Source organism: Chelonoidis abingdonii, chromosome 3 (assembly GCF_003597395.2).
Source record: "Chelonoidis abingdonii isolate Lonesome George chromosome 3, CheloAbing_2.0, whole genome shotgun sequence".
Taxonomy (NCBI): Eukaryota; Metazoa; Chordata; order Testudines; family Testudinidae; genus Chelonoidis; species Chelonoidis abingdonii.
Window position 1 is genome coordinate 138,643,827 of NC_133771.1, and position 72,089 is coordinate 138,715,915.

General features: G+C 41.4%; 1 protein-coding gene across 1 annotated transcript; it reads left to right on the forward strand.

Annotated features, from left to right (window-relative positions):
- Positions 1–5,404: 5,404 nt before the first annotated feature.
- KCNK1 (potassium two pore domain channel subfamily K member 1) lies at positions 5,405–54,476 on the forward strand. The gene is made up of 3 exons (XM_032784047.2): positions 5,405–6,170; positions 46,870–47,265; positions 52,628–54,476. The coding sequence occupies exons 1-3, from the start codon at positions 5,816–5,818 to the stop codon at positions 52,885–52,887; spliced, it is 1,011 nt and encodes a 336-aa protein (XP_032639938.1). The 5' UTR covers positions 5,405–5,815; the 3' UTR covers positions 52,888–54,476.
- The last annotated feature ends 17,613 nt before the right edge of the window (positions 54,477–72,089 follow it).

Genomic DNA, 72,089 nt, shown 5'->3' on the forward strand with positions numbered 1-72,089 from the left:
ATTGTGTTCCACTGGAACGATGGTATGATCAACCTTAACAGTGAGAGGTGTCTGCATGAGAGATGCTGGGATGAAGTGAGTGTTTTCTGATCAGCTGGCCAGAATAATTAGACCTACCACAAATCTCATCACCTTCAGCTTGAAAGGCAGCGAGGCTGAGCCCAAGCCCACAACAGCTTTTGTTGAGAGGAAAGCCACTGCGATGGCTGAATAAACAGATTGCCAGATCACCATCTAAAGAGTCCTCTCATTCAGCCAGAGAGACTGAAGAGTATTGAATTTGTAAGCTCTCTATCCCCTCTTTCACCACTCCACTTGATGTGTGGGAGGAAGAAGATGAGAATCTAGAGTGGTTAAACAGGAGTCAACTATTGGATCTGGAGTAGGTGGACGATACCTGCTTTGTTTCCCACTGGTTCTTCCAGGGCCACCCCAATGTAGTAAAGGTAGGGACATTGCCAGAGTATAGGCTTTTGTATTTAAAAAGAAAGAAAGGGGAAGGAGGGGAGAGATTTTACTAGTATCCATAAAAACAACAAGGAGTCCATTAGTCTTTAAGGTGCCACCATACTCCTCGTTGTTTTTGTGGATATGGACTAACACAGCTACCCCTCTGATACTAGTATCCAGTATTAACTGAAATATTTTCATGACTTTAAATATGCAATTTAATGTAAACCTTCCTCTAAACATTTAGTTAAAACCCAGAAATAGGGTGCTAATTCATGAAACAGAAAGTGAAGCTAAGCATGCCAGATCATTCATTTCCCTAAATAGGAGGCAAAAAATAAGATAATAGTATTAAGTGGCAAAACAATCCGACTTTTACTATAACCTGCACACCCGTTAATGCAACTACTATGCATCCTATGTTTCCAAACTCCAGGGATAGTCCTGATCCTAAAACAGCATAACTGACTATTGCATCACTACATTTCTAATCAAATGTTTTGTACCAAAGAAAACTTCTTATTTTTTTTTAATTCTCCACCAAGAACTAGTGCATTCACTACTGCATGCATTCAAAAGTCAAGAACTGTGAAAGTTAAGCTTGCATGTACAACCTTAACTTTGCCTGTTTGTGCATATTGTGAGGGGGTCTACAAGCTGTAAAATCTCTGGTGTAGTGGCTCTAAACTGGGGACGGGTGGTTTATTCACATCCCTGAGTGACATAACCTATGTAGGTATAACTACACTACCACTTAAGTGGCTTTCATAGTTAGGTGCAGTTTAAAGGATGGTGCAGACAGAGCCTTGTTCATTACTGGAGACCTTACTATAAAGCTAATGATGTGCCATAATATGAACTATTAATAAGCTAGGAAGAGTTACACTCAGCATGACCAAACTCATATTTGGATAATACTATAGGCTAAACCTTATTACAAAAGGAAATTACCTTTCCGATTGGATACAGACTGACTACACTGTGAAAAGTGCATATCCATCACTAATATAATCAGGATATTGAGATAATAGGTCACATAAGTCTTCATTGCAAATTTAAGGAATATTGCCTTTACAAAGAATGTGGCATGACTAACAGTCTAGAAAAAGTTTGTGTCTGGCCATTCATATGAAAAATAAGCATTCTAAATGATACCATTCCATTACCTCACCCTTTCTCTAAATATAACCCATAACCGGCAGCACTCTTTTCTGCCTCAAATTGGTAGTTTTAGCTTTTGTGGACAATTCTGCACCATTACTGACAGAAAAGGATTATCTGAAGAAGCTACTCTATCTCCATTATTCATTGATCCCTCTAGATTAATGGGACCAGGCAGGATATTGAAAATGTTATGGACAAATTCTGCTGTCCCTTTCATCTTCCATAGCAATAGCTTTTCTGTCAAAAATTGGTCAGACACATTCAGGTTTTTAAAATGTATCAATCTCCTACTACTATGTCTCTTTCCTACTATACCTGAGGTTGGGAAGGAGTCCTCCCTTGAAAAATTATTTTATTGGATAAAATCAGATGGTGAATTTTCACTTTAAAAGATGTATATTTGATAATCCAATTTAGGCAGGACTCCTTTTAGTTCAAGTAGAACAGCAAAACATGGCTACTAATTTTCTGCTTCTCAACTTACCTCTTTCTTGTTGGTGCATCACAAAGCTGTAGGGGTAGGATTCTTACAAATCCATGCCATCTGCTCACAAGAGCAGAGCAGGCAAGCGGAGTGATATACATATCTACAAGCACAAATAAATCCAGTGCTCTCAAGTAATTCCTGTAGTACATGACCCACTAAGAAGCAGAGATTCTAGGTATGTTTTAGCCCTCATTTAGGAGCTCTAACGGATACCGTAGGATGTGGAAGGAAATTGTTTGTCTTTTTTTTTTTTTTTTTTTTTAATTAATAAAATGTGTTCATAGGACCAACTAACCTTGTGAGTATCATTATAAGTGAACTCAAAGAGGGCCTACATTTCTGGCTGATACTGTACTAATACTTTATGATTCAACCATTTAAGGTTTTGATTTCCTACATTTAATGCATCTATGATTTTCCCTAAAGCCAAATTTGAAGGAAGGTCATGAAGGATGCGGCAGTTCATTATTGCAATTCAATCTTCTCATTGTAACTTGAAGCTAATTTTGTTTATTTCAGGTTCTCCAAAAGTAATGACTATCTGGCTCCCATTCTGCTGTGATACCCTAGTGTGCACTGTGCTGTGATGTCATACTGTGGCTATCACAGAGCAGAATGAAGATTGCTCACATGATGTGGGTTCAGGCAGGGGACTTTATTTGCTATGTTGCACAGAGTTCAAAAGTTTTTCAATATTATTACTTACTCCTAATAGAAGGTGAGTATTTAAAGGGATATTTTCTTCTGGAATCATCCTCATTAAATAAGGGGCCAGATTTGTAAAGGTATTTTCAACCTTTGAATTTGTAAAGGTATTTTCATCTTGGTGCCTAACACCCATTGAAGGCAATAGCATTAAGTGCCTTAGTGCTTTTGAAAATCTCACTGGGTGCTTACATACCTTTTTAAAAAAATCTGGCCTGAGAGCCTTAAATTCTTTGACTACACTGGAAGAGGATAATCTAGAAGACGATGCCCCATTCTTTCTGGACTACACGCTGGAGAAGCCTCTCGACTAGCGACAAGAAAAAGCTGCCACTGCTGCTCAGTTGTAATGCTAGAGAAGATCAGTGACTCCTTGTCACGTTTGGCATTCAGACCAGGCATAAAGATCACAGAAATGTGGCTGCCAGTTTACTTTTGTGGGGGAAATCAGGAGGACCTCCAGTTTTGTCCTCTACCACTTTCATTGGTAGGAAAATTGGAAGATGTGGAATTGGAAGAACGTGTGATCTTCCCCTACAGAACAGTGAGCTTGCAGACAAATTTATTCATGCCTCAGCACTGGGCTCAGCGCCATGGGGAGCATTGGCATCTGTCCCAAGACCTCTTTACCCTATAATATTGGCAGCATCCTTTCCAGCACAAGGGAAATTAGGGACTTAGCCAGCGGCAGGGTCAGATGATGATGTGATTTAATGAGGTAACTTTGATAGGATTAGGAGGAAAAATTTCCTGGATACAGGCAGTCCCATAACAACCTATTGCAGGGTTTTTTGCACCATCCTCTAAAGCACCTACTAATAGTTGCTTTGAGTGACAAGATAGTAGATTAGATTCACTGATCTGATCCACTTGGCCAATTCCTATGTAACACTGATCTTGACTAGCAAAGTGAGATGGGCATAGAGTCAGATCTTACTCTAAGATTAAACTTGTTATATAGCTGAATGCAAAAATATGATACTATAACGATATGTCTGAGAATTTAAACCCAGACAAGTCAGTATCACAATATCCTCCTCTCTGCTCCCTGATGCATATACATTGCTATGGAATCTTTCATTAAATGATCAGTACAGATTCTGAGACAAATGTATAACTTGGGGGCTTTGAATTAAGACACTATTTTACAGAGTATTGGCCAAAATTCAAAATGCCAGGAAGTCTGGTCTGAGAGCAAGAGTTTGAATGCTTAAGTGAAAAGGTCCAGCTCGGTTGTACTCTGTGACTGATCCCCATGTCCCATATTTCTGATGATCTTTGGAGAAAAGGTCACAGAGTTAAGAGCTGTGAAGTTTTGGGGCAGCAAAGAGGCTCCAGTCTCTCTCAAGGCAGGCATGGGGGTATATGAGAATAACTGATTCACAGAAATGGAGAGCTGAGGAAGTAGCTGAGAGTCCAGTGGGATCCTACTGAAGGTTTGTGTAGATACGTTTTTTCACAGCAGTTTCCTATTGCCTCTTATAAGAGATGCATTCTTAACTAAACAGTTTCTAACTTTGAAAGGACATTTGTTTTGGGAGTTAGGAAAAGGTGGAGGTTGATTGTTATATTTAAATTAACTGGTTTGTCCACCCCTATTGGTAAGGAGAAGAGTATCTATTTGATGCTGTTATATTTTGGGAAACAATGTACTGTATCTCGGTCAGACTGAATGCAATGGATGAAAGCCCAGTGTCTAATAAATACTGCTTTCATTTAAATGGTGTTTTTAATTACATAGGAATCTGGAATTTGGGGGAATTAATGATTAAGCTGTTGGAGGAAATGAGCCCAGGTGTGTTCCTGTTCTGCGTCATTACTCAGGGAGGTTTTACGACCGCTCTCTGTAGTTAATGACTTTTAAATACACACACTCTTAGATGGAAGCCAGAAATGTTTGCTCCAAATGCTCCCTTCAACAGTTTTGCATTGCACTCTTTCAGACAACATTTATTATTAATCATCATTACTGATTGCTGTAGCACTGCTCATTATGTATCAATGTTACAACTAATGAATATATTTAAAGACAATTTAGTGTTGCTGAAAGATACTAGATTGACTGACTGGGTTGGGATTGACTCCGCTGTGTAACGGACCTGCTGCCAAGTGATTTCTGGGAATACATAATACATTTCTAGGAATGCTGCTTCTTTAGAACTCCAGCGTTACCTGCATCTCACCCCAATTTCATGTTTGCTTACTTTGATGTTATACGTTATATACCTCGGGAATTCAGCATCTTGGCAGTGGCAGACCTGGCCCTTTCATCATGGGCTGTGTGCACACAGATACCCCAACCCCCCAGCTCTTGGCTGGCTGTTTCCGGAACCGGCGTGGGAGGCCTCCCTTTCTCGGTTCGCGTTGGGCTAGCAGAGGAAGCGAAGTATTTCAGATCATACACGTGTTCTGTTCGCACGACACACCCCCCCTTCCCCGTTTTCCATCTGTCCCTGCTATCAGTTCCGTGTGGGGCAGGGTTTAGCCACAGAGCCTTGGCAGGCTGTTCCTTATCTAGAGCCAAACCCAAGATAGCAGGCGGGGGGCCAGGCAGGGAATGCGGGGCGCGGGAGGACGGTCGCAGGCCTGGCGCTGTGCGTGCGAGCAAGCTCGCCCGGGACTAAAGCGCCTCCACCGCAAGCAGGGCTGCTGCTGCTCCAGTGCCGGTTACCTGAGCCGGCAACCACGTGAGTGCCACATCAGCGGCGCTTTTCAGACTGAAAGTCACAGAAAGGAAACGGGCACCGGAGAAGCAGCTGGGGGCGGCCGGCGCGTGGCTTTGGGAGGGCGGCCAAGGACTGGGGCGGGCCGCTGGCAAGTCTATTTCCCAGGGTGTTTATTAACCCTCCCCACCGGAGCGAGCCTGGTCCCCCCCGCTGCCCTGGAGGCTGCTGCGGAGGAAGCCCGGCAGCCCGGCCCAAAGGCGCCGGTTCAGCGAGGCGGCTCCCTCCCTGCCGCGCGTTTCCAGCTCTGTCTGCGGCGGCGGGAGCTGCAGGGCGGCGGCGGAAGATGCTGCAGTCCCTGGCCGGCTGCTCCTGCGTGCGGCTGGTGGAGAAGCACCGCTCCGCCTGGTGCTTCGCCTTCCTGGTACTGGGCTACCTGCTCTACCTGGTCTTCGGCGCCGTGGTCTTCTCCTCAGTGGAGCTGCCCTACGAGGACCTGCTGCGCCAGGAGCTGCGCAAGCTGAAGCGGCGCTTCCTGGAGGAGCACGAGTGCCTGTCGGAACAGCAGCTAGAGCAGTTCCTGCGGCGGGTGCTGGAGGCCAGCAACTACGGCGTGTCCGTGCTGGGCAACGCCTCGGGCAACTGGAACTGGGACTTCACCTCCGCGCTCTTCTTCGCCAGCACCGTGCTCTCCACCACGGGTAAGGGGCCGCGCCCGCCGCCTCCTCTCCCCTCTACAGCCAGGGCCTGTCCTGCCCCCAGGGCTTCTCCATCCCCCTCTGCAATATGGGCTGCGCTGACTTCAGCCCCCACCCCCTCTCTGTGCACTGAGGGACTGGCCCATCCCCCTGCACTCAAGGACTGCTCCATCTCTCCCCACTCCTTAATCTCCACCTGTAACTGGGGCTTCCTTCTCTAGCCCCTTCCTGCAGCCACAGACTCCTTTCCCTCCTCCAGGAGCCCGTATCTCCAGACCCAGTATCCCTGCACTAGAACCTCTTCATTCCCATCCTATCTGTCCCCAAGGCCCTCTCCATCTTCCTGTCCTCCTTTGCACTCAGGACCTCTCCACCCTTGTGGAAGGTGCACAGAATCCCAGGGAGAAGAACCCCCATGCCCCCTTTCTTTCCTTCCTTCTCTTGGGAGCTAAGGGCAAGAGAACCAAGGAAACGCCTTTACATCCCGAGGTCCGGTCTCCTCATCAAGAAAACTTAAGTAGCAGCCAAGCAGATACAATTTGCTTTGATGATTTTTTTAGTGTTACATAATCCAGAAGAGTTTTATTCAAACTGCTGCTTTTTGTCAAGGGTGTCCCTGCATTGCAAAAAGTGTTACTGGGTTTATTTGTGGGGAGGAGAATAATTGGCAACATTTACTAAAGTAGCTGTTTATACCTCTTTGCATTCTTGAATTTTCCACAAATCTTTATATCTGACATTAGTAGTTGGGGGCGGGGGGGTGGGAGAGGGGGAGAGTGTCACAACTCCTTTAGGGGTTCTCAAATCAGTGGTGGGGATTGCAGCCATCCTGGCCTTTTCTACAGTGCTCAGTGGGGAGGTTAGATGGATGGGGATGGGGATATGGAAAAGATAATGCTTCTCTATCTTACATAAATCAAGATATCCAAATCCTCCATTTGTGAGGGCGTAATACCATTGGCCATCATTCTGTTCCCAGTTACACAAATATAAAATCATAGTCTCTCCACTGGTGTATGATTGTGGTAATTGGAAGAAAACTGAAAACTTCAGGGGCCTGATTTCACCATATTGTTGTACTGGTGTAACTCCATTGAAATCAAGGAGCTTATGCTGGTATAATAGAGTAATGCAGTGGTGAATCAGGACCCAGGTTCTGTCAACCTGATCTCTCCTTGTATATAAAGTCATCCAGTGAGGCCAAGTGGGTATTTGTTTCTTTGCACAGTGGAAAAAACAATTGCTCATCCTGTGTAGCTGGAAAAAGAGCACACCCATAACTAATTCAGCATATGCTTTCACTTTGGGTACTCTTGATATTCATATTTAGCAAGTGCCTGCCAACACTGTGGTGTCTACTTATTTGTTTGAACTATGCCATGGTAGCTGCCCCAAGATGTTTACTATGTAGTTAAGTTTTGAACCATCTGCCTACTTGTGGGCTAATAGCTCAAACACACTAACATTTTTTTTTCTTAAAGAGATACCATCAGCTTAAAACTCATGGCCCAAGGTTCTGAGATGTCTGGTGCTTGGTGGAGGAAATTGAATGTGGCTTTACTCACCTTCACAGCCCCTGGAATTTGAGACTGGCCATGGGTCTTTTCCACAAATCTTTAATTTATGCCCACCTGCCCCTGGCTCCAAGAGTCTATTCTGGCAGATGGGGTCAGTCAGAGTGAAGAGGTGCCCTGGAAATGTCCCCTGTGTGAGGATACTACAGGGGGCCTCTACAGGGGGATACTACAGCTGCTGTGTGACTCTACCACCACCCACAGAATCCCCCTATTTAAAAGGAATTGAAGGTGCATCTACAGAGGGATAAAATACAGCCATGGCTGACCTGGGTCAGCTGACAGACTTGGGCTCATGGGGTCCCAGAACTCCCCAAGCCCAAGTATCTACATAGCAGTTTTTAGCCCCACAGTCTGAATCCCATGAGCCTGAGTCAGCTGACCCATGCTTGCTGCAGGTTTTTTATCCCTGTGTAGACAGACCCTTGTGACTGAGAGAACTTGTGCTGCCAACACAAATTTCTTTACCCATGTTACTGTAACACTTCCCATTCTTAAAAGTGAAACATCTTTAAAAATCCAACTTGTCACTATGGGCCTGATTTTTAAAGGTATTTAGGCCCCTAAAAGTGCATATGAGTGCCTACAGCCCTGACTCCTATTGAAATTGAAGGGAGTTAGACACCTAGGTGCTTTTGAAAATCCAAATAGGTGCCTAGCCACATCTTTAGGCATCTAAACCTTTTAAAATCTGGCTCAGTGCCCTTACTTCATTTTTTTTTTTTTTGCATTTCTTTCCATTTGAAAAATGAAAACCAATGAAGTAATTTTCATTTTTATTTATGTAGTCACTTTCAATTTAAAATTCCTAGTGTATTATGTTGACTCTACAACACTACAAGAGAACGTGTATTTGCTTAAAAACAGCTACTTTCATTAGGATTTTTAAAAAGTTGTGGAAATAGTTTTTAGTTTTAGGTCTTATAAAATCTTGCTTTTACAAAATTTAAATTTTGCATCTAATTTAAGTTGATGGTGTCCCTTTAAGGGACAGTATAGGTATATGTGCCAGGAATGTTAGACTGTGATGATTTGAATGGTTGAGGTTTTAAGTGATCATTGAAACAAATAAGTGTCCTCTTTCATAACTGTGAGATGCTTTTGGAAACGCCCTTAAAATTGAATACTTTTCCATTAACTGAAGATTTGGAATGATAATTTCAGTGATTTAACACACTGAATCTCTAGTCTTTCAGTAATTGTAAATTTGTCACATACACTGAAGAGTTAAACTCAAGTACTTAACTGTGTGAACTTTACGCTGTAACACTACAATGCAATATCTTCATTCCTAATCAGCGAAACTGTGTGTTCTTATCTATTGGAGAATATTAAAAAGTTATGTTAAGTATTTAAGAGCTATTTTTAATCTTCAAATTTATATTTTGTTATACAGTATTCAGATACATTATGGAAAATATTATACATTTTGATATCATTTGATACTTTTTTTTTCTAGTGCATAATCTCTTTATAAAATAAAATTGTTAATCCAAAAAACCAAAATATGGTTCTTAATATTTTTGGTAAGTTTTACATTAGGGATGAGGAACTGTAGTGGCGCTGAACTTTTTCTCAGATAAACAAAGCAGTGGGATTTAGTTTTGACTCAGCAGTATCATTTACAGTTCATTATCCTCCCCTCCCCACTGCACATCTGCATAAGGTCTCAAGTGTTTAGCTGATTAGATTACAGAGGCCCTCAAAGGTGAATACTTGAACATACATCCAGTCATCACATATGCTGTTAAACTTTTTGAAAAACCCCTTTTTAATGACCTTTCAAAACTTAGTTAACTGCAGTCTAATGGCATGTAGGTCCAAAACATAAGCAGGAGCAATATTTTCTCTGTCCGTTTGGAATTAAAATGAATCCATCACTGTAAGAAGGGGAGAGAATTGTACTTCTTTCAATGGGCTGAATCCAATCCACAGGGCTTTAGATGAGATCTTGAAGTGAGGAAAATAAAAACATTGTTCCATTTATGTTTTGTTTTTTTTTTTAAATTGTTTTATTGTTTTAGTTTTCAGTATATGTACAGGGCTTAGCACAAAGAGGCCTCATTTTTCGTAGGTCTGTAGGCACTACCATAACAAACGTTAATAATAATGTATGTGTGCAGTAGTTCACAAGTTGATGTGTTCTGTTTCTTTGAGAATAGTAGGCCTGGTAATTCTGTGAGTGTTCAAGAGATTAGGGGCTGGACTCTACAGGAAACTCTCTGAGGACTCGGGTTGGTGTGTGCCTGTTGGTACCTGTACAGAGAGGGTGAGGCCTGGATGGTAATGCTTGTGCTGCCAGAGGCTGATTATTTCAGGGAGCTGATCCACACAGGCACAGACTAGACTTCCTTAGGCTATGGGACGATAGTGGTGAGGTATCTCGCAACCCTGGGTACCACTGGGAAGCATCACAGTTGTCTCTTTCACTATGTATTAAGAAACAGAACTGTTTACAACATTCAGAAGTTAAAAATTGTTGTACATCTAACCTGTCTTTCTCCTCTTCTCCCAAACAATAAGGGCAAGTGCAGGAAAAAGAAGAAAGATTTATACGAACTGAAGAGAAAGACCAACCAGTGAATAGCCCTGTGTTGTGAAGAGGATGGTTTTGTATTTATAGAGCACTGAAATGCTTTCTGTGAGCAGAATGGATTGGATGATCATCACTTAAGTAGATGGGATACCCATTTCTTGGGCTCAAAGCTGACAGGGCTTGTTACATAGCTTTAAACTAAGGGTATGGCTACGCTTGGAATTGAAAAGCGCTGCCGCAGCAGTGCTGCGAAGTGTGAGTGTGGTCGGAGCGGCAGCGCTGGGAGAGCTCTCCCAGCGCTGCACGTAAACCACATCCTCTACGGGTGTAGCGTGCAGCGCTGGGAGCTGCGCTCCCAGTGCTGCCGCTGTGATTACACTGAGGCTTTACAGCACTGTATCTTGCAGCGCTCAGGGGGGTGTTTTTTCACACCCCTGAGCGCGAAAGTTGCAGCGCTGTAAAGTGTGAGTTTAGCCATACCCGAAGTAGAAAAAGTGTAGCGGGGAACGATTTGAATTTAACCAAAAAAAAAAAAAATCTGGTACGTCCTTTCACTTGAACAATGTGGAGATGAAGATGACCTGAAGAAGAAAATAAAAAGGCAACTAAAAAAAAATTGTTAAAAATAGTGTGCCTATACATAAATGCAGTATGTGGAACAGGCAAAGTCAGATAAAATATTATTTGAAAACAATTCAGATTGGCCGGATAGGTGCATTATCACAGGATTAAAAACTCAGGTGCACAAGGGGCAATCACTAATGGGAAAGAAATTAGTTGAGTGCTTCTGGGACTGGCTTTATGTTCTTTTTTTAGTAACTTTATTCTTTCATGTAAAATTTCAGCAGATACACAGAATCAAATATGAACAGAGTACATGCAAAAGGGACTCCCTCGCTAGATACCTACAACATAAACCATTTAAAAATAGTACATGAATATATTTTAAATGTATTTTAAAAAATATTGATTGGAAACCCTTAAGAACTATGAACTACTTAAGAGCCCGGCTTGCTGCCTGGCAGGGTCCTAGCTGTCATAAGTGGGCCTTTTGATGGCAATAGCTCTGCTTCCAGTGCTGTGCTAGAGGTGGTTGTTTGTAGGATCAGGCTCATAACATGTAAGTCAAAATTTAATTGTAAACATGTGCTTACTTGAATTAAAAAATAATAATTCTTGTCCTGGATGTTGGTCACTGTCCTGGTAATGCATGTTGCCTGTCAGTGTGCAGTTCTGTGCCATCCCTTTGTATGTTAGAAATGGGAAAGTCTGTGAGTGGAAACAGAATGAAAAAGGAAGGTGGTGGAAGAGTTTGAAGAAGAGGATAGTTCCCTGTGTTTATGAAACCTGAACTGATAGGCGTAAGGGAGTATACAAGTTGACTTATCACTGATCCAACAGGTTGAGACCCTACTTTGTGATGTGTTCCAGCATGGGACATACCTGATGTGAGAATATCTGACAGTATTTCCTGGGAATGGGAGAAGAAGTCTAGGCTGGCTGACTATTTTGCATTATGAACATGGACACAGGTTTAATTTTCCACTCGGTCAATTGGGATGAGGGGTACCTTGGTTCTTTCCAGCATCTCAGTGTAATGGAGCTGTGAGAATAGACTTTTTACAAAGTAGGATAATATGGGGTTGTTTTCATTCAGAAAAACAAAGTGGAGGATTGCAGAAGGGTGAAGTGGAACTTCAGTGTGTTTTGTAATGCAGGTTCACATACTTCTCTTAGGGTGGAGAGGAGATTTCCTCTGGTCTAGCCAGATCTCCAATGTGATAATGAGGAGAGTGAGTTGCTAGACCTCCATATAGGCGCTGACTTCTGCTCGCACTGGTGGGTGCTTGACCCCCTCTGCCCCTGGCCCCACCGTGACTCCCACCCCTGCCATACCCCCATTCCAACCCCTTCTCCAAAGTCCCTGCCCCTATTATGACTCCCCACATCCCCGTCACCACCTCTTCCCATGAGCATGCCATGTTCCCGCTCCTCCCACCTCCCTCTTGGAGCTTGCTATATCGCCAAACAAGTGTTGGGAGGTAGGTGGAGGAGTGGGGACGTGGAGCGCTCATGGGAGGAAGCAGAGGAGAAGTGGGGCGGGAGCGGGGAGGGGAGCTTGGCTGCCAGTGGGTGCAGAGCACCCACTAATTTTTCCCCATGAGTTCTCCAGCCCTGGAGCAGCCACGGAGTCGGCACTTATGCACCTCCAGCATGTCTCTGAACCTGGAAGCGTTGATGTTTGCAACATGTTGAAAATGTACCAGAATGTCTTCCAGAATTTATCTTGCATTAGCTGTATTTTGGGTGATTGAGTAGGTATTTTATATTGTGCAATATTTTAGAGGTATGAAGCATAGAAACCAGCAATGTGCCAAGTTAAAATTTCTGTTTGGTCTTGAATAAGCATGAGTATAGGATACCAGCAGCTAGATGCTGACAGTGGTCAGACCTCTATAAATTACTTGATTATTGGGTAAGGCATCAAGCAGAGGTGCATTTCAATATGGTGAGTTTTTTGTATTAAGGTAAAACAAATGCTTTGGATATGGTAGGCAAGTGATATAATCGGTCCTTGGTTACAGCTGATATAGTTCAAATATCATTTGACTCTCAAAAACCATTCTTCATTAGGTCTAGTTTTAATTAATATACTTATTAATGATTTGGAAGTGAAGTTAAACAGTGCATTTAATTGCAGAAAATCTCAAATTGGGAGTGTTGATAGCACCAGTGAAGCCTAAAGGGTAACACAAAGTGTCAAGGAAAGATTAGCAATAAAAAGGTTAAATCACTCTTTACCATGGTAATATCCATGGAGGTGGGGGTGGGGGGCAGGTGACGGAGAAAGCAAACTCCCTGCAGTTCTGCTCATGGAGTTTCCTGCATGTCATTCCATCAGGGTGCCATCTATCAAGGTCACCTGTCTGTGCTGCTGAGAGGGAGACCCCAAAAACCTGTGCATCCTTCCAGTATCCATGCAGATCCCAGGAAGGCAGTATGAGGCCAAGGCCTTCTGTCTCTGCAGCACCTCTAGCTGATTGCCAGAGCCATGTGCTCCTACAGAGCTGAGCTAAGAGGATTGCAGTTGTCCATAGGGAATCATCTTTTAAAAGGGGAAGATTCCATCAAGGATCATCCCTGCCGGGTAGCATCCCTCACTACCCCTGGCACTCTCACTGTTCCTTGGGGTCCAGTTCTCCAGCAATGAGATATCAGCAGGTAAGACCACCAAGCCAATTTGGTAGATAGTAGTAATATTTCATGAAGTATACTGTTTCTGCTGTCAGATTTGCCATTGTATAATGCCTGCAACTCTGATAAGAAATCAGATAGACTTTCTTCACCTTTGTGTTTGAGCATTTCAAAGCTTATTTTGTCTTTGCCTGGTGCGAGCTTTTGCCCCTTATCACTTTTTGGAGTTTCTTCATCCTGAGGTTTTCATTTAAAATAAGATCCATACCATCCGCCCACCTCTTCGTCATCTGATAGTTATCATTAAGAAATGTTCTTTTCCTTTCCCTAATTTCTATCCGGTGAGCCTCCTTGTTGCTCACTTTTTGAAACATGACAGCCAGAATTTCCACTTTTTATTTGTTGGAGCTTATTACTGCATGGCCTTCACCTTCAGAGCTTGGTATTGTGTTGCTCTTACTCTTTATTCCAGTCATTTCCCAAAGTTGCTTGTATATCTTTATTTACTTTCCAGCAGTATTGCATCCAGCTTTTTTTCTTTGCCATTTTTATAGCCCTTGTGCAACTGCTTTACTTTTTTTAAATATGTCAGTGAGTCCTAGCAATTTGTGTAGTTTTTTCATTCTTATATGCCTTGTTCCTTTCCTTAATGACTTTGTCACATTCTGTGTTTCACCACGATATACTTTTTACTATCTTTAATTAGGGTAGGTATCTTAGGAATAGCTAGGCTGGCTGTCTTTATAATTCCCTTTGTAATATTACTACAGAATTCCTAATCCTCTTCTCACCCACATATTCCTCACTCTTGTGTCCTAAAGAGTTTCCAATTTGCCTTTTTTAAAGGTTCCAAATGCGGATTTTATTCTTGTCTTCAGTATGTCCTTTTCCTTGATATGTAATTAATGCTGGGAAGTGGTCACTACCCATTCCCTCCTCTCTGTAAATTTCCCAACTGCATTTGCTTGCTATGTTACTAGAAGCTATTCCCAAGTCTAGGCAAGCGAGGCATCTGTCCTCTTCACAGAAACTGGTAGGTGCCTTATTTAATATTACTAAATTATTATTGTCACAAAATTCCTATAGACATTTTCCATTTGTATCATTTGTCCTACATTCCCACAAACTATTGTGACAGTTCAGATCACTCACATATTGAATGGGCATATGACATCTGCATTAATTCTTTCAGTTCTATAGCTTCTAGTTTTCTGCACAGGTTAGAAACATATCATCTGAGAATTGTTTTGTATCAGTATCTCAATAACATTAGACTCAATATTTAGCTTTTTAACCTCTACTTCCAGATTGTTTAGATGCTCCTTAATGAAGGTGCACATAGCTCTCCCATTTCCTATTTCTCTGTCATATTTATATATGCTATATCCTGCAATTTTTATACTCTAGTTTTTCTATTAGCCAAATCTCTTGCATATATATTATGTCAAGCTTTGTTTTCATGTCAATAATATGTTTCTTTAATACCTATATACTATAAGACTATGTGTATTCCAGCTATTAGTCACTCCCATTCTCTTGCCCTTCAGTATTTCTTTCACTTAGGAAAATATGAAGTCATTCCACTGATAGGGTGCTAGCTGGTAGGTATTTTTCAGCAGCTTTAACTGTAATTCTCATTTTCACTGTTTACTCCTCAGACAGGAATTCACAATTTGCATTTATGATTGAAGTCAATGAATCTCTTATTTTTCTATAAGTAGCACATCATCTGCTTCTACCCCAGTGTCACTCTTTACTTCCTTCCCAGTGTTTTGTTGCTTGCTAATCCCTGTCCCGATGCTGGGTTTTCTTTTTTCCTCCTCCTCCTCTTATTTCCCCCCCCTTCTTTCTTTCTTTTAGGTGTCTTCTGGCAGTTTCTGCATATGAGATGTTGTTAATGATTTTGGTTTTTATATTTCTCTAGCTTGCTTTCCCTCAATACATCCTTCATGTGCTGAGCTGTGTTTTCTTCCACGATCAGAACATTTTCATTCTGTCCATTCCTCACAAATATATGAATAGTCACCTCCACACTTGCCACACCTTAATTTCCTTTTGCAATTATTTACTACGTGACCAAATCTTTGGACTCCTACAGCATCTCAGTGCAGGAGATATATAGGGCTTAGTCCAGAACGTCTGATACCCTAAAGATATTTGCAGTGGTGTTGTAGTCTTGTTGGTCCCAGGATGTTAGAGAGACCTTGAATTAAGCTATGACATGCTGCGCACCATTCCCAGACCTGAAGAAGAGCTCTGTGTAAGCTCAAAGTCTTATCTCTCTTTCACAGAAGTCCAATAGAAGATATTGCCCCATGCACTGTATCACCCTAAAGTTACTCTATCTGGAAATGTCCTTCTCTTAAATGTGACCAGCACAGCTATCACCTCCTCTTCTGCTAGTTACTATCTTGGATGTATCATCTTGTTTTCACCTATTCCTTGCTTTATTTCCTTTTCTGACATTCCAAATGGCACACCATATACTACATCTCTCGTTTCAGTTAGAAACCCGAGTGGCTCAGCTTATTTTCAGCTTTTCTAGTGCCTTCGTCTTAAGGAGCTTCTCTTCTTTTTTTGTTTTTGCTCATCGCTAACAAGTCTCCATCAGGTAGTTTCCTAGGTTATACTAAGTCCTGGTCTACACTAGAAATGTAGGTCGTATAACGATGTTGCTCAGAGGAAAATCCACTTCATGGTTATACCGACCTAATCCCCATTGTAGACAGCACTATGTTGGCAGTAGGGCGTCTCCCATTGACATAGTTACTGCCTCTCGGGGAGATGGAGCACCGACGCTGATGAGAGAAGTTCTCCTGCTGCCATAGGAGTGTCTTAACTAAGTGCCACAGTAGCCTAGCTGCAGTGCGGTGCACGTAGACAAGCTCTGTATCTCCAACACTTTTTTCTGAACCATTCTGCAATCATCGGGGGGTTGACATCCCCTATCGTTATGCCCTTTGCTAGGGATTTTACTGTTAGGGAATTTTCCTCATGGTCTATTCCTGCCTACCCATTTTCTGCTCCTTCTGCTGTCTCTAAAGAATCTATCCTTTTTCTTTTTCCTTGTTTGCATCCAGTCTTCCTCAGTGTTTTCCTTATCCATATTTTCTAAGGCTGGTTTCAGTGTCGTTGGCAAGTATGGGCTGATTAAAGTGATAACAAATCTAGCCAAGCCACCCAAGCTCCCAGTCTGCTCTGACCCTTTATAGCCCCCAGGCGCTGCGCTGCCCTCTTAAATGGCTCAGCTGGGAGCACTTACACTGGAACCCGTTTGTTAATTAGCATCTACAGGAAAGTATAATTCGTTAGCAGGATTATTTAAAAAGAAATCAGAGGACCACATGCTTTGCTCTGCTAAGGTCACTTTGCGACTTTAAAGCAGCTTTAAGAGGCAACTTATGATTTCCTTAGTATGAAGGAATCCTTGCTAATTTCACACTAGTCCTTCCTGGCATCCCCAGTGCAAGAGTTTTTTGTTGGGGCTGTCTGAAGGTGGGAGGAGGCAAAGGTAGAGTGCAATGCACTGTCAGTATCTGTTGGATGTTGGATGTTACCTAAGCAACCTGCAAAACAGGGCCAGTGCGCTGGCCCCATGATTAGATGAGGAATACAAATGGTTTCAAGAGACCTCTGTGAACCCGCTTCCCTTATGTGTCCCAACCCTGAGTTCAGTGCAGCTCAGAATTGTGCTCCATGGAAGTTGTGTGCATGTATAAGGAGGCAGAATCATCCATAGGAGTTTAAAAATCCATGTTAACAAAGGTAATCAGGGTAATAAGATGAGACTGGGGTGTCAGAAGTAGAGCTGGAGCAAAGTGATAATTTAAAACAAATAAGTCACCAGGCCCAGAGGATATACAGCCAAGAGTTCTGGGAAGTTTAAGTACAAACAAAAATATGCAATTGACATTAAAAATCAGCCACTGTTCAAGAGGATTGGAGGGTAGCAAGTTTTGTACCTATATTTTAAAAAAGGCTCTCTGGGTGATCTGGGGAATTGTATATCGGTGATCCTGTCATGAGGCCAGAGCATAACTGGCCCATGAGGCTCCTGTGGGCTACACCTGGGAGTAATCAGGTGCTCCAGGGGGTGTCCCTTTAGCTAATTAGTAATAGAGCAGCTGAGCTAGAAAGTGGCTGCTCAAACTGTATAAAGGAAAAGGTGCTTAGAAGGAAAGGGAAGAGAAGGCGTTCTAAAGAAGCCCTATAGTTGGCTGGAAGGTGTCCATAGAAGTTGGGGCCAGGCCCTGGCGTCTATTGGGCCAAGCCTTGAATGAGGATTTGGAGTTAACAGAGAGAGCGCTTGGAGGGTCCCTTGGGAAGGGAGGCAGTGTGGGAGTGCCTCTCATTAGGCTCTGGGAAAAGAGCTGCTGTTGGCCTCCAGATCAGAAAATCTAACAGGTGGAAACAGGTTTCTGGGAAAGGAGTAAGAAGGAGAGAACTGGTAGGACAAACCCATGGGGAGCAGAGCAGACTAGACTCCTGTTGGGGAAGCACTGAGGGCCTACACAAGGTAGAACAAACCCATAGGGGAGCAGATTAGGTTTCCGTGGGAGAAGTCCTGGGGTAGGTCTTGTAAGTGGGAGCAGGGTGACACCAGGTGTAAATTGCTGGGGTCCTTGGGGCAGGGAGGCAGTGTGGGGAATCCTGCTGGAGAAGAAGTTATTAGTTTGACTCAAGAGGGGCCAAAGAAGAATTATTACTTAGGATTTGTTAAGTTTTTTGTTTGTACCTTTTTAATTATCCTGTAAGGGGTTTGGGCTTTGTGATTTAGCCAGGGGAGATGACCTGTCAAAAGCCAGCACCTTCTGCTGGCTGAGGACCCCTTGCTGCATCACACCCTGACGTAAGGGGGTGCTACAGGTAGTGAGTACAAAGCCTTATGCCTGTACTTGGCAAACTGAATGAAACAATAACTAATTTAAAAATAGAATAACAAACACCTGGAAGTTCATGATGTGATAGGTTCTAACCAGCATGGTTTCTGCAAAGGAAAATTGTGCCTCACTAATATCTGACTTCTTTGACCATGACAGAGTAGTGGATAAAAGAGAACTGGTTGACATAACTAATTTAGATTTTTCAGAAGGCCTCTGAAAAAATCCCTCCAGAAGAGGCTGCTAACAAAACTAAGGAATCATGGGGTGAGGGGTAAAGTTTTTGTCATGGATCAAAAACTGCCTAGGAGACTGTAAACAGAGTAGGATTAAATGATCAGCTTTCATTGTGGCAGCAGGTTAACAGTGGAATGTCTAAAGGCTCTGTATTATATCCCATGTTTAACGATCTGGAAAGGAGGGTGAGTAGTGTGGTAGCAAAATTTGCAGATGATACAAAGTTATTAAAGTTAGGACTGTGAGAAAGTTCAGAGAGACTTGTACTCCCTGTGCATCTAGCTTGTACAATGGCAAATGAAACTGTCAATAAATGCCAAGTAACACACACTGAAGGAGGAAAAAAATTAAACTGATACACTTTATGGGGATCCAAATTGACTATATCATCTAAAGAAAAGGCCCTGAGCATTGCTCTAGACAGCTCAATAAAGACTTCTGCTCAATGTGCAGTTGCAGTCAAAAGAGCCAGCAAGATGCTGGAGTCCGTAAGGAATGGGATGGTGAATAATACAAAAAAATTACTATGCCTTTTATATAAATCAGTGGTGCGGTCTCATTTGGAATGCTGTGCAGTACTGGTCAGCCCATCTCAAAAATATTGCAGAACGGGGGGTGAGGGGGTGTCAAAAAAGGATAATAAGCTTGATCAAGGGCCTGAAAAAGCTTTCCTATGAAGAAAGATTGAAAAGACTGGAATTGCTTCCCTTAGAAAGGTGATGCGTGAGAGGGACATAACAGTACACACAAACAATTAATTGCTTGTCAGATTGGGAACTTCTGTTCTCCCAGTCCAATAACCAAAAAAGAAGGACAGTCAGTGAAATCAAAAGTGTTCTTGAAAGTTGCCAAATTCAGAACTGATGGATGGAAATACTTTTTCAGTCATGTATAATTAAACTGTGGAACTGTCACAAATTGTTAAAGCTAGGTCTTAAGCAAGATTCAAAAAGGATATTGGATATCAAGAATATCCAGAATTATCATGAACAAATTTTGGAAGGGATATTGACTTAAGTGCAGAAGCACCAACTTTAATTTATAATTAATGCGAGATCAGGATGAGGTCTAATGTGGAGGGCAGATTATCCCACACCCACCTACCACAGGGTTCTTACACTTGGTGCTGGCCATTGAGACAGGATACTGGACTCAATGGACCACGGGTCTGATCCACTTAGGCAGTTGTTCCTATGTTGCCTTCTTGAAGAAAAAATGTTGCTGTATTGTTAAGATTTCATACACTACTTAGTCTGACAAATTGGGAACTGAAAGAATTCCTATTTCAGTGTGTGTGTGTGTGTATATATATGTGTGTGTATATATATATCGTATATAGCTGAATTTTAAAAATCCACTTCTCCAAGCATAACTGTTGAAAGGGAATATGGGCACACTCCTCAGCTGGACAGAACACATGAGTGTTGCAGCTGAAGGAAGGGGATGGCAAAGATAGTTCCATGCCAGCTTTATGGCCTCTCCAATCATGAGGCCAATGAGCAGCAAAACCAGTTCTTGGCCCAAATTACCCCTGGTCTACACTTGGGGGGTGGGAGGGGGGGGAGGAATCGATCTAAGATACACAACTTCAACTACGCTGTTCTCGTAGCTGAAGTCAACATATCTTAAATCGACTTAGAATTATTTACTTCACATCCTTGCGGCGTGGAATAGATGGCCGCAGCTCCCCCGTCAACTTTGCTTCTACCTCTCACCGAGCTGGAGTTCAGCAGTCAATGGGAGAGCAATCAGGAATCGATTTTATCATGTCTACACTACATGCAATAAATCAATCCCCAATAGATCGATCGCTACCCGCCGATCCGGCGGGTAGTGTAGACATACCCTTAGCCGCCCTGTGGGTACTCTTTAACTTCTATAAGCTAGAGCAATGCTGGTCAGTGACTAGTGGAGCATGTAATTTGCCAACTTCTCCCCCACCCCCCCCCAAACACACACACACCTGGAACCTCCTGACCCTGCCCTGATATGCTCCTACTCTGCTGGGAGACAACCCAGAATTTTCCCCATAGTAAGAGAATAATCCTCCATTGCTGCTTTGTCAGCTTTAGGATCACTATAGTCCAGATCCTCAAAGGTATTAGGTGCTTAACTCCCATAGATTTAAATAAGAATAAGGTGCCTAAATACCTGTGGGGATCTAGGCTTATTTACTGCTCCACTTTGTTGTTTTTATACTTTAGTATGTTTTAACGAATTGCTTTACGTAATCAAAGGGTTAGTGTAAAGCCAAGGTTCTATTTTCTCACAATTTAAGTTTATACATAGCCAGTTAGATTATAGCCCTGGTATTTCGGCTTTAGTTTGAGCTCTGGTCTTTCACCTCTTTAATGAAAGTAGAGGATTAATTTCTAGAAAATCTGACTGCTATTAAAAAGGCTTAAATTGAGCTATTCCTATTCTGCTGACATCCCAAATTAGAATTTTAAGCACAATGTTAAGTAAACTTTGAGAAGGGTCTCTTTCAAGATCTGCAGACCCAAAATCCTGCAGTTCCTATTCACTCCTTCAGATTTCAGTAGAGTTTGCCTGAGTGAGACTTTGCTCTGCATTTGTATAACTAAAGCTAAGCTTCCTTTACACTCATAATGGAGAGAGAATTACTGTTTTGACCTCTTTCCATCAATGCTTGAATCTCTTATGCCTCTGTTTTGCTCCCCATGTCTATCTACAGTGTATTGCTTTACATCCAAAAGCAATAAAAAGAAGAAAATAAGATTCTTCTATAATTTACATTAGAAGGAGAATCTTCTAATGCATCTTTTGACCAATGGTAATAAAGGTAGTGATTGCTTCTTGGAAATGGGAAGGTTTTGGTGAGGAATAGAAAACATTTGTGGAAATTTCCCTGGATTGAAGGGTGACATCTATTTATTCAAGCAAATGGGACCACAGCTAAAGGAACTATGGGAGACATACTTATGACAAAATAGGCTCAACAGCCAGACATTTCATCAGCATCTCTCCAGTTGTAAAAGTGAGACACTGGTCCACTCCTACATCTGTGGTAACATGAGTTAATTTCCACTATGAATCCTTAATGTGTACACAGCCTTAGCTATGGCTAGCATATCCATTATAGTTCATCACCCCAATGGTGCACAAAAGCACTGATAATGCAAATGCTTTTTTAATTATTTGTAATTCTAAAGGGGAACTGGTGGGTAAGGAGGCCAAAACTATGCAGAAAAAATATAAAATTCCTACAATAGCCATAAACAAGACTTCAGTGTATCCTCCATCGGTGAGCAGCATGCATACAAATAATATGACTCTTTGCTCCTTTGCACGTGACCACTAAGGGGCTTGCCTTCACTACCAGGGAGATTGACATTGCTACAATCGATGCAGTGGGTGTCGATTTAGCGGGTCTAGTGAAGACCCGCTAAATCAACGTCAGAGCACTCTGTGGTCGACCTTGATACCTTACTCTTCTTGGAGAGCTGGAGTAAGTCAACTGGAGACCATCTCCCATTGACTCAGCACAGTGAAGACAGTGGGGTAAGTCGACCTAAATTACATCAACTCCAGCTATATTCTTCACATAACTAGACTAGTTTAACTTAGCCCATTAGTGAAGACAAGCCCTAAGTCCTCCCAAAAGTACTATAAGTGGAGCTGGACACATTGCTTCAGGTGCTATAATAACTAATCCATGTTTTTTATATCAACCCTTTACTTAAAATACTTAGAGTGAACAAAAAAAGCTGTCCTCAAACACTAGCTAAGTATAGAACACCATAAGAGTACATACAACTATTAAGTTTTCTTGTCCCCAGACTATAAAGCTAGTCAGAAAAGGGGGAGGTGCTTACTATACAAAATGCAAACTAATACATGTATCAAACTCAAGATGATAAATAAGACCATCTCACAAAAGGCCAGTCATAAAGAGGACCAAAAATACCCACTCTACCAGATTACTAATAATTTACTGTGAGAGGGTGCCTGGTGGTAGGACTCATTTCTGCTTACTCGCCTGATAAGGGCTTCACTGTTAGAAAGAGAACCCAAAGAATGCAAAATACATGAATGCTCTGATGTATACAGTTTTGTATCCTTAAAATTCAACCTATCCTCCATGAAGTGTGTGTCTTTGACAGGTAGACTCTTAATGCCTCAAGACTATAATACTGCACAACAGGTTGATGATGAGAGTGGGTGGGTGATGAAACAAAAAATGGGCATTTTCTTTTCTTACAGTGCTAAATCCTGGTCCTATCACATGATAGGTGAATAAACAGTGTAGAGATCCAGCCTGCAGCATCAATTTAATTCTTAATCTGCATAAGCCAAAATACATTTTTTAAAAAAAGACCCTTCTTAATAATGGAACTATCCTGGAAGTTTAATCTATTTCTGTATGACATCCTTATTGTGATTTGATAGGGATAAATCTGCACACTACTCCATACACATCATAACATGAGAAATGCATTCAATCCTTAGGATAATTTTTGAGTGCATGTTAACTTCTGAATGACGAACACAATTTTGTTCATAATTTCTACAAAATTCCTATTTTGAATACAGCTCCAGAGAACCAAAGCCAAACATTGGTAACTGGTAATGAATCAAAAGACGTTAGAAGAAATGTCTGACAACAGTATGGTTTTTAGTCTAATATTCCAGCTTTTTAATTTATCTGTTTCAATTGGTTTTAAAGGTAGGCAATTATATGGTTCTAATTAAGCATTTAGCAGTGAAGTGACAGAAATGAAGTAAAACTTTACAAATAGCTGTGCCTGGAAAAATTACTGAAGCTTTGTTATAACGTTAGCTGGATTTTCTTTATTCTGTAGAGAGAGCTAATAGGTTTTCCTATTCAGAGATTAATAAGAGGGATGTCTGTTTTCTCCAAACCACAAATCTGAACCTGCTGAGTTTACTCACGAATGCATACTCAATGTTAAAGATGACTCTTCACAGACTCTGTGCCACAAGCATTATCAACTTCAGCAAAACGTCTCTGCTTCTTTTTCTCACCTACACAGAGGATTGATTTATGCCTGTTAGGATCGGAGAAGGTACTGAGGAGATGCAGTGTTCCGGCAGCAGTATCAGGAAGTACTGAGGGAATGGAATGTGCTAGGCAGCAGGTTTCCCCTGTATAACAGGTGTAACCCTCCCTGTCCAATCCTGCAGGTATGCAGAGAAGCTGGGTTGTGGCTTTCCCCAAGTCACATTCCTCCTGTTCTTTTTGCGGATACAGACTAACACGGCTGCTACTCTGGCTATGTCTTCACTACCCACCATATCGGTGGGTAGCAGTCAATTGCTTGGGGATCGATAGATCGCGTCTCATCTAGACGCGATCTATCGATCCCCGAACGCGCTTATATCGATTCCGGAACTCCACCAACCCGAACGGAGTTGCGGAATCAACAGGGGGAGCCGCGGACATCGATCCCGTGCCGTGAGGACGGTGAGTAATTCGATCTTAGATACTTCGACTTCAGCTACGTTATTCACGTAGCTGAAGTTGTGTATCTAAGATTGATTTTTCCCCATAGTGTAGACCAGCCCTCTGAAATCTTTCCTTTTTGTTCACCTACCCTGTGGCCAAACTTGCGACAAATCCCTGAGTGCTAAAACAGAAAAGAGCTCCCTGTGTCCTCTTTCCATCCCACCCCACAAAGTGAGTGGAGTAACTATAAGTGGGCCCAGAGTGTTCCCACATGTAATATAATTTGTCATTTTAAAATAAACATGATCTTATAAGAGATCAGAAAGCACTAGCTTTGGTCCTGAAGTACCTCCCCTGCATCACATATTGAACATATGTTCCAGCGTGTTAAAAACTGCAGGAATCTGAAATGAAAAGGTTAAAATGTGCCTGCAAATTCCATCCTACTTTTCAGTGTATTTAAAACTTGTTTCTGTGTTTAGAGACTTAACATGGATTCAAGTAATTAAATAATCTTGTAAAACTCTTTCACAGCTGGTTTGGGTTTTTTTTTGCATACTGAGACCTTTATTTTTCAAGGCCGTAAGTATAGGCTGAATTTTTCTGAGAAATTCAGAGTTAGATGTTTAAAATTTTAATTAAAAGAATACATCATTCTGCTCATATTTGGGGGTTTTTTTGTTTGTTTTTTTTTTTTGTAAACAGAAATCTTGCCTAATAAAGAGAGAGAAATGAGTTTCAGAATATCTACTTTCATTTCTAAAAGTATATTTAGGTGAATTTTAGATTCAAAATTTAGTGTAAAAAATTGGAACTTGTGAGATTGTTTGCAACTTGACTGAAATGTTTTTTCATTTGTAATTAAATACTGTCCTGCAGTGTTTGCAGCTCAAACACTGAAGCACTGAGATGCCAATAAACACATGCTAATTAAAATCACAAGTATGAATACAAATAAGGAATTTGTGTGTGTGTATAAATACACTCTCTCTCTCTCTTTCTTTCTCTGCCCCCCCCCCAAAAGTAGAGATTGTTCTTCAACAGTGTAAAGGAATTGGGGTTCCCCAACTATGAATAAACAAAAAATTGTTTTTGTATCTTTGGAGAAAAAATCCTCTGAAAGAGCTCAATCCTTCTCCCTTTGAAATCCATAAGTACCTATTTGTACTGATTTCAGTGGGACATGGATCTGGCCCAAAGTGAAAGACGGGCAAGTATATTTGGGGTAGTAATGGGGGGCTACTAATGGTCTTCAGGCACAAGTGAAACAATGTGGAAAAAGGAGGTTTAACGAAAGTAGTATTTCCTTTTTCATTGTTCACTAAAAGTTGTGCAGAATTGATCTAAGGTTTTGTTCATGTGAATTTTGTTCCAGCATTTTGTTTGACTTTTCAGCACTGGTTTCTCATACTAGCTGCTTTGTTTTGGGGATTTTTATTCTCATGCTAACTTTTTGTGTGTTCTACATTCAGGTATCTTAAAAATACAAAGCAAACCACCTAACAGCAGGGGCGGCTCTAGGTATTTTGCCGCCCCAAGCACAGCAGGCAGGCTGCCTTCGGTGGCTTGCCTGCGGAAGATCCCCGATCCCGCAGCTTCGGTGGCACGCCTGCGGGAGGTCTGCCAAAGCTGCGGGACCAGCGGACCTGCCGCAGGCACGCCGCCGACGGCAACCTGCCTGCCACCCTCACGGCGACCGGCAAAGCGCCCCCATGGGTTGCCACTCCAGGCACGTGCCTGGCATGCTGGTGCCTGGAGCTGTCCCTGCCTAACAGCAATATTTGCGAGATCATTCTTTTTTGTCTCTTTGGGACCCCAAAAGTTCTATGTTCCCAGGGTTGGGCTGCAGCATGTAACACTGTAGAGACTTCAAGAAGCACTACAGCCCGTGGCCACCCAGAGAATTCAGGGGGTCAAGGGTAAAGCAATTTTGGGGACACCTTCCATAAAAAAAAAAAAGTTGCAATACTATAGAATACTATATTCTCGTGGGGGCCCTGCAGGGCCCGGGGCCTGGGAGAAATTGCTCCACTTCCCCCCAGTGGTCCTGCTATAGCCTCTGAGCAACAGGGAAGCTACTGTAACTTAAACAGGGCCCCAGAATTGTCTGAACTACATAGATTCCAAGGCCAGAAGGGACCAGAATGGGGATTGGTCTTGCTTTGAGCAGGGGGTTGGACTAGATAACCTCCTGAAGTCCCTTCCAACCCTGATTATTCTATGATCATCTAGTCTGACTTCATGTATATCACAGGCCATAGAATTTCCCCACAATCATTCCTAGAGCAGAGCTTTTAGAAAAACATCCTATCTTGAGTTTTAAAATGGTTAGTGATGGAGAATCTACCACGACTCCTGGTCAATGGTTAGTTACCCTCACTGGTAAAAATTCATGCCTTAATTCCAGTTTGAATTTGTCTAACTTCAATTTCCAGCCCTTGAATTGTGTTAGACCTTTGTCTGCTAGATTGACGAGCCCATTATCAAATATATGTTCTTCACATAGTTAGTGATCAAATCACCCCTTAACTTTCTGTTTGTTAGATTCAAGGAGCTCCATCTATTTAGCTTATCACTATCAGGCACATTTTTCTAATCCCTTAACTATTCTCATGGCTCTTCTCTGAACCTTATCATTTATCAACATCCTTCTTGAATTGTGGACACAGGATTCCAGCAGTGGTTGCACAAGTGCCAAATATAGAGGTAAAATAACCTCTCAACGCATGAACAAGAATATCAAATGGGAGTAAAGAATTGCATTCACCAGTTTGGCCACAGCATCACACTGGGAACTAGTGCTCAGCTGAGTATCCACCACAACTTCCAAATCTTTTATCAGAGTCACAGCATCTAATGATACATACACAATGGGCAAACTATGGCCTGCATTTTTTTGTTCCTAAATGAGAATTCACAGTTTACAATGATAGTTTGAGATAAAGCAGTTAGCCAGCTTTTAATCATGTGTGCCATGTTAATTATCTTTTTAATCAACATTATCATGCAGTACCAAGTCAAATGCCCTACAGATGTCTAAGTATATAATGTCAATGCTATTACCTTTACCAACCAAACTTGTACTCTCATCAAAAAAGGGTATCAAGTTAGTTTTGACAAGCTATTTTCCATAAACTCATGGTGACTGGCACTAATTATATTACCCTCCTGTAATTCTTGGAGTCTCAGATCAATCCCAGGCAAGGTAATGGAGTAGCTGATGTCAGACTGAAAGACCTGTAATTACCCAGGTCATCCCATTTACCCTCTTTTACATCAGGTGCTACAAAGCAACCCAGGATCAGGAGGGTACAGAGATTAATAAACCTTAGCCTCACAGCCCCTGAGCTACAAAATCTGTGCTACGCTTCCAAGAGGTGCAACACAGCATGGGCTGTAGCCCCCACAGAAAAAAAATAGTGGGTGCTTAGCACCTACTGGCAGCCAGCTTCCCCCCACCCCCCAGTGCTTCCTGTCTGTTGCTGGCCCCGCTGATCAACTCCTCCCACTCCCACCTGCTGCAAGCAGCTGTTCTGTGGCATGCAGGAGGCATAGGGGGAGGGGAGAGGAGGGAAGAAGGTGGGTCTTGGGGGAAGAGATTGGGTAGGGGCGGGGCCTGGGGCAGAGCAGGGGGTTGAGCATCCCCAGGGTCTGGAGAAAGCCAGCTCCTGTGCACCACAGAACTTCACCCAAGCTGAAATATGGGATTCAAATTTGAAAAAAAAATGCTGCTTGTGTTCTGAGTGGAATGGGCAAATTAATGCTCTGTTCACTGTATTGGCTACCGATTGACCACCAGATGAAGTTCAACATGCTGGTTGATATATCAGCCGTGAATGGTCTAGGCTCAGGCTCTCCAGGACTTTCTCACTATCTCCAACCTGCATATGAACAATGTTTTAAAAGTGCTAGAAATGTATGTTTCAAGAGTAACTATTGTGGGTACTGTTGGATGAGCTTTCTCATTAATGGCATCCTGTCTCTGCACTTCACCCCATGCAAAAATACAGTTAAGTAATAACTTGATCACTTCTAGAAAGAGTTGCAAGATGCATCTCTTTGGCTCGGCTTTCCAGACTGATGAAAACCTGGTTTTCTTAATAAGCTGCAGGCCAGGGAGAGGAGGTGGGTGTATGGTGTCTGATCTCCCTTACTAAAATCTTAAATGACTCAAGCCTTTTAACGTGCTCACATGCCATAGTGGTGGGTGTCAAATGAATGCTTGTAATTATAATTGATATGTTTGTAAGCCATTAAGATGACGACAAATTATAAATGCATTTAAGCTAAATTTGTACCAGCATCAGTGAAGGCTTAAAGTTCAGGCTTTGATATACAAATGTGCAATGAAACTTATGAAATGTGTGCAAAGAATTTTCAGGAATTTTTTTTATACTGTTTAAAAATGTGATTTATTATTATTTTTTAACCTATAGAAAATTGTGACCACTTAGCCTTCTGGGAATTCAATCAGAGGTGCATGGCTGCTTTTTCCTCTTCTGTTTTAATATGCATAAAAGTGACCTCAATTCAGAGAAGCACAGGAGCTATGCCTGAAGTTAAGCACATGCTTAGGTACTGACCAGAATGATGCTGGGACATCTTAATGTATAAATATGCTCTCTGAGTACAAAAATTATATGCGTGTATACTGATTGAGCCTCTAAGTGGTGACTGACTAACCTGTACTTCCCTGGGGCAACCCAGCATGGACTAGGCTGTGAAAGCATCTACTACCAACCTAGTATTGGGTGAGTCTTGCGTAAACCTATTTGTTACTTCTTCTGAACTTACCAATGCCAAAGCAAATGGGCCACTTAAATGACTTCCCTTCCTTCTCCAATAATTGGCTTCATGCTGCAAAGAGACAGCTGTGAATCCCTACATGCACCATTCTTTGACATTACATCAGTGGTAACCAATTAGAAATGTTTTCAGGGACTGGGAAGAAACAATAGATAGCCTTAGTATTTGGCACATTCAGTGCAGGACCCTACATCTAGCTTATTTTGCAAACCAAAATATCTGCATTTCACGTTTAAGCTTATGCAAGAGCTGTTAAACCTCTATGCTGTATATTAAAGAAACAATTATTTATCAAAGTGCAATGGTGCATCAGGGAGCCAGCTGCAGCAGGGCAGCCTCCTACCAACATCCTGGGCACAGCTGATCCTGGCAGAGGCTGCCTCACTGCACTTACTGCGTGGTGGAAGGATGGAGCTAGCTCAGGGGGCAGAAACCTTTCAGAAGTAACAATTTAAGGTTTCACATGCCAGTAATACATTTTTAACGTTTTCAGAAGGTCTCTTTCTATAAGTCTATAATATATAAGTAAACTATTGTTGTATGTAAAATAAATAAGGTTTTTAAAATGTTTAAGAAACTTCATTTAAAATTAAATTAAAATGCAGAGCCCCCCCAGACCGGTGGCCAGGCCTAGGCAGTGTGAGTGCCACTGAAAATCAGCTTACGTGCCACCTTTGGCACATGTGCCATAGGTTGCCTATCCCTGTGCTAGCTGCTGCTTGACCCGTCAGTAGCCAGAGCTCACTGGCTGCTCAATTTATTTATACACACCGCTGCACTTGGTCCAGCTTCCTATGTCAGCCTGCTCTTGCCCAGCTTGCTGTTGTGCCTGCTTCAGCCCCTACCCTTCTCCATCCTTGATTCCACTTCCTGACCACATCTCCAGCTCACCCATTGGCTCTGACATCTTGGCTTCTAATCCCTGGCTCTGGCCATCAGCTCTGATGTCGACTACAACCCCTAGGTGTCCTGTGGTCCTGTTTCTTGACTCCGGCTTGGCTCTGCTCTAATTTCCAGACCTTGCCATCCTGGCTCTGACCATTAGGCATGACTGCCCTTGTCCTGGTCATGTCCCTGGAAAAGTGTGACAATTTGGAAAACTGTCTCTGCAATTTGTGAATTCAGTTTCAAAGTGGTAGCCAGGCTCCACAGAGGTTTTGGGCAAAATCTGAAACTAAGGTGCTCACCCTTCCAAAATTTTTTCCATAGAAAAGAGGCCCTGGTGGGGACCGGGGAAGGTTGGAGAGTAAGCTCACTCTGCTGTGAATTGTTTGCTGTATGTATGTATTATATCTAGTTATATATATCTGGCTGTAGTAGGGCCTGCTAAAAAGACCATTGAAGTCAGTGAGAGTTTTTCCAATGGTTTCATTGGACTTTGGGTCAGAATCAAAGTGCCTAAGCTAAAAATATATTTTAAAATATATTTTTAAAGTTGGAAAAGTCATCACTTTTCTAAACAAAACTTGAAATATGCCTGTGGGACTGTGTGTTCCCTGCCATACAGAGAAAAGATGTGGTCCTTGCCCCTAGGAGCTTACAGCCTAAAGCGGGAGAGACCCTAACATATCTTAGAAGATCTTTCACTCTGTTCCAAAGCATTTAGATGCATTATCAACTAATGCCCAATTAAATTTAAGTTTAAAACAGCCTCACATACTTTTCATGCCGGAACAGCACACTTGTTGCTATGAAGTTTTACTTGTGACTTCCTGAAAATAACTTAAAATCAGAATGCTGACTCAACCAGTAATGCAAAATAATCACTGCAAGAATCAAAGGCTTGTAAACATTTGACTACTTAATATGACTAAACTGTTGTAAATCCTAAGAGTTGATGCAGTAAGGAGGAGCTAAATGATGTAACCCAACCAGAATAATTAAACCATTCCTACCTCCTGAATGAAAACATTCCTACCTGCTGTTGAGGCAGCCAGAAGAGAATTTATTTTAATTGACTTAGCTGCGTTTGCATGTCCATTTAGACATAAAGAGCTCAGTGCTGTGCTCATACATAATAACTGCAGTTCTGGGTAGGTGAGCAATAAACTGTTAACACCACAGGATGCTGAAGAATGTGCACAATAGTTTACATGCTGGTAAGAAGAGAACAAATCCTGTAGGGGTAGCGGAAGTGTTTGCTGACTCTTTCATTATTATTGTTCTTGCATTTTCCTCCTATCCATCTACAATTAAAAAGTTGGACTCTGACCCTGCAGACAGAGCCAGCCTATCTAATCCAATTGCAGGATCAGGGCCTAAAACAGTAAAGTCTGAAAATAATTTCCATCTTACTGAATTTCATATACTTTTATGAAAGCACTCTCTTCATTAGCAAGTACCTTTGGAGATGAGCCCAAACCAAAGGCTCTGACCACTCTTCAACTTTTTGGTAATTTGCAACAGAGATCCGAACTTCGTATCTGGGCACATCTCTAATGTGGGAGCTGGGAGTAGTGCTTTACGCTTCTGTAGCACCTTTTGTCATTGGATCTGAAAGCATATGCACTAGTGTAAGGTAAAGTAGTTTGTGAGGTAAGATAGTTCACCCATACATATAAAAATAATACTAAGTCAGAGGTTAAATAATTTGTGAACGCTGCACCAGTGAATCATTGCCACCATCAGGAATACAAACTCATAAATCCTGATTTAGTTCCCTGCTCTGTTAAGCATCACTCCCTCCTAGCCTAAGTTTTTTCCATCTTTAAAATCTGCTTCAATGTGACTTGATGTTGTTGCATTTAACTTTAACATGCTCTTTTTTCTTTACACAAAATAAGTGAATGGTGAAATTTTTAACAGTAGTCGAAAATGCCACAGTGAACAAAGCCTTAAAACATGATCCATGTTCTACAGCTTTTTTTGTCAGTAAATGAAATGGCTAACCTCTTGCAGAGATGCTGCCGTTCCCATGATCCCTCCATTGCCCCCACTGTGCAGAAAAGAGGCTGTCACCACAGCCCATCAAATGCATGAATGACCGCTAATAAAGCAACCAGTGTATGTGCCAAGTTATATCATGTTGGTTGCATTTCCTTGTACATGGCACAGTATTTGCTCTATGAAAGAGCGTAGAGAGTCCAAAATGTGGAGAGGATTTAGCAATACAATAAAGGGCAGGTCTACATTTAAAAAGCTATAGCTCTTTAGTGAAGAGCTTCTCCTGTTGGCATAGTTACTCCACCTGCCCAAGAGGCAGGCTATGTCCACAGGAGAAGCTCTCCTGTTGACATAGAGCTGCTGATGCTGGGGTTAGCAACACAGTTATTCTGACCTCAGAGGTGTAGATTTTCCACACCCCTGAGCAATGTAGTTATACTGATAGAAGTTTGTAGTGTAGGCCTGGCCAGAATGAAGGGTGTTTTGCTTCCTGCAGTGGTAGCATATCTGATAATTCTTACTGAATACCCTCTCTTGAAGGAATGCTGCTGCAAGCAAGATTAAAATGACAGCTAGCAAAACTGAAACCACTTAAGGAGAACCACTTCTTAAAAAATTACTCGCTCTGGCCACTAAGTATTTCTATTATGTTACTGTGCTGGCCTCACATCCAATAGGCCTACAAATACAATCATGATACAAAGACCTTCAGCTGAATTTGTTTGGGGAACCTCAATTTTTTTATTTGATAACTTAAAAAACCAACCCGCTAGCTGTGCATAAACTGCAGTGCCTTTGAGACCAATTAAAAAAATATTATAATAATGCATTAGTACTGTGTGACTCACTCTTGCTAATGGTCAGTGACCACATGTTGTAAGAAAGTGGATATCCCAGTGAGGGCAGACTTCCGGAAAGAGACATCTCCTGTGGAATAGCTGTACAAGAAGCTTACTTACATAATGCTCACCCAGACTGCTCATTACTGTACTAAACCTACAATGTGGAATTGTAGGTGCAGATAGTCAATGCAAGGTTATACTGTGGTCACAAAAAATGGCAGATCACACTAGTCTAGACTCCTTTGTTGTGGTCAAGATTTTAAAACCTGATTAGTGATTTGTGGCAACTTGAGACAACTTAAAGGACCAAATTTTTAGAAGCTGGTTGCTAAGGCCATTCTGAAAATCAGGCTGCTTTAGGATGTCACAAGTTGGGTACCAAAACCCACTGATCACTGTTGAGAATCTTGGCCAGAATTCTCAGGTCCAGATTCTGACACCCTTCTGCACATTGAGCTGTAACTTCCTCCACAAGCAGTAGCCCCACCGATTTCAAGTTACACTGACAAACATTGAATAGTATCAGATTCTGGCTCTTTGAGAGTGCAGTGAAGCACTGCCAGTGGGAAAATTCTACTACAGGAAGTTAGGGGTTTAAGAGGATCTGTAAAAGGATTGATTTTTATTTATTTTTAATTTGTAATCAACCATTTGAGGAAATGTTTGACCACTTGTGTGAGGTAAATAATCTTTAATCGGTGCATACAGTATAATAACTGAAAACCATGAAGCAAAAAACTTGTTCTCGCTTTATCTGGATATTGTCAGCCTACTTTGTGTTTTTCTTGCATCTCACTGGAGTTTCTATCTCCTGAAATATTAGGTCACAATTCATTTCTAAGTAATACGTGCTCATCCTCTCTAATATAAACATGTTAATAACAATTCTACTGTTTGCAGTTGCTGTGCCATTTTGTACTTTCCCTGTGGAAATATATTCCTTTGAAGTATCTTCCTTTGTATATCTTTCTTTTGGATGCTACGTATCTGCACTCTCCCAATGTGCAGCAGTATATTCTACCACGTTTCTGGTATTTCCCCATCTTCAACTAGAAATTTCTTTCCCATCATCCCAAAGGGAATGGGAGCTGAGGGCTCTCAGCAGTTCAGAGGATCAGTCCCCATAAGAGACATGAGATTTTTACGTTTGTCTTTTTCTGTATCATATCCAGAAAACCAACCTGAAAACACTACCTTCGCTTAGCACAATTTTACTGTGACCAGGGTTGCTAGAAGGATCTCTCTGAGATTGCTCAATAAGGTGAACTGCAAAGAATGGGGCAGAGAATTCCCAAAACTAGTGGTTTATTTTAATAATTTGCTACAAAAGCCAGCAACAGAACAGCTTCTACAATACCTTACTGGTTACTCAGAACCCAAAAACACAGCTTCCCCCAGCAGTCCAGATCTAGACTCCCACCCAGACAGTCAAGTCAAATATCGTGAGGATTATTTAAAATCTTATTCGCCATATATAAAGTTCTACCAATCCCAAGAGATCAGACATGCTGCCCACAAGGTCAATGAATATTTCAGCCTTACCCAAATGCATGCTTACAGCCAATCCTTATTAACTAATCTAAGATTTATTAAAAAGAAAAGAAGGTGATTATGGTTAATTCATATTTATATGTATAATCTTTTAAGTACTTACGTCAGTTTCATAGGCTGCTGAGTTATATAAAAATGTTTCCAGAGTCAGTTCATTAGATTACAGTCCAAATAGGCAGTCAATGTGCATTTTCTTCCATTGAAAAATATCAGGTTAATCCAGACTGGAGCTGGAGGCCTAGGTCTTGCGACTCAAACCTCCCCTGACCAGGTTCAAGCAGACTTGAGATGACAGGATCAGGCTCTAGAGTTTTTATAGCTCTCCGGCAGGCGAGGACAGCTTCTTTATAACAGATAACACAGCAGGCATTCCTTGGACGAAGAATAGGTAATATAGATTGTTGCTTTGAAGTCCATTCATATTTCCTGGGTACACACAGGTAATTAGTTACATTGATTAGCATAAGGCTATTAACTGTTCAAAAGTTCACAGATAGTTTACTACAAATTTCAAAGAGAAATAAAGACAAGATGATATTATTACACCACATGTTTCTTTTGGTTGCTAATATTCCTTTTTGATCTCTGAATCAACAGAACATAGTAATAGACAGACAGGAAAAGAAGTTTATTGTCTACCAGCTAATGAGATCACCATTGAGAAGCTTCTAACAGATATAGTATCGGAGGGAGTAGCAGTATTAGTCTGAATCTGTAAAAAGCAACGAAGAGTCCTGTAGCACCTTATAGAAAGCTTATGCTCCAATATGTCTGTTAGTCTATAACGTGCCACGGGACTTAGTTGCTTTTAACAGATATAGATAAACTCAGACAAATACAATTAGTATTGACTTCTAATTCTCTGATCATAGAGACTTGCGTTTCAAACACTCTGGTCGGTCTATCATGGCTTTGTTAGCTCTTTACAACAAATGGCACTATTTACCATTTCAATACTTCCCCATGTATTAATGGTTGATCTGGGTCACTTTAGCCTGCTGGTTGCTTAACCCCTTTTGACTCAGTGTCACGCTTATGTATTAAGGGCTTTTGTACGTTGGAGAACCTAACTGAGCTTGATCTATCCTTTGATCAATGTATCCAGAAATAATGATGTAGTGCAAGATGCTGTGTTCACCATCCTAATATCAAAAGTGACAAATCAATATCTCTATGTATAAAGTAGGTAGGGCTGATATAGTCTCAAAATTTGAACATGGGTCAGCAGATTAGTTCTCAGAGCAGTAAAAATATCTGCCTGCTGGTTCTCTCAGAATTAATACAGAACTTTGAACATGTGAATGTTTTTATATTTATTTGGGCCGATTACGATAGGTTGTACAATATATGATGGGATCCTGTTTGTGGATTGCTCAGGTCTGAAATGACCACACTTATTTTGCTTTGACCCTAAGAGAAACATTGTGTGAGCTTCAGAAAGAAGAGTCTTACATTTTTAGTTACAAAATGGATCTTCCAGTTTGAAAACCTGTTCCACAGAAATGGAGAATTGTGTATTTTTGTCTGGTTTGTAATAGTTTGTTTCTTTTGACTGATTTTTAGGGATTAATGGGCTGTGAACACATTTGGGAAGGAGAACGATAAGCCAATGATTACATATGGCAGTTTTATATGCTGTTAAAATCTTAATATTTCCAGAAATTGCTACATTATCAAATGAACCAGAATTAGGCTCGCTCTCTATCTATGAAAACATATTAAAATGTAAAATGATTGGAAATGATGTATTAATGCATATTCTTTGAATGTCAAAATGTCCTACAGACACGGGTAGGGATTCTCATCCTTATATTTCAAATGAGGGAACTGATGCTATGTGACTTGTCCGAGGTCCACATAACAAATCAGCTTTACTAATAGAAATTCCTCAGTAGATGGAAAGTTGCATTTCTATTTAAAGAAACTATTTGCAGATGTGACATTTTTTTTGACTATCTACGTTATAGAACTCTTTGGTTCTGCGCACTGAACAACTGGTCTCATTCACTGATCCCACTCTCAGTTCCTCCTGAAAGTGCAGTAAATAGTATTCTGTTTGGGAGAGGGAGGTGGAAAGCAGCATACTCTGCAACTGGTTTGTTTCTCTATTCCCAGATGGTAGAAGAAATACAATTGCAGTTCATTTCAGTGCAAGAAATGATTTACCTTGCAAAATTACATATCTGTTTTTCACTAATTAGATTCTTCATTAAAGTGCTGTATTAAATGGCTCTGCGACACCTTTGGAGCTGTTGATGCATCTAAGATGCATTTGGGAAGGTAACAGCTGCCCGATATCAGTTTTTAGAAGCCTGTTCTTGATGAACTGCATCTGACTTTTGTTCCTTTCAAGCTGAGTAACCATACTGCACAGGTGCTGGGCTCAGCAGTGGCAGCTGGTACATCCCTACAGTGTGCTGTGCATAAACAAAGTCTTTCAAGTGGCAGAAGGCTCAAGTAATTGGGATGAACTTTAAAAGTGGATGTAGCACAGAAAATGTTACTACAGGAGATTAAAAACATAGCTCTGAGCCTTTCTGGAGATATCCTCCTACGCTAACCCCCAAGACAGCGTGTATCCTCTGAGGCTCAGTGCTAGCTATGGTAAATGGGCTTTCGCTGCTCAGCTGCTGTTGCCATAACTGACACTCTGTAGTGGACTGTAATATTGAACAAATCCAGGGTAGTAGTATTTGTGGCACAGGAGCACCTAGATGGCCCAGCCAAGGTCACTGTACAATTACGTAGTATGAGGCAGTCCCAGCCCTGTGTGGGCCCATTCATCCTTAGGTGAATTTTACCCTTGGTAAGTAATGGTTAAGAATGGGCTATGGTAGGAGAGCACAAAGAAATAAGCTGCTATGCGTAAAGGCATAAACAGCATACGCAAAAACATCAGCTCAAAAAACTGTCCATTTTTGTAACATTCAGTTGGATAGAAATAATTCTATCCCTTCTAGAAACTGTTTGAACTTCATTGAATTACTAAGATTCTTGAGTGAGTTCTACCAGGCAACAGCCGTAATGAAATAGCGTCTTGATGGCGGCCTGACTCTGGTACAAATTTGACCATGTGTTGCCTGGCAGGCATGTAAACTAATAAAAAAAAGAATAACTGGAGTTATCATTGCTGAATTCTCAAACCAACCCTCAGGAAGTCTAACCTTGCCTTTGACCTGTTGGTTGGCTGGTATTCAGCGGCCTCTTAATACTTGCACTTATCTTTATTTTATTAAAAGATTAATCTGAGATTGGAGGAAAAAATAGCTATAGCTTTTATGTGAGATTCTGCTGGAGATGATAAAGATCTGGTGGATTTATTGTGTATTGGTTGTCTTTATTTCTAAATACATATTTTTATTTATCTGTGTGTGTGTGGAGGGGCTCCAAATAATTCCTGTTTTGATCATCATAAACCCTTGGGATCTTAGGTCCAGTTCTGACATGAGGGCTTCAGCTATAAAAACAAACACAACAAAACCCTAATAGTAATGGAGGAAATATACTTAACTCTTTTTGACTACCATCAAATTGCTGTAAGTCAGAATTTTTCTGCTAAGGTATAGTAGCTCTATATCTGCCAAATAAGCTTGTAAATTTAGTCCTTAGTCCTGCAATGAGTGCTGTGTGGAACCTTGCACCTACTTGGCACACCTGGAAGCCTGTAATGATAGGTTGGCTCAGTGTAATTGAAATAATTGGGGCTCTTTGTGCCCCCCAGATTCTAGCCACATGGAGCTCATGTCAGGGTCAGGATCAAGGTTTAAATGTATCCTAGTCAGAGGAGTTTCGCTCTACATAATTCTGTATAAACTGAGTAACATGCCAGTACTGTATTGGGGCTTGAAAAATCTAGTTGCCCTCTTTTAGAGGGGGTGCGATTGCAAGATAAGTACCATCAGTTTCTGAAACATCCAGGCTTTCACCTCCTTCAGAAATGTTAGGTCTGTTTAAAGGCATGTTTATTGGTCCTAGAAACGGTGTGACTACAATCACAGCAGTTCTGTATCTTTCTTTTCTCCAGTGGATTCTTTTTTGGTGACAGTTGGAATGCATGCTTTCATGCAGACTTGCTAATTAGACACCTGTACTGGAGTAGTGTGGTCATTCACCTTGAGTTGATACTATATGCTTAGCTCATATATAATGCAAACTGAGTGGGATTAGCAGGTCCATGGCATGGGAAAATGCTATCATTTTCCACTTCAAGTCATTTCTATGGTGGACAAAAGAATATACATTTCTCTCTGATGCTTATGCTGAGAAGTGACCGTTATTGAGCCAAACATTAATCTGCTCAAATATGACACAGAATATATTCAGCAGTATTCTTATGCCTATAAATATAGAGATAGTCTGTTCCTTTGCAGTTATCTGCCCTGTATACTTCTGCAATGCAGTAAACCATATGGTGTTGTCATATCTAAATCTAGCTTCATCTAGATTAGTCCAATTTCTAATCACCCCTGTAATTCATTATGGATGTCTGTCAGAATTTTTAAGTGGAAAAAATAAATAAGAGCTGTACTTATTATACATTGTCCTGTATATTTAAAATGAGAGCTGTTCCTACTGCTATGGAAATAAGACAGGAAAAACAAAGTGAAAATACACACTTCTGCAATATGTAGTCAGGTAAAATTCAACCATCTACAGAGACCTCTCCAGCACTAGCCACAGGGATGGAGGGAAGGGGAGCACAATCACCTTAGTCATGCTTTCCAACTGGAGACAGACTTTGTAAAACTTGCAGATGCTTTGTAATACAGTTGTATCTTCTGCAAATCATATGGTGCTTTATAAAGGCTATTCTACTGGAATTATAAAGTGCTGTACTTTACTGTTAGAGGAGTTCCAGGAACTGATTCATAGACTCTAGGACTGGAAGGGACCTCGAGAGGTCATCGAGTCCAGTCCCCTGCCCTCATGGCAGGACCAAATACTGTCTAGACCATCCCTGATAAACTGCAGTTTGTGATACTAGGTAGTGCCCTAGCAACTTAAAAATGTATTTTAAAATAGTCAACAGAGACAAGAGAGTCCTTTATTATGGAGAGAGTGCTACAGTGTCTTGACTGTATTAAGATTGTAACTAGATTCCTGTTCTATACTCAGTTCTGTTCTCCCTTTTAAATTCCTCAGAAATCATTTTACCTTCAAAATTCTGCAAGTGTGGTCAGTGGTCAAAGAAGTATGTATGTATTGGTTCATAGCAACAATCTTCTCTTCTCCCTAGCAGCCACTACCTCTCAGCAGGTCTGGCAGACTTTATACAATTTGAAAAGGGCTACCAGATATCTAGCAAACTGTGAGAAAGGTGTGCTATATGGCAGTGGTGGCAAAGTACAAAATCTCCCTCATGCAAACTTCTTGGGTTCAGGAGCTGCAAACTAGTATGTGAACTCCATGGACTGGACATCTAGGGTTTAAATAGATTTCTGACTTAGCTGACAGCCAGCAGAAATAATAAATTCTCATGCACCAAACTGTTTGGGTTCAAAGAAACTACAGCCTGTAGTGATTCAGCCAGTGGCATTTTTAAACATATTAGTTGAACCACTCTTTTTCAAGGAGGCTACAAACTTTGTTGGCAGAATATTTGTTTCAAGTATTTAATTTTTTTGTTTCATTGGATTATGATAGCAAAATATAGTCTGTCAGAAGGGAATGAAATATTATACAATATAGCAGATTTTCACGTGTCAGTGCATTGGAATGTTGCTTAGAAAATCAGTGAATTCCCTGACAAACTTCAGGATACAATTGGAATTATAACTAGAGATTAGTAAAATTTAAAGTGTGGTTTTACTCCAAAAAATGATTGTTAGAACTCACTACTCGATAGACCTGCTAATCCCTTTGTATACTCAGTCATAAGTGCTTTATTTTATTGGTTAAAATTACTTTTTATCACTTTTTATTCATGTCGGCTTTCAGAAACTATATTACTATAGGAAGGGGAGCTGGGTTCTGTTCAGGTTCATGAATTAACAGGTTTTTTTTTAATTAAGTCTTGATTAAATCTTTTATTGTTGGTGATGTGAGAGTTAGAAGGAATTCAGCTTTGAGATTCCTGGTTGAGTTTGCAGGTTACAAAAACAGCTTTTTTTTTTTTTTTTTTTTTTGAAAAAAGGGTACACAGTTGGTCTGGAGTCGCTAAGATACAATAAATATGGACCCACACAATGCCATTTTAAGTCACTTTTTCAAAGGAAAACCATGTTTTAAAAGAGAATTATTAGAAAGTTTGAAAGTCACGAAATTTCAAGTTTCCATAGACCATCTTAACTCTGATCCTCAAATCTATACCAGTATCATAACAGCCAACTAACTTGTCTCATCTACATTTACGTTAAGAAGCACAAACCATGCCACACTGTAAATATAATATATTAAAAATGGGATTGTTTATGGAAATTTCACAATTTTTGGCTGTGGTTCCTGCTATTTTTGGCATGTGGTTCAGCTATTACAAACATATCTAAAACCTCACCTGCTGTTCTCTGCATCTCACCCCACTTGACCTGAACACAAAACCTCATCTACTTCAGCAATCCGTTGTCTGTAGAGAATATCTCATCTCTTATACCTGCATACATAGTATTGCAACAACATGCTTATAGCTACCATTTCACTTGGAACCAAACGTATCAGTCTGTGGTGCCTCTCACATGATTCACAATACGTATTGTGGACATCTCCTTCCCCTCTTTGATTTTTCTCCTTCATTTACTACCAGACATTTCCTTTAGTGCATGCCTTTTTGTAAAATGAAAGTCTTTCCCCAACGATGGTCTCCTTTCCAATGCTCCTGATAGTGAGATCTTTCTCCCTTCTCCCCTCCATGATGGAGTCTGTCAGCCTGCTTAGAAAACGTGATCAAAGTTACCTAAGTATTGTTGACCTCCTTACAATAATTTTTTTTACTATTTTTTTTACTACTATAGCTGTAGTAATGTACGATTCTGTTTTCATGTCTCTCCCCTCCAGTGGCATTTCTGTATTTTAAACCTTTGAGTCAAAGTGCTAAGAAATCTTTTCAGGCTGCCTTTTGTAATTGAGTTGTGCATCTTTAATAAAGGGACATTTCCCATCCCTCCTTCAGTCATTTATTTCCTTTCCCATCTTTAATGAGGGGGAAAGGTGCTCACATGTCAGATATGAGCTGAGAAGCTAATAAACTAGCTACCTAGAATCATCATTTTATTTTTTTAAAGCCTGTAACTCGTTCCTTTCCAATCTTAACATTGCCTGATTTTTTTTTTCACAGAAACACAGGAGGCAAGAAATTCTTCTTAAAATGCATTTTAAATTAGATCTGACATTATGGCATGTTGACATAACATGACTGTGCTGCACAAAGTGACCTTTGAATTTCATTTTATTTATGCTGCATAATATGTGATCCTTGCCTCATAATTTATGCCCCAGCGAGCTTCTGTATTTTACATAAACTCACTAATCAGTTGTTTTTTTTTAATTCTAACGTTGCTATGGGTTTGAAATCCTGAGAGCAGGGTTCTGATCACTTGAGTTACTGCAGTGTACCTCCTACCAAAACAAAGTGCTGAAGAGTTGTGTCTAGGATTTATGTAGCCCATGAGCATATCAACAGCTCGTATAAAGGAAAGAGTCCAGCCATAAATAATCAGTTTGTTGCACTGTTAGCATAGATTCCAGAGCATGACAAAGGCTTACACAAAAATAGTGTAGAAAGAGACTTAAAACATGTAATTGCCCTACATCACCCCTCAGTGATTCATGTATGGAAGGTGAGTGTCCATGAAGAAAGTGGATGTCACCCTTCACCGTTCCTCCTCGTTCTTCCCATTGATCCATGGATGCAAGCTCTTGAGCTTGGGCCAGGAAAGGATGGTTAGAGAAAAGTAGCACTTTTCACAGCATCATGTGGAGATTTCTACCTGGAAATTCGGGCTGGAGGCAATCCACCTCAGAGCTTTATCATCTCTTCCTTCTGGGAGACCTCTGCCTCTGTTGCTGGAGGAACATACCAGGAATATGGTTCTGGTCTGATGAATTGGAATTCGTTGATCACTTCAACAAAATAGACAAAGGAGAACCAGCGGTTATAATTTTTTTGGACTTTCAGTAAGCCTTTGTCAAAGTCCTCCGGGAGGCCACAAAGGAAACAGTACGCTACTGTTCTGGATTAGAAGCAGTCTCAGGGATTGAAAACCAGGATTAATTGGTCAACTTCATGGTTTCCTCAAAGATCTGTGCTAGGACAGTATTTAAAATATTTCTAAATTAATTGAAGGAGGAACTGAACAATGAGGTAGCAAAAGCTACAGATACGCAAAACTGTTTAGTCCAGACTTGCAGTTGGGAAGCATGAGAACAGATAACTTAGTGTTGACAAGGTAATGCAATTTGGAAGAAATAATGTGAACCTCTCATACGTGTTGCTGGGTTCTAAACTGATGCTAGCCATTTGGGAAAAGGAACTGGGAGCTCAGTGAAAACATCTGTTTAATGGAAATCCGAAAAGCAAACAAAATATATGGCTATAGAAAGAATGGGATAGAAAATAATGAAAATAATCTAATGCTTTTTTATAAACCAGTGGCATACCTAAGATACTCTCCTCATTGCTAGGATATAGGAAAATAGAAGAGGTAAGGAGACAGATGAGGAAAATAACTAGAAGGGATCAATAACAGGGAACATGAGAGGCATATAAAATGCGTTGTACAGAGAAGGTAGAATCAGTAACTTCTGTTTACTGGTATGATACAAGAACAAGGGAACTATTAATGTAATTAAACAGCAACAAATGTAAACCAATAAAAGGAAATATTTTATCCAACACATAATTAACCTGTATAATTGCCACTAGGTATCAAAGGTCAAGAGCTTAAAAGGATTAGAAAAATAATATCTGTTTCTATGGACAATGAGAGTATGCACAATTACATCCTATAAGATAAAAATATATAAGCGTATACTATGCCTTTTAGGTTTATAAAAGTAGCCATTACATGACTATTAGGAAAAACATCCCCTATGGGCTGGCTGTTGAATAACTTCCATTATGTGGGGGGTGCTCCTTCCTCTGAAGCATCTGGTACTGATCACTGTCAGTGACAGGATGCTGAGCTAGATGGACCACTGGTCTCATCCAGTCTGGCAATCCCTCTGTGTTTTGCAGTGATTTTTCTCCCTGTCAATTTTCTTGCAGAAGTGGGTGACATTTACACTGTTTTGTATCTTTATAATTGCTAATTCAGTTACCAAATATGTTACTTGGACCATTTTAACTCTAGTCACCCAAATCAAGTCCGTCCCAGTCCTCTCTAGACCAGGGGTCCCCAATGCGGTGCCTGCGGGTGCCATGGCGCCCGCGGGGGCATCTAAATACGCCCGGGTCCTGGCTGGCAGTGGAGCATCTATCAAAATGCCGCAGAAATTCGGTGGCATTTCAGCGGATGCTCCACCACGGTCCTTCGTCTGGTCACCACTGCTCTAGATGGATTAAAGTAATTTCATAATTTTAATAATGGGGATACAATTCCCCTTAATTTGAGTCTTTTTCTCTCATAAGGAAAAGTATGTCTTAGGACTACTGTTGTGATGTACATAAACATGATTGCTTCAGCTGAATAATGGAAACTGACACATTATATAGCTATACAGAGCCAGATATGTGCACCACTCTTAGAAAATCCTTGCCCTGAAGTGATTACAGAGCAAAGAGGCAACACGTAGAAGAAGGAAGGGAATGAGATGCAACAGAAAGCAAGTGACTGAACAGTAACATTTAGCTTATCTTTTTAGTTCTCTGATTTTTCTCTGAGACATAAGGCTATCCTCTATTGTGTTAATACTTGTTACAATGAAGGACCAAGATTTATAGGCATTACAAAAATATTGTAACTGTTCTTCAGTATTAAAGTGGCCTTAATTCACTTTATCTTAATTCACTTTGGAAGTGAATGAATTCTGTGTAAGGGTGGCCACGACGGGGTTAAGTGCAGTTTAACTAACCCACTGACTTCATGATCTTTGGATCAGGCCCTAACATTTGTAAAAGGCAAAAAAAAAAAAAAAAAAAACTTTGGAAACCACTAATTGGATGGTCCATGTATACAAACTAGTTAGGAGTGATTTTCCAGTTGTTTTTAATTTGGAGTTAGATTTAGGCAGAAAACTCTCTAGGGCTAACTCCATAAAATATGAGCAGTTCCATGTACAAGTGAGAGGTATTAACAGTTTAGTGTGTTTAAAAATCTTTGAGGCTTGTAATGGATTTCAGTAGTACTATAAACATAAACAAAAAATGTGGCCTGCAGCACTACTTTTTTTTTTTTCTGGAGTTCAAATGATTGAACTTGGATCAATTATTCATCAAGTCATTAAAATTCATGTAGGACTGAAGACTACTATTTGGTGCATTAAGTTATAGAATGCAGAGAAATTACGCTGCATAGGGTTTCTTTGTGCATGTTGTAATGATGAGGAGATGCAAATTTTTGTAATTTGTCGTCCGTTACCTAAAAGTGTTTCTATGCATCTTAGAGAAAAACATTGCTTCCTCTAAGACGTTTAGTACCAATTTTTAGACCACTGGAAAACTTTCAAGAGGGTTTTTTTTTTTATGGCTGACTTGTTGGTGGATAAGATTGGAAGTACAGGATTCAAGTGACTCTTCATGAACTAGCAGATTTTTAGCTGTAAATGCCTAGGACTTGTCTGAACTTTGTAGCCTTTTATTTAAAGTAGATTTTGTAATGTGGTTTTACACCACCCTGGTTTGGCTCTGGTGGCTACAGTTTAAAACTCTACAGAGTGAAAGTCACCTCTGCTACTTAGAGGATTTAGGTACACAAAGACCAAAATTAGTGACCAAACATACAGTTAGAAGTACAAGGTTTAGTCTGTTTTACAAGTTTCATTAAAGTTTCAGTTAAGGTTATGATTATCCATGCATATAGAAATCTTACAAAAACCCACACACACGTTAGAAATATAGTCATACTCACATCCTTAATGATATTTCTTGAGGTCTGATGGATGCCTTGCCAATTGATCATCATTAGATGGATGGTTCCTGCTGGAGTTTTCCCATAGGGAACTCATTTTACCCAACCTGGGAGCCCCATCTTTTATAATATGATTCTGACTATTCCTCATACCCTGCACATGTGCATGAAAGTGTCAACCCTCTTTTCCCATATTTATATTGTCCCCCAAGAATATTGGGGTACCACATTTTTCATAGGTCGTGTGTAGATCCTTTTGTTCTCATTAGCATTTATGCACATAGTGCACCCTGCAATTAGGACACATGCTAGAAAAATGTGACTACCAGGTATCTTGTCATCAAAAATTAATCTTACAGTTAATTTTTTTTGCAATACCACCACTGATATATCTTTTCTCATAATTTTGTGGCATAGGGTAATTCTTTGGTCACTCATTTTTGTCAAGCATTTTTAAGCTTATAGCCTAGTGTGGCTAAGCTGACGACATACAGGCCTCAGCCTATAGGCCCGGCATTTCAGCCCTACCTACTTAGATACCTAATGTGTACTTATCACGTCTAAATACTGATTCAGCTTATACTTCTACAATACTACAATTGAACTCTATTTCGCCTATGATTGTATACGATGTGACATGTTAGTTAATCATAACATCACACAATAAATGAATGATAAAATGAACCAATTGGCTACAACTTGCTTGGAGTTATATTACTACAGGTCTTTCTGTTGGTGTGATTAACCTCCCTAGACTGCAGGAGACTTCCCCTACCCCACTACAGTAACAGTAAAATATTAATGTCAGCTGACAAATAGAAGACTATGCTTACAGTTTACAGTGGATTTATTGTGCTTGTGGTTTACTTTTAAACCAAACAGTCTGGCATGGTACACTTTCTGGCCTGGGACTAGCATAATTCCATACATTGGCATCAGCAGCCCATACAGCACTGTGTAAATGCCTACATTCTAAATTAGACAGATTGCTATTGACACTTATAATGCACCAGTGACCTGGTGAAGGTCCAGCCTTCAAGCCGCTATTTTTGCTGTGGAGGTTTGTTTTGTTTTTCAGTATTCTTAGGGGATTATCATTGAAACACCCTATGGAAAAAATGCAATGTGGCGTACTAATTACAATAATACTTTGCACTTTTAGATCTTTAGAAGGAAGGTGTTAAAAAGTATTTTACAATCAGTTAAGCCTAACAGTCTTGTGAGGTAAGTATTATCCCATTTTGACAGGTCAGTAAATTGAAGCAAAGAAAGGTTAAGGCCCAGATCCTAAAAGGTATTTAGGCAATTCCATTAAAATCAGTGGCAAAGTGCCTAAATACCTTTTCAGGATCAGTATCCAAGTCACTTGCCAAAGGTCAAACAATAGGTCGGTAGGAGAACCAGAAATAGAACCCAGATGTCTTGATCTCTGCTCTTATACTTGGAATACTGGACAACACACCCTTTCTCCAAAATATACACTGTTAAAATGACACGCATAGTTTTGAAAAATGTTTTCTCTTATGCTTTGTACTGTATATGTAGCTGTTAACCCCCAATAGTCTGGCTGTACCAATAGTTTAAAATTATCCTTGATAGTAATACATTTAAAGTGTAGCAGTTTTGTGCAAGGTTCTGTGTGTAACACAATACTGTACAGTCCCATCTGCAGCAAATGAGTTCCCCACTGGTGGTGTGTGCCTGTTCCAATTTATTTTCCACATTTCATATACACCCTTCCTCTGTTTGTTTGTTTTTTCCCTCCCCCAGGTTACGGTCACACTGTGCCTTTGTCGGATGGAGGAAAGGCCTTCTGTATTATATACTCCGTCATCGGAATCCCCTTTACGCTGCTTTTCCTAACTGCTGTGGTGCAGCGTATCATAATCTACGTCACCAGGCGGCCTGTATTGTATTTCCACATTCGCTGGGGCTTCTCCAAGCAGATTGTTGCCATCATCCACGCAGTGATTCTTGGGTTTGTTACCGTCTCATGCTTTTTCTTCATCCCGGCAGCAGTATTTTCTGTTATGGAAGATGACTGGAACTTTTTGGAATCTTTTTACTTTTGTTTCATTTCCCTGAGCACCATTGGTCTTGGAGACTATGTTCCAGGAGAAGGTTACAATCAAAAATTCAGAGAGCTGTATAAGATAGGAATTACATGTAAGTACCAAACTAACCAATGGGATTTCTACATATTAGGTGCCTTTTTCTCCCCCCTCCATATACTTTGGTTACTTACCTGTTCATCTAGGCTTTGTGCCCCATTTTGAGTTGGTAACAGTGATTTATAGGTTCTTCCTCATTCTCCCAGGCCCCTTCAAAAGCACTAATCTGAATAGGGAGTTGATTAAAGGGAGATTTAGTTTTTAGCTCTCTGGGCTGTAGGGTTGTTGTTTCCACTTCTCTGTGTGGGTTGTGTTTTTTTTGTGTGTGTGTTTTAATATAAACTGAAATAATGTCTTGCCAGACAGTGATTAATAAACCAACCAGCATCCCCCGTTACAAAAACCCCAAGTGCAAATTGGCATTAATGCTGTGGCAGTCAAATAAGTGGTAAGGAGCAGGATAATTTGTTAGAACTAGAACTGGTTGAAATTTTCCAAACTTAAATTAAAAAAATGTAAACAAAACACTTTTTCTTTGAAATTCCAAATGAGAGCCAATAAAGGGACAATATTCAAGAAAATTACATCCAGTTTTTTGACAGCTCCATTTATAATATCCTTTAAAAAGCTGTGCAGGCCTCCCAAAAGCTCCCATTAGACCTTGCCAAAAAATTTCCAACTGGAAAATGCTGATTCATCGAAATTGGAACATGTTGATTTTGAAGACATTTCATTTTGGAAAAAAAATCAGCATTTCGTTTTATAATTTTTATTTTAGTATTTTATTAAAAAAATAAGAATATGCAATAAATACAAAAGTATAACAATTTACTTTTCTAAATGTTGACTTTTATTTTTATATTTGGGTCTTAATGCATGTCATTGCATGTTTGTGAACACATGGCTATTGCATATGATGCTGAAAGATTTAGAATTTGATTTTGGTGCTTGTTAATTTACATCACAGCTATACCAGTAGGGAGCCTGTGCACTGACAGAATAAGGAAGCAAAAAGGCTTTAAGATCAGTTAAGAAGTGACTTGCTAAGAAAAAAGAGGCAAAAACAAATATCCTGCTTCCAACTCTGAACTGCTGGTCTTATTATTTCTAATACTCTAGTGTTATGGACCAGGATCCCATTCTGTTAGGCGCAATCTAACTATAGAACTAAAAGATAGTGCCTGCCCCAAGGAGCTCACAATCTAAGTATAAAACGAGAGACAATAAATGGCTACAGACAGATGAGGGAATACAAGGAAACATTGAAACAATATTGGGTAGCATGACAGGCAATTGTCTTGTACCCATAACCCAACTGTTGTTAAGCTGCTTGTGGGCATCATGGAAAAGGACTTTTCAAGAGGGTTTTAATGGAGGATAATGAGGTAGCTTTGTAGACATTTATGGGGAGCTCCTCCCAAGCCTTAGCACCGGAGAAAATGTGAAACTGTGTGTTTAAAAATTTAACAAGTGGGCAATGGAACTGCCATGGGCTGATTGGAGGCAGGAGTCAATAACTTGGTAGCAAGGACCTTGAAAGTTAAAACAAGCAACTTATGCTTGATGCGATAGAGAAGGGGGCGCCAGGGGAGGGAATGCAAAGAGAGGGGTTACATGGTCAAAGCGATGGCCTAGGACAGGGGTTGGCAAACTACAGCCCACAGGCTGGATCCAGCGCCTCAGGGCTTTGGATCTGGCCCATGGGATTGCCCCCTGTGGCACTGCGGGCCCGGCGCCACTCTCGAAGCAGCCCCTGGGTGGGGGAGGGGGGCAGAGGGCTCCGCGTGCGTTGCCCTTGCCTCCAGGCACCACCCCCTGCAGCTCCCATTGGCCAGGAATGGGGAACCGCAGGCAATGGGAGCTTCGGGGGAGGTACCTGGAGGCGCGACAAGGGCAAAGCGTGCGGAATCCTCTGCCCCCTCTCCCCCCAGGGGCTGCAGCACTTCCTGGCATGGTGCGGTGTGGGGTGGGGCCAGGGCAGGCATGCAGGGACCTGCCCTGGCCATGGTGCATGCCGCTGCCACCCCAGAGCTGCTTTAGGTAAGTGACGCCAGGCCAGAGCACAAACCCCTCCTGGACCTTGCCCTCCAACTCCCTGCCCTAAGCCCCCTATCTGTACCTCGCACCCCTCCTGTATCCCAACCCCCTGCCCTGAGCCCCCTCCTGCAGTCTGCACCCAACTGCCTTCCCTGAGCCCCCTCATATGCCCCTCCTCTGCCCCAATCCCTTGCCCTGAGCCCCTTCCTGCACATCGCACCCCCTCCCACACTCCTGCCCCGGCCCTGCATACAATTTCCTCACCCAGATGTGGCACTCGGCCCAAAAAAGTTTGCCCATGCCGGCCTAGGAGAATGATCTGTTGCAGCAGCATTCTGAAGGAATATGAACAGGGCAAGATTCTACAGCAGTAGCACAACAGTGCACATCATTTGCCTTCAAGCTTCATGCCAAGCAATCCTGAATCTGTAATTAAAATGCAGACCAAGTCAAACACCTACCAAGTCCTTTCATCACTTCGATGGACTGCTGTGTGTGCCTCCCACACCAAGGGCATGACCCTGCGGTCTTAATGCAGGTGAAATTCCTGTTCACTTAAATGGGTGGCGTGCTTATATTGGGACTGCAGGATCATGCCCTGAAGGATCATTTTCAGAAGCAGAGGCTTGAGCTACCCAGCAGTACACTTTATTTTTAACCTTTTTGGCAATATGCCAAATTACCGTTGTGGCTAAAGGTTTCCCACCTGCCACCTCTTCTCCCTGCCCTCCCCCCATCATGACTATCCCATTGGTAGGAGCATTTAATTATTAATGACTATGCAACTCCACAGAGTAATATGTCCAAGCAGGGCTACACTACAGCTTATGTTGATATAATTTGCCATTCAGAGGTGTGACTAAGATATGCCACTGAGCGACGTAAGTTACACCAACCTAAGCACAAGTATGCACAGCACTATGTCAGCGGGAGAACGTCTCCCACTGCTAGCTGCTGCCACTCAGGGGGTGGATTAATTAAGTGGACTGGAGAACTCTCTCCTGTCAGCTTAGAGCAGCTACGCTAGAGAGCTTACAGCGGCGCAGCTGCAAGCTTGCTAGTGTAGCCATAGCCCTAGTCAATGACAGGCTGAGAGCCAAAATACAGTGTCCAAGTCTTCCCAAGAAATAAGGGGAAGACCTAGGGCTCACAGTAAATCATGTGGAAATTCAAGTGGGTTGGGAAGCTCGGAAAGGATTATCTAGCTCCTAGTGCAGATTTACAACAACCTTGCCATTGTTGTGCCATATGTAAATAGAAAGGTATCTTCATGCATAACTCACTTGGTGCTTTCATGAACTAAAGCTTTAAAATGCTGCATAAATTAGAACTGTACTGTTGGTTTAGATCAGCGGTTCTCAGCCTGGGGGTCATGAACAGGAGTGAAAGTAAAGCCAAAGACTTACTGGTACGGGGGCCTCGCTGGGGGTCAGTGTCCCCCAGCCAGCCTTTCCAAGCTGCCTGGCCCACGCTGCCCGGGGCTCCAGCAGCAATTTAAAGGGCCAGGGCTCCAGGGCAGGGCTGGCTCCAGCGTTTTTGCTGCCCCAAGCGGCAAAGGAAAACAAAAAGTCGTGACCGCCACCACTTCATTCTTCGGCAGCAATTCAGTGGCAGGTCCTTCCCTATCAGAGGGACTGAGGGACTCGCTGCTGAATTGCCATCAAAGAGCCAGATGTGCCACCCCTTGCCATTGGCCACCCCAAGCACCTGCTTGCTGCACTGGTGCCTGGAGCCGGCCCTGCTCCGGGCCCTTTCAACTCACCGGCCCCGGGGCAGCTGTTCCTTTTGCCCCTCCCTCGGCCGGGGGCAAAAGGGGCAATGGCATTAAAGCACTGCCACGACAGCACTTTAAAGTCAGCTGGGTATGGGCAGGTACTGGCGGACACTTTTTACCAGTACACTGTACTGGCCGTATCAGCTTACTTTCACCCCGATCATGACTTAAATTGGTTTGTAGGGGAAGAAATATGGGGTCTGCGATACTTCATGCAGAATCTAGTCTGTCTTCATAAAAACTGTGAATATATATAATTCCATTATAAATAGTTTAGTCCTCATAAGTCTGTGCAATAATATGCTATATAGTAATTATTGCAGCCCTTTACATTTGAGCAGTGTTCTTGTAACCAATATATATTGCACACATTTATAGGGACTGTGCTGTTTATAGTGAAGTCAATTCCTGCTTCCCTTAATAACACAAGACTCCCCACAGAAGCTGTACTATATTAATATGGGCACATGTCATAGTATTTCTGAATTACAAATCCAGGTAGTCTAGTTATAGTATTTAAAATAAGAAATCCTTGTTGGACTACGTTCTGTGGAGTCCTGTTCAGGAAATGGGATGTGTCTGTGTGTGGAGAGGAAAATAAAGAACATGATGGATTGTTAGTCCTAGGAGGTCTGATTTTTTGGAAGAGCTCCAATGCAAATTCATGGGAGTTGGTCCACCACAGAACCTCAGACTTTGATGGTTTTCCCTTACAAAAACAAAATCTCAAATGTGTACAATGTGCAACAAAAGTCAATGGTAGTGTCTGTGTAAGTAAAGCCAGCAGGATTTTGCCTAATTAGCGTAATGTATGTAATGTGGGTACAGTCTTCATGATTCGACTGTGTAATTCTTGGAGGGAAAATAGAAACATTTGTCTGTTTTCAAAGTGCCAGCAGTGATTGCACGTTTACCTGAAATTTTAGACTTTTTTTCTTTGATTTTTTTGCATACATTTCTAGGCTTTTGCACTTGATTTATGATAGTTTTTCTTCATACATTTTTAAAACTATAAGTTTATACATCAGGAAAAGATACTTTCATGTTACATTGTTTAACTCTTCTGTATTATTGAACAGATGTAATAGCCAAATGACTGTATTGAACTTTGTAAAACTTGCACATTCTTCAAAGTTTGTTTTCATTATTACTATTGCACATTGTTAATAGAAGTACAGTTCATTAAATGACATACAGTGTACATGATTATTGAAGTTATAACGTTCTTATTCATTGCATGTCATTGCCTGCATTCCCATACAGAACACAATGAACTAAAACAATTAGCAAATTATGACATATTATAGCATTTTCAGTGGTCTTGTCAAAAAAAAGTAAAATACAAAGGGCTACATGCAAATTACTTTTCTTCTATCCCCAAAAATTCTAGGACAGAAAGGAGGGAAAAAAATAATAGTTCAGGGATCATAGGTGGGAAAAACTCCAAGTTAGAGCTTTGTCATCTCAGCTTTCCCTGATAATGCTTCGGGCCCTGTGTTGTTTTTCTCTGAGCAAGCTCAAAAGCTTGTCTCTTTTACCAACAGAAGTTGGCTCAGTAGAAGACATTACCTCACAAACCTTGTCTCTCTCTTTGTTTCTTGGGCAGGTTACTTGTTGCTGGGCCTCATTGCAATGTTGGTGGTTCTAGAAACTTTCTGTGAACTTCATGAGCTCAAAAGGTTTAGAAAAATGTTTTATGTGAAGAAGGACAAGGAAGAGGACCAAGTGCATATAGTGGAACATGACCAGCTTTCCTTCTCTTCGATTTCGGACCAAGCAGCTTCCATGAAGGAGGATGAAAAAGCAAATGAGCCTTTTGTGACTGTTCAACCTGCAACTTACTATGATGGCTGTATAAACAATTAATACAAGGGCATCCATACCAGTATTATAGTGTGCTCACATCATTACCATAAGAAATAGAATGCCTCTTTATTTTTTGTGGGGGAAAAAAATTACGAAAGAAAGGAGACTGTGCTGCTTTAATAAGTATTCATCATTTCAGATGTTGAAAAGACTTCTGACACAAATGAATGTTGCTAAAATGGAGCTACACTGGGAGAGTGGGAGGATATGTAGCAGCTGGTGGGGTATCCATGGGAGGCATTATGCCTGAAGAGACCAGGAGGAAGCAGCTCCCTGCAACACCCTAGGGGTGGGTGTAATCTGCTCTCCTTCAGTGTAGCCCTATAGCTACTGGCAGGTGTGCAGGGATGTCGTGCTTTATGCACACCCCTGTCCAGTTACCAGCCCTATGGGCAGTGTGCATTGACAGTAGAGATGGCCAGCCTCTCCACCATGCTTCTGCAGTGGGATCCTGCCCCATTAAAGTCAGCAATGATAGATATGCTCCAGTTCAACCACAAGCTCCCAGGCTACATGCAGGAATCATTGAGTGAAATTCGACAGCCTGTGTTATGCAAGCAGTTGGACTAAATGATCATAATGGTCTCTTCGGGCCTTAAAATCTGTGCCATGAGAGTTTTACGACTGATTTCTATGGACATAGGATCTGGATCCTCTAGCACAAGTTGCCATATCAAGACTGCCTCCTATGTAAGAGCAGTGCTAGGGAAAGCCCTCTCCCCTGCAGTGCATGCATGCCAGATGGGCCATAACTTGGCTTTTAGTATTCAAAGATGAATATCTTACTGTAATAAAGCAGCAAAATTAAAGTGTCTAGACTTAGCCAACATGAGAAGAATACTTGAAATTAATTACCTAAAAGATACCATATATGAGTTTAGTTATAGCTAGTGTTAAACAGACTTTATACCTTTTTGGGAAAACTTTACTTTATGGTTAAATCTGTTAAATCTATATGACTAAAACTTATATTTAAGAAAAATGAGCTAAAGATTTTTTTTTGTTAGGTTGAAGCATACTGTGTTTGCATGTTCTCAACAAAGTGGCTATTTTTGTACAGCCTAAGTTAAAACACCTCTATTTATAATGAACATTTAACTAGTATAGGTGTACATATATACATAAATAAATATATTTATATACTGAACATATATTGTAGCCCACTAGAGTTTAACCAATTTAGGAATGATATTTTAGGTAGATTTTTTTTCCCCCAAGATTTCTCTTCATAAAATGAAAAACTCAAAATTGCAGCACTAAAAAATGTTGACTTCAAGATTTAAGAGTAGTGTACAAGGAACATTTCTACTGTTTTTCAGTGACGTTTTTGAAGTTGTCTTCAGTACTTGAAAACACTGTTTCTGTCAACTTGAATGTATTGCTAAACTCTGAAGAACATGACATGCATAGAAACAAAGTGATATTCGGTGTGTGCACAAATTGCAAAGTACAGACACTTGATACTAAAGCACAGAATTAAAAATAGAAGAAACAAGCTGAACAGTCTACTATGGTGTGTCTGAATATACAATACTGTATTTTAAACTTGAGGTTAAATAAACAAAGTGTGTGGCTTCTGGGTGCCTGTACTTAATTGTGTTCAGTGTTTTCTTTAAGAACCTTATATGAAAAAAAAAAAAGTGTGTGCATAAGGCTAGATTGTACCACCCTAACCCTGGTGAACAACTTCAGTGGGACATTCATTCTGAATATGCTTGCCAGCATGAATAATGAATGTACAGTCTAGTCCTCTACTGATTATTCCTGTAGAATGTTAATATTTGAAACAAAAATAAACTCACTTTAGAATGATAACAGCAAACAAAGCACAGTAATGACATTTATTTTAGTGTCACAAAATAACTGATCGGTTAATGCAAAAATAGTCATTTCGTACAAGTGTCAAGTAGTCATGTGAAACCAAAGTTAAATTAATGATTGAGGCTAACATGGTTAAGATGGGCTCTGGATTAGAAACAGGAAAGATTCCTTTGCATCTTGTCTAAATTGGAAATGTGTTGCTGAAGCTAATCAGAAGTCAGGCTGGCAGATATAAATTGAAAGAGAGAGCAAGAGTCTGCAAACATAAATGAATGACCTGTCAGGAGTGTGGAAGTCCTAAGAAGAGGAGTCAGAAGAGAACAGAATAAGGCCCCATGGCTTCAGTCTTTCACCTACTGTAAACCTCCCTCAACTTCAGCATGTATATGCATGTGCCCCATTTACAATTAGAAAAGCATTACTACTGTGCAGACAGGCCATATTCTTTCTTTCCCCTATTTGTCTTGCATTTGTAGATGGGAATTGTTTGTTTCTAGGAACAACATTGTCAGGCTATTCTGTAGCCACTTTTGTTGGGAGAAGTTTTGAGCAGAGTGATTAGTCTTTGGGCTTGTCTACACCACCTGCCGGATCATCGCTTTCCCATCGACTCCGGTACTCCACCAGAATGAGAAGTCCAAGCGGAGTCAACAGGAGAGCGTCAGCTGTTGACTTACTGCAGTGGAGACGCGATAAGTAGATCTAAGTACGTCGACTTCAGCTATGCTATTCACGTAGCTGAACTTACATATCTTAGATCAACCCTGTGCAGTAGTGTAGACAAGCCCTTAGAGTGAACCCTAAGTGTGCCAGGACTATGGCTCTATCTGATCTCTAGTGTAGGGGAGTTTCACTGTCAAAATTCATTCTGCTGCAACCCTTCTGTCCTATCCCCCAAGAGTTTCTCACTGGAGACTGTCAGTGGCAGCTTGTCTGCTGAGTGCAGCTGTTGCAGAGAGAGAAGCAGGCTCTGGGATAGCTAAGCTATAACCCACTGAATGCATAAAGATTAGAACTGGCTAATTAGAGCTAGCTAGACATTAATTCAGAGCCATTTGCTATAGTATCTGATAGGGCTAGCGAGCCAGTGCACCCGTGTAATGTGCTCTTATCTATGTCCCACATGAGAAGCAGGCTGATGCACATAGAATCACACAGCGATTTTTATATATCCACCATGCTTTCAACTTAATCCTAGGTACAGTTCTTGCTATAACCCAGCCCACATATGCCAAAGGCCTGGATTACTGTGGCTAGATTGGATAGCCAAATGAGAGAGGTCCTCTGGCCACCTGGAGATAAGGAAAATGATTGTCACTACTATTACCTGGCTATTTGGGAGCAGTCTGTACACCACTTTTCACATGTTCCCTCTATATAAGTTCATGATATGCCCACATCTTGAATACTGTGTGTAGATGTGGTTGCCTCATCTCAAAAAAGATATTGGAATTGGAAAAGGTTCAGAAAAGGGCAACAAAAATGATTAGGGGTATGGAACAGCTTCTGTATGAGGAGAGATTAATAAGACTGACTTTTCAGCTTGGAAAAGTGACAGCTAAGGGGACATATGATAGAGGTCTATAAAATCATGAGTGGTGTAGAGAAAGTATATAAGGAAGTATTGTTTACTACTTCTCATAACACAGGAACTAGGGGTCACCAAATGAAATTAATAGGTAGCATGCTTAAAACAAAAGGAAGTATTTCTTCACATAACACACAGTCAACCTGTGGAACTCCTTCCCAGAGGATGTTGTGAGCCCAAGACCAAAACGGGGTTAAAAAAAGAACTAGATATATTCATGGAGGATAAGTCCATCAATGGCTATTACCCAGGATGGGCAGGGATGGTGTCCCTAGCCTGTCTGTCTGTCAGAAGGTGGGAATGAGCGATTGGGGGGGGTGGATCACTTGATGATGACCTGTTCTGTTCATTCCCTCTGCAGCACCTGGCATTGGCTACTGTCAGAAGACAGGATTGCACTTGCTGAAGTATGAGTGAGTGCTTTTTATCTCTGGTGTCCTTTTTCACCAGGGAAGACTTCTTGGTCCAATTACCTTGAAATAGCATTATGTTTCTGCTGATGGTTAGTCCCATTGTACGGTGTTTTAGTCAGCATGATCCACATACACTGTACACATCATCTATCTGACAGAGACTGACTACTGGGCACCATGGAGATTTTGGTTAAATGACAGACTGGATAATCAAGAGGCAGAATATGGATGGGAACATGGAAAAAGCTGACAGTCATCCAACTGAGTGGCACAATGTGAAGGCTTATTATGATGGCGAGCATAAATCCGAATGATAATGAATGTCATGATGACAACATGCTGACATTTTGCAAAGTGTAGCTCATGGTTTTAGCTTCAGCTGTTACATGGCTTTATTCCAGTGAGAGAGAAGAAAGTTTATAGTGTGAGGGAGGAGAAAAGATATTGCTAACCCTTACCTGAAATGAAATTCAATAGAACCCTTAGATGGTGAATTTTTTCCCCCATAGCATAACTTCACTATAAGATGAGGTTCACTGTATCTGGAATTGCCATGTATATGTAGCAAGTCACTAAAAACATTTGGAACTTCTTCCTAACCAGAGTTGCACTGCTTTTGTGCTCATTGGAGGAAAATGATATTGTTAGAGTAAGCAAAGAATTTTATATAAATGTCCCTGTATTAAGTTTAGGGGATGAATGATCAGGTTGCAAGAAGGGTAATTAAGCATCACAACTAATAGCTCTAATTTGGTCCTACTTTTTAAGCTACTAGTTTACTTAATCTGGAGTTGCTAACATTGTTAGATCCTTATCTCTGCAGGAGAGTGATTCATTGAATGGTGTATCAGACACAGCCGTTCCTTCCAAAGTGAAAAAGCCACTCTGCTGGGAGGAGGAGGGTTCACACAACACAGCTCATCACTAAAGGCCCAGTTTTGCGTTCTGTTACACTGGTGCAACACATTGATGGCAACAGAGCACAGAGTTGGTCCTAATCTCTTTCTTGGAGGTACCATAGGTAGGGACCCTTGGCCTCTCTCTGCTCCCACTGACTTCAATGGGAGCAGGGTTAGGTCAATCACTAAATGTTTTTGAATATCCTATTCACAAACAACCTAAATAGGCTTAAATTAACTTTCACTATCATCCTTAGGCCTACCAATTTACTTTTAAAAAATAAGTCCAAGGTCCAACATGTGATTGTTGTATGATCCACCCAACTCATCTCCATATAAGTCAGCTAGAGTCGTATTTCTTACAGAATGCTAAATATAAAAACTAATAGATCACACAGAGAATTCAATCTTAGTTTTTCCTACTTAAATGAATAGTTGCTGTGTTACTTGCCATATTCATACACAATAAATGCACTCGGGTTACAATGTCATGTTATCAAACACCTGAAAAGCTTTTGTTTCGGCTGTACGCTAGCAAATTTTAATTAATTTGTGTAAAGAGAAGACTGCAAAATGTAATATCAACTTAGATGGGAATTAATGACGCCTAAGTCAGAATTCCATGGGTAGGTTTTCCTGATTGCAGTAGGTGATATGCTAAATTCATTTTGTGATTTACTGGCATTCCTTGAAGTCTTCAGGCTGAACACAGAGGTGATAAATATTGCTGTCCGGTAATAAAATACAATATGACCTTTGGGCTAAGTTCCTAGAAATGTTTATTTGGCTGCTTTAGCAGATTAATCCTATTTGCATGGAGTAACAAGAACTTGTCTGAAATTCATTATGCAGGATAAAATTGCAATCCATGCCCCATTTAACTCAAACTCCTAGTGCATGCTCAGGCAAAAAAACTAGGGCTCGATTCTTTATCCTTTGAGTTCCCTGAGAGCAGTGCCAGGCAGAACTCCATCTTGAGGTTAATGCAGAGCCACAGTCCCTCTGAAGGAGTCCAGGGAACAATTCTGCCTCAGCAAGGAAGTATTTCTCCCTGGGGTTAGGGCAAGTGCAATTGCTGCTATATCCATGCCCAAAGTATAGTATATTCCCCCTGGCTTTCTCTATGAACTGGTGCAGGAGGGGAGAAGCCCAAGACCTGCTCTCTCACTGATCCCTTTGTGGTATTATGTGCCCCAAGAGCCTAGGGGATGTGCAGAACCTGTGCTACCCAAGCACAGGGACTGTGAATGTGACAGGCCTTTTGTGTCACAAGGAAGGGCTTGCACTCATGCCCCCCGTGCATCTGTGTAAAGGCCACTTTCGGGCTCACCGTGAGCTCCATTAAAAACTCACCATTCACAGCCTGAGGCACCAGCATTAGCCACAGTATCTTCAGGTGCTTAAAATGTGAGATATTGGGGAAACCCCAATCACTGAAGGGTGGAAAATAAGCTTTTAATGGCACCCAATGCACTAATTCTATTTGTTAGCCACTGAATGTGTTGCACTCGTACAAGCCACAAATGCAGACAATCTTCCCTTGAAGAGCTTACAATCTAAGTAACAAAAATGGAGAAAATGGGATGCACTGGGAAGCCCACGGGTAAGAGTAAACTTGGAGCTAATGTTATTCTATGTATGGCTTGGTTCTGCTCACTTTTTGTGGGCATTGGGGAATAACTGAGTCTTGAGAGATTTGAATGTGGGCGCATGGTGGCTTAACAAGCTGGAATGGGGATGACACAACATAGGGAAAGATCTGGAGATGAGAATGGGATGAATGGGACATTGAGGTTGGCATCTGTGGAGCCAAGTAGAAGGTGGGTGATATGATGAGAGATGGGATCAGAGAGACAGACCAGAGCTGTTATGTTTCATCTTACTGATGAGCAGACCAGTGTTAAGATAAACCCTTTATTAGGAACAGGAACTATGTACACGAATGAGGTAACAAACTTCCTACTACTCTGTGTACTTGTAGCCTGTGACTGCCCTGTGATGGGCTTCTTTGTTTCTGCCCCAGCAGAAACTGTCCCCAGGAAATCAAAGATTGAAGAGAATATGGGAAGTGTCATCCCTACACTTCCCGGAGAACTTAGCTCGATAGCATATCTTTCCTTTTCTAGAGCCCCTTTTTAAAATTCTTTGTCTGAACTAAAACTCTATTAAATTAAACAATCAAATTATTACAAATACAATAACTGAGTTAACTCTCCAGGTTGCTTAAAGACAACTCTAACCTATCTCAATCAGTGTTGTAGGACATTTTAGTAATCCCAATCTTGCAATCCCTCTTTAGTCAAATCCTTGTCTGTACCAGACTGCTCAGTCTCAGGGTAAATAACAAGATCAGTTTGTGAATTGTTTTCACTTCTGTGTCTGCTCTCACTTCACTTGCCTTGGATCAGGTATCTCGAGCAGATGCTTACGATTCCTTTGTAAGATTGTGCCTTAATCTGTGATCACTGAGTATGAGGAAGGTGACCTTTTCTTTGTTCACTGTAGCTTTGGCTGGCCAGCGCCCATCTTGTAGGGTGACCAGATGTCCCGATTTTATAGGAACAGTCCCAATTTTTGGGTCTTTTTTACTTATATAGACTCGTATTACCGCCACCTCTTGTCCCAATTTGTCACATTTGCTGTCTGGTCACCCTACCATCTTGCCAAATTCTCACTGGGTCTTTTGTTTCTTAACTGTGGAAGAAGTCTTGCTTTTATTGTAACATTTTGTCTGATGGTACCTGCCAAGTCTTTTCCTCACTATCACAGACTCTTAGTCATCCTCTGTTTTTGTCCTGTATCTGGTAACCAATTCTTTATATGTCTGTTCTAGAGGAGTGCAACAGGTGACTTTCCACATTGTGGGCTTCAACACCACTTAGCTATGGGATCTTACATAGCTGCCAAACCTTCCCCTCTCCTCCCCCCACTACAACTGCTAGAGCATGGATGGGTATTGCGGTGCTGAAGCCCACAGTCACCTGCAGCTCCTGTAGCAGCATGACGTATACTGGAGGGGAAACAATTAAAATGGGATTTATTTAATCAAGTTGCAGGTTAACATTTAGTTTAATAAAACCCTCATTTTCTTTTAATGTTTTCTAATCTATTCCACACTGCTAGGGAAATTGCAGTTTGATGCGGGGGGCGGGGGGGGAGACCAATTGATGTGGTATTTAAATTATTCAGATCCTGCTGACCAAAGAATTCATGGCCCCTGGCTATACATCTGAATTATTTCTCTCCTATTTATTATTGTACCTCTTAACTCTGTAAAGTGCTTTGAGATTCAGTTAATGTGGAAGATGCTATGCAAAAACAAAACTGTTTTGTAGGAGAAACTTGCTCCATTTACTTACAGTACTTAAGTACAGCACAGGGAGGTTGTGAAACCTGAAGTTGGTAAAGCACTGGGGGGTGGGGGGGGGTTGGATGCAGGGTGCTGTGGAACTGAAAATTTTTCTCTCCCTGCCCTAACAGATCCCTCATGTTCAGAACAGAGGAGAAATTCATTCTGAACATTTACCATTCATGGCAGTGGGTATCACAGGCCAGGGGAGGCTGAGCCTCCCCAAACAGCCAGGCATGCTCCGCCCATATTCCACCCCAAGGGCCCCTCCTGCTTCCCACTCTTCCCTTGTGGCCCCAGCTCAGGTTGATCCTCTTCCCCAAAGCGGGCAGGGTCTGGGGCTAGGGCCGGCCAGTGGCCTGAGATCCGAGGTGGATGGGGCCAGCTCTGGGGCTGCCTGCCTGGCACTCTGGGCCTGGGGACACTCAGGCAGGTGGGCGGGGGGTGGAGGTTGAGGTGGGGGCGCTAACAGCCACAGTGGGGGACTTGTGGCTCTGGCACGGTGTAAGAGGCAGGTGAACTTGCAGTTCACGCACCGCCCATGTTACCATCAGTGATTTAAAACAGCCACATGCTTTATAATACCTGTGCTGCACCTTGCTTCTTCTCAGTGGATTACACTGATGCTGTCTCTGTTCAGCTTCCTGGTGTGAGACTATGTGCGGTAATGTCCCCCAATATGTGTGAGGTTGTCAAAGCCAGGAGAGATATAGGCAAATCTGTTGAAAGGGAGATTTAGACAATGGCTTTTAATCAATATCAGAGCAATAACTTTAGGCTGTAGTGATATCTTCACTACACTACACATCCAAGCACCACTGACTAAGCAAGTGCCTCGGACATGAACAAGATGCCTATTCCACGTTTGAGAGTAAATACACTTCCATGGTACAGTGCTGCTTGTAAGTGAAATGACTTCTATAGTGGGCATTACAAGACAGGGTGGGGGGGAGGGAGAAACCGTTTATTAACCTCACGGTATAGTTCAGAAACATGACTTTAAAATAAATACCTTTCATTTCATTAGAGTTGCTGTAACATCCCCTCTTCCACTTCAACTGCTCACATTTACTAACAGAAGATATATCCATCAGCATCATGCCGCAACATAGGCCCTGCTACTGAGTGCCTTTAAACATAATACACAAGTATTTGGCCACTAAACTAAATAATGTACTGAGCTGTGTGCAGATACCAGGATATGGACTTGGAGCCGATAAGTGAGACACATGTCTGTCTATGGGGTAACATGTTACCCAGAATTAGAACTGGACAGGGAATGGTTTCCCTATCCCCCAGATGTTTTTGGCAGTTCAAAAACTTTTCCCATCTTGAAACAAGATGAAAAGTCAATCTTAAAAATATTCATGAACTGGGAGGGAAAAAAATCAGTTCGGATCAATCACAAAAGTTTGTTTCAATAGTTTTGAAATTTTTGGTTTGATTTCAGTGTTTTCCCTTTTTTAACTTTTTCTTACTTGGCTTAAGTTTTAAAAAAAGGTATTTTGATTCAGAAAATTAGAATTTTTCATTTGGAACATGTCAAAATGGAATATTTTGACAATTCCAAAACTTTTTTGCAATTTTTTTTGAGTTAAGAGATTTGTTTGAATGCAAACTTGTTTCATGAACGCTTTTGATTTTCAATGAATCAGTATGTTTCGACTAAGAAATGTTTCTTTTAAAATTTCCTGACCAGTTCTATCCAGAACCTTCCTTTCCAGTATCGAAAACTATTTGAATACTGAGCCTGAAGAAAATGCCCAGAAAGTGTCAAAGAATCACAGAAGTAAGAATTAGAGAAGGCCTGTTAATACCTATTAAGTCATCTAGTCTACCTCTCTGTCGGTGCAAAAAATCACTATTGAAAATTTCCAGTCTAGTTTTAAATGTCCTAAGTGTGGGGTTCCCTAGATTCCCTGAGGATACTGCTCAGAAGCCTTCCCATGATTTTTCAGCTGGGCTGCGTGATCTGAGCACAAGATAGGGCCAGAGCGCAAACAGATGCCTGCAGTACTTTACTAAAACTCTTCTTCTTCCACAAAACATTGCAATTTATCATTATACCCTGTCTGGTCCTTGAACCAGTTTTTAGTCTGTATTATTCTGCTTACATCAAAGACATTTTGAGAAGACGATTTTGTGACACTGTGTCCAAAATATGATTACATTTCAAATGCTGTCATCTTGGCAGACAGATTTTAAGCTCTTTGAGGCCCATCCTGTGGGTTTATTTGGTATTTAAACAGAACCTAGTATATTGTGAGTTAGTGGAAACAAGCAACACATAATAATACAATATGCAATACAGGGAATTTTCATTCCCTTTTTATCTACAAATTTAGCATGTGAGTCAGAAGAAAAAGCCAAGTTGGTCTCGCTGGACCTAGTTTATAAACCCTTGCTGCTGCTGCTTGCTTATGGTTCTGTTATCCTCTAGAAATATAGTTAAATTCTTTTCTTTTGAAATATATGCCATTATTTTATTAGAGATGAAAATATTGAGGTAGGTAAGTGACTTACCATTAGAGTCAACAGCAAGTTTGTAATAGAGTTGAGAATGAAACCTAGATATCCTGAGACCAAATCTAATACTTCCTCCTGTTTTGGGTTGGTAGGGTGAGGGTATGCAAGATGTTACTGCTGCATGGCTAGACATACCCGTGCTAGCCTGGCTACAAATAGCAGTGTACATGCAGCAGCACAGGCCTCAATGCAAACTGTACAAACACACCAGAGACCTTTTGGGTACTTACTCATGTTCCCAGCCCATGCTGAATTCCATGCAGCTGTGTCTACGTGGTTCTGGTATGCTTACCAATCCTGTGGTCATACCTCAAACTGCAATATATTCATATTCTGAAGGAAAGAGGAACAGTAGGTTAGGAGGAACCATTACCTTCCCCCTTCATATTCCATTCTCTTGTTTCAATTTGATTCATACTGCAGACTCCACACAGCAGGCATGATACTCATTCCCCTGGGCACTCCACAATCGAAAAATAAATGTGGTCTATTTACCTTCAGACATTTCAACATAAAGCACAAGCCCCAGCATTTACAGTACTTCTGTGATAATTTGTTTAATCTGTACAGAATAATTTATATCAAGTATTTACATAAAAATATTTGTGACATGTCATACATTTCCAGATGAACATTTAGAATATAACAGAACAGACACAAACAGAGAGTTAGGTTTCAAGTACCCATTAAAGCTGCATTATCCAGGTACAGTATTGCTCCTCAGAGAGAGGTTGCTGTCAAATTTGGGAGATATGATGGTTTAGTTTAATTACATATTGGACAACAATGGCTCTGTAGTGGGGCAGTTACCCCACTCCTGGGATAAAAGGAGTGAGAGCAGCTGGGAGAGGCTGGCAGAGTAGTTGGCCATAGGTGTGGCCAGCTCAATCAGCGCACAACTGGCTCTGATAAGAGGGCTGTGAGTCAAGAGCTGAGAGTGTCTCACTCCAACCTGACTGAGGCAAGGCAAGGCAAGGCAAGGCAAAGCTAGGCTAGGCTAGGCTGGGCTGGGCTGGGCTGGGCTGGGCTGGCTACCTCTCTCCCTCCCTCCCAGGCTGAGGCCTGGCAGGAAGGCCTAAGGAGGTACTGGAACTGTAGGGAAATAGTTGGGGCTAGAAAGGCAGCAGGTCCAGCCTCCTAGCCAATGATGAGTGGCCGTTACAGATTGCAGTTTGCCCCAGAGCAAGGGGGCTAGATGAAGACTGGCAGTAGCCACTGAGGCAATGTGGGCATAGAGGGAAGGGGCTCCCCTGGGAGGGAAGACCCAGAGTGTGGGGGCACTGCTGGGGGGGCAGCTCCCCAAGGTGAGGGGCAGGGGGCCAGAGGTGGTGGAGATTGATTGAAAGACAAGTAGCAACAGCAGGAGAGACACCGGCCAGCAGGGGGTGCTCAGAGACTGGAAACAGCTAATTCCTGGACTAACCAGCAGGAGGCGCGATGCTGGTGAGTATGTGCCATTACAGGCTCCAAAACAGATTATGGGTAAATAGTACTTCTGAGAGGGAAAACTGCCTGAGTAAGTGTTTACTTGGTAAATGAAATGCTGTAGGAGAAAAAATGTCTCAACTTATTGAGTTAATAAAATACACTTTAAAGATGCTTACTTACAGGACAGCTATTTAATTATGTTAAAATGGACTGTCCCATCTCTGTATTTACATGCAGTTTTCTTTTTTCTAATTTAATAGCAATTCTCCTTTTTACTAAACACTATAAAAAATCCAGTGTGGATTTAAAGCTTGTGAATGGCACTAGTCTAAATCCCCAATCCAGCACACACTTCATGTGAATCTTTTTCTGCAGGGAAATAGACTCTTTGAGTTCACTGGGATTATTCACATGTATAATTTCCTCACACATACAGATATTTGTAGGGTTGGGTCCAGTTCAATTCCCAGTGAAGTCCAAGGAAAGATTCCCACTGACTTCAATGACAACTGAAACACAGATGGTGATTGCTTTATCCTAGATATTTTTTTTAGTTTTCTTTGGTGCTTAAGTAAATCTCCCATTAATGCTACATATTGGAGTTTGTGCCCCATAATGAAACTTACATTTTTGAGAAAAGTGCTCCCATTCCTTTCTTCTACTCTTACTCTTTAGCCAGTTCCACCTTTATTGGTTTCTTTTAGGGTAGGTCTACACTTCAGTGGTATGTAGAGTACAGATGCTGCACACCCAGCTACCATGGGTATAAATAGCAGTTTAGATAGTGGAGCACTGCTTAGGTGAGTAGAGTACAGAAATGCCAGAATCCTAGTGTGTATACTCTACCTGGCTGTCTACACTGATATTTTTCCTGATGCAGTGACAGACTCCAGCAGTGAGGAAAGGCTCTGGCAAGGGAGAGGAGGGCAGCAGTGAGGAAAGGTGCCGAGAGATTCCCCTGGAATTATTCTCTGCTGCCTCACTCCTGCCAGAGGCTTTCACTGCCACATGTAGCTATGTGCTACAGTGTGGACTCCGCCTGCCTTTCACTGTGGGATGTAGCTACATGTACCATACTCACTGCCACAAGTGTAGACATGACCTAACCTATAGATGATCCATTTAGTTATATAGTTATGATTATACAGGAGGAAAGTTTGGAGCCTATTGTCACTGGGTCTTTATGCTGCTTGGATTCAGAGGGGCAAAGATTTCTAAGCATAAGCAAGGGATCCCCAGCTGCTTAGCCTTCATTAGACCTAAAATATTTATCAAGCTTACTTATTACAGAAGCTTTTACCATCTTTTGGAAGCTCAAGACTGTAACTCACTCGTGTGTGCCAGTTTACAATGCTTTAACCTTGTAAATAACTCATTTCTCTTTCTTAGTTAATAAATCTTTAGTTAATTTATTATAGAATTGGCTACAAACAGAAGGTGCTGTTGACCTGGTGTAAGGGACCAGTCTTTTGGAACTGGGAATAACCTGAATATTGTTGTGTTGTGTTTTTTTTTTAATAATATAAGGGACCATCTATCACAAAGACAGGCTTACCTGGGTGGAAAGATAGGTTGGAGTACCCAAGGGGATTATCTGTAACTCATGTTAAGGTTGCTATAGTGCCTGAGCAGTTCACACTTGGTTGGGGAAATCTATGTATAGAACTCACAGCCAATTTTGGGGTGTATGCCCTACATCTTAAGTCTCCCCTGAGGCTGGTGCTCATGCTCTGGAGCCACTCCAGACAGCTTGACACTGGTGTAGTCCTGGCAGGATTCACATGCCACAGGGTCAATTGGGTTTATAGATCATAACCCTGTGCTGTTAAAAGTTTAATCTTTAAAACTTTCAATATTAAGTTTAAAGATTAGTCCCAATGGGTGAATTAGTCATATGAGGGTCTTGACTGAAAAGCCCTTGAACAATTATGTAAGGAAAGGGGAATATCCTATAAAAAGAAAACTCCAGTTCAGGAGCTGAGAGCTTTGGACGCTTGGTCAAAACTTCCCCTGCAGATCCAGCTGCCCAAGGCCCTGCAGGGGAAAACGCTGCAGTGGAACTGGCTCAACTGCAGGAACTGGCAGTGCAGGAAGAACATGAGCTCGAGAGACTGATGGCGGAAGTGCGACTCAGGGAGACTAAGGCAGCCCAAGCCAGAGCCAAACCAGTGAGGAGGCTGAGGAAAGAGACCATCAAAAACTCAAGGCTAGTGAAGAAGCTGAGGAGAGAGCTCACCAAAGATGCATGAAACAACTAGAAACTGAGGACAGGGCACGGGAGGCAGATGAAAGCTCATGCATTGCAGCTTAGAATACTGGCGTGGCAAAAGGATCTTCCTCAGTCAGTGAGTACATTCCCCTCTCCTGCAACACAAAGGAGTGGGAGGAAGTCTGCCCAATTTATGAGGAAACCGCCTGTATAGAAGAGTACCTGTCCACTTTTAAGAGACTGTGGGATGCATTTTATCCCAGGGAATAAGCAGAAGCCCATCCTCCTAACAGGGGAAGCCAGACAAATTTTGAATGATCTGGAGGACAGTAATGCTATGGGCTGGTCTATACTGGGGGGGGGGGGGGGAATCGATCTAAGATATGCAACTTCAGCTACGTGAATAGCGTAGCTGAAGTCAAAGTATCTTAGATCGAGTTACCTACCATCCTCACGGCGCGGGATTGACGTCTGCGGCTCCCCCTGTTGACTCCGCTACCGCCGTTCGCGTTGGTGGAGTTCCGGAGTAGACAGGAGCTCGTTTGGGGATCAATATATCACATCTAGATGAGACACGATATATCAATCTCCGAGAAATCGATTGGTACCCGCCAATATGGCCGGTAGTGAAGACGTATCCTAAGATATATACACACACACACACACACAAATATGACATTTTAAAGAAAATTTATTGAAAAGTTTTAAGATTACCCCAGCTTAATACCTGGGACCAACATAGCTACTACAACACTGCAGACAGGTAAAAAATGTTGCAGTTGTGGGGAGTGCCAGTAAACTTTGGTCTGACCTGATGTGGCAACCAGCTGCTCTCTCCTGGCAAGGTGGGATTTGGGGTCTGTGTATGCATCTGGTTTTGGCAGTTCACTTTTTTTATTAATTTGGGCATAACGATTATTGAAGGAGCAATTGCTCAAGTGGATTCTTTTAAAAGCATCATCATCAACGGTAAGAGCTGCATTCTTAGGGCACAGCTGAGAAAGGGCATTACCACAGAGCAAGGTGTGGCTTCCTGATGATGGAGCTCATTCTATGCCATCTCCCTTGTACTTCAGAGCAGCCTCTTTGCTGGTCTAAAATACCAGCCAGTAACAAATTCTCAGGGAGCTGTATACTGCCCAGGGATTGTTGGAACTCTGCATGCTCCCATCTCGTCCCCCTAGCCAACCTTCTATGCAGCTGAAAGGGGTCAGACCACAGCTCAGGATCTGGCTCTAAATCTAACTGATCTTTGGAACAAATGTTCTATTTTTATGATCCAGCTTTCTGATAGTTCTTCTGTGGTAATTAGGTTGAAATTTATCTGCTTGTCATTGCCTCTAACCCTCAAAAACATTGCAACAATGGAGAAGGAAAAAAAGATTTTCTGTGGGTGTATAAGAGAGGGAGTGAATGGAAAAATAGTCAGAGCAGACTTACATTTTAGGAAATAGAAGGTCTTGACATTCTTGAAGCTGTTAAATATTTCTATCACTTTTGTTGTTGTTCCCTTTTTAAGCATGGGTTACAGGTTCTCTGTATTGTTGCCTATACATCTCCTTCTCTGGCAAATCCTACATTTAGCTTGCACAGTGTCTTTCATACAAATGGTCTCTGAAAATGGTTCACAAAAGCTAAATAAGAGACTCAAGGAGCTAGGGGATGCAAGTGTGGCCTAAGGGCCAAAGCCCTGGATTGGGACTCAGAAGATGTAGGTTTTATTCCCAGCTCTGCTACTGACCTGCCAGATCATAACACTTTGCCTCAATTCCCCCTTCTATAAAATGGGATAATGATACTGACTTCCTTTGTAAAGTGATTTGAGAGCTACTGATGAAGAAAAGTGCTATCTGAGAGCTAAATATTATTGTTCAGTAGATTTAAAAATTAAAATCAGAGTGAAGTGAGCAAGACCTTCAGAGATGCAAGTAAGGGGGAAAAGTTGCATTTTCTGATCACTGACTCTCCATCTCCTTTCAAATCTGAAGTGAAGATAAAGGCCTACAGAAGAGAAACTTTTTGCACCATCTAATATCTTGCACTGTGAGAACACCTTTCATTCTCAGTGATCCCAAAATCCTTTGCAAATAGAAGATTCCTCTTTGTGTTTATATCTATTCAGTCACTGCCTTGAATGAAATGTAGCAGCTGAGTAAAAAGGCAAAGCAATTCTACACAGTGGTTTAGGAGCAGTCTGATGGATGTTGCAAACCCAAGCAGTACCTTTGGAGACCACTGTATTAAATGTATGAATGGTTTGCATGTGATTGTGTTCTACTCCATGGGGGAGGATTACCCCAGCTGCTACAGGAGCTAAAACAGTAGGGGATGATTACCCAAGGCATTGTAAACCATTTCAGAGAAGTCCCACCCCCTCCCCCTTCCATCTGTGGTGATTTTTCCATCTACTGGCTCAGGCTGGGTTTCTAGAGACTAGGAAACACAGAAACAGCTTTTGGTATAAAAAGATGAGGTTGAACTGTCCCATGGCCCTCTTTCTGATCCAACACATTGACGTGAACCGTTGTGTGAGGCGCTGCAATCCTGCCAAAGGGTTGGAAAGACTTTGGCTTACTAGGGCCTCTTCCGCTCCCTCCCCTCACAAGCAGACTGATGGGTGACCTCTGGTAAACTTCTAGAGTGAGTGTAGGAAGGTTTGTTTTTGTTTTGTTTTGTTCCCCCCCTCTGTTATGCTTTTACCCTAAGGAGAAATGTGTCTTGCTTTGTGAAAGCTGGAAGGTAACTGGCATACGCTATTGTAGCGCGGTTAACCACAAAGGCTATACTAGACCCTGGATTAGACCAGCTGAGGAAATAACAGTGAGGAGAAGAGGGAGTGCAAGCTTAACCCCCTAGTCTGGAGGGAGCAAGACTAGGTTCTCTGTCAGACAGAGGTGATGGCAGGGAGCCTGAAACCCTAAGTGGGTGCTCTCAACGACCTGGAGGGTGGGGTGGGGGTTAAAGGTGCAGTTAGCCCTGAAACTGTGACACGTAAACTAGCATGTCCATTTGAAAGTGAGTGGACTTTAGCTCAGTAGTATATAATAGGCTACACTGGAATCAGGCCAGGACACCAGTGTTAATATACACTTACAAAGAGTGAAGTGAAGTTTTTAATGAGCAGAAGGACATTGGTTTTGCACGTCCTGAAAGGCAGGAAAAGACTCACTGCATCAGTGGGCACTGGATTAGGCTTAAAGATGGGACTTCCAATACATAGTGCTGTCTGCAGAGCCTTGGTCCAGTATTAATTCAGAAGGTGTTCTGTTCACACTGATAACACTTCCCGCAATACACTGGGTTTTCTATGGAGGTCACTCCTCCAATTATGGGATTTGATAATATCAGAGCCCTAAGCTGTACAGCTACTGGCTGTTTTACAATTACTGCTGAGTAATCTTGGACTGGCGCTAGGCAGTAAAACTAACAGATGGTCAGGAAATCTAGCATCCTTCCACTTACTCCCATAAACACAAAACTCATTAATAAAATAGACTCTGCCAGTTTTCTCAGAAAGGTCAAACATATGCTGGCTAACATCAAACCGTTTTTTCATGATCTAGCTAATGTTGCCACTAGCTTGCTGTCTATTTCTGCTAAATGTTTACAGAATTTTTCATCTTCAGAATCAGCCTGCAGTTGCATATTATTATTGTTTCTTTAACCATTTCCTGCTTTGAGTGTTGGGGGATTTTTGTGGTTTGTGTCTGGGGTGTTTTTTTTTTGTTTTGTTTTGTTTTTGTTGTTGCATCAGCCACTACGCTCCTGTGTTAGGTTCTTTCTCCATACCTAATACTCCCTCGTTCTGTTCTAATGCCTGCTGCTATTCTTGGCATCTAAATCAATGTTAACTGGTATGTAATCAGGCTGTGTTTTACCGACCAGTTTTTGTTCCCTTGTCAGCTTTCATTTCGGGCTCTGCTCTGATGCCAGTTACTGGACTGTTCTGTTTCTAACTCTGAATTCTTTGCCACATGCTGTACACCAGTATTTAGTCCCGTTCTAGTTATTTCTGCCTTGGGTTCTTGGGCAAGCAGCTGCATAGGAAACATTCTTCACTTCTTATTAAGCTCTCCTCCATATTCCTTCCTTACCTCCATTATGCATCAGTTTCCCTTGACCAATACCCTCCTGTCTCACATTTTCAGGACTCATATTCATAAATCCGTACCCTTTTTTTCTATATAAATGCATGCTGGCAGACTTTAGGTAATCATAGGAGGATATTTTGAGTGATCTGACACAGGACAAATTCATTGCATTTGGTAATCAAAACACTATAAAAATCCATTCTACTCCATTTCCAGTTCATACTAGTTATTTGTTTTAGCTGAGTGCTGACAGTATGTCCTCAGCAGTATAAATATAAGTCTGTCTATCCAAGTACTTGTGTTCTGCCAGTTCTGTAGATAGATGTTCAGTTGTCATGGCCGTTTATCTGGCACCATTTTATCAGCACTAAATTGATGTTAGTTATTCAAGGGTTACACATCACTCTCTCTAACCATAGGTCTATGGGAAGTCACTTTTGAAAATGGGACTTAGGACCTTAAGAGTTGTTGAAAATTTTATCCTAAGTCTTGTATCCTTGGGTATTTTCTTCCAAAACATTTTTACTCCATCTGAAAATGATGTAAGCTGATCAATATATTCACTGCCATATACTGTAACTGAAGGTAGACTCAAAGATGTGTAAACCATATGCACAGCTTTACATATTCAGAAAATATTCTTAAACAAAAAAATCTGAAGGTGTACACCAGCATGGACAGGGTCAGGGTATGTGGCCTGAAGGTGGATGACAGTATCTGAGTTGTGATGCCTGATCTGTATTGAGGGCAAAAGAAGGGATGGTCTGATTCAGAAGTAGTGGACAAAGTCACAATTCACTATTCAAAGTTTCTAGCTTCCAACAGACATTTTAATCTCCATGAGTTCTTAATTTCAGAGTCTATGAAGTTTATATGCT

Coding starts and splice junctions, on each gene's coding strand:
- KCNK1 (XM_032784047.2), top strand. CDS start 5,816: ATGCTGCAGTCCCTGGCCGGCTGCTCCTGCGTGCGGCTGGTGGAGAAG. Junction 6,171..46,869: donor CACCGTGCTCTCCACCACGG/GTAAGGGGCCGC, acceptor TCCCTCCCCCAG/GTTACGGTCACACTGTGCCT. Junction 47,266..52,627: donor GTATAAGATAGGAATTACAT/GTAAGTACCAAA, acceptor TTTCTTGGGCAG/GTTACTTGTTGCTGGGCCTC.